Source organism: Eptesicus fuscus, chromosome 13, assembly GCF_027574615.1.
Source record: "Eptesicus fuscus isolate TK198812 chromosome 13, DD_ASM_mEF_20220401, whole genome shotgun sequence".
In the NCBI taxonomy this organism is placed as follows: domain Eukaryota; kingdom Metazoa; phylum Chordata; class Mammalia; order Chiroptera; family Vespertilionidae; genus Eptesicus; species Eptesicus fuscus.
Window position 1 is genome coordinate 57,591,476 of NC_072485.1, and position 72,089 is coordinate 57,663,564.

At 41.1% G+C, this 72,089-nt stretch overlaps 1 protein-coding gene across 1 annotated transcript; it reads left to right on the top strand.

Annotated features, from left to right (window-relative positions):
- The first annotated feature begins 4,110 nt into the window (after positions 1-4,110).
- On the top strand, positions 4,111-33,964 carry SLC17A6 (solute carrier family 17 member 6). The gene is made up of 12 exons (XM_008148964.3): positions 4,111-4,196; positions 6,890-7,145; positions 8,791-8,909; positions 18,163-18,277; positions 19,708-19,795; positions 20,356-20,442; positions 23,906-24,048; positions 28,478-28,627; positions 31,679-31,811; positions 32,203-32,313; positions 32,798-32,925; positions 33,629-33,964. The coding sequence occupies exons 1-12, from the start codon at positions 4,111-4,113 to the stop codon at positions 33,962-33,964; spliced, it is 1,752 nt and encodes a 583-aa protein (XP_008147186.1).
- Positions 33,965-72,089: the final 38,125 nt, after the last annotated feature.

A 72,089-nucleotide genomic window follows, 5' to 3' on the forward strand; every position in this document is an offset into this window, starting at 1 on the left:
TGGTATTACATCAATGAAGAAATTAATGAAAAAGTCATAGAATTTTATAAGAGGAAGCGATGATAGAGATCACTTACTACAAGCATTAATTTGTACAAATTAGGAAACTGACATTTATTAAAGTTAAGTGATTGATTCAAAGTCACAGGGATGATAATCAGCAAAGTCAGGACCCAAATCCAGGTCAGCTGATTTCACATTTCATACTCTCTGCTGCTGATATTCAAAGCGCGATCCATGGGCAAGCGGCCCTGGAAACTTACTAGAATTGCTGAATCTTGGGCTCCACTGTGGATCTGATGAATCAGAATCTGTATTTTAACAAGATCTTAAATGGTGAGAAACTACTCTTAACACTAACTTCTTCATTGCTGGTTTCATGACTTCAGGCAATTCATTAAAATTCATTTTCCTCCTCAATAAAATTAGAATAAAACTAGTTTATTTTGAAGAATAATTGCAAGGAATAAATGAAATCATGTAAGTGAAAGTCACTTGCAAATGTTAATATACTATACATATTAGTTGTAGTCAGTGAAACGTCTCCTTTTATTTTTAAGAGTGCTTGGCAAGAGCCTTAGCTGGCTTGGCTCAGTGGATAGAGTGTCGGCCTGCAGACTGAAGCGTCCTGGGTTCGATTCCAGTCAAGGGCACTTATCTTGGTTTCAAGCTTGATCCCCGGCCCTGGTCTAGGCATCTGCAAGAGGCAATAAATCGATGTGTCACTCTCATATTTATGTTTCTCTCTGTCTCTCCCTCTCCCTTCCACTCTTTCTAAAATCAATGGAAAAATATCCTCAAGTGAAGATTAACAACAACAACAAAAAGAGTGCTTGGGAAGAGGGGATAATTCTCCTATAGGAAGAGGTGTCTAATAATTCAAATGAAAGCACTGATAAAATTGAATGGAAGATATTACGGATAAGGGAGAGTGTTCAGAGAAGAAAAGGCTTTTTCAGTATCACTATATTAATATCATATGTATAACTACTAATATTTCCTTTCATAAAGATAAATCTGATGAACTTAAAATCACAAAAGTATGTGTTCAGTGTTTGGATTTTGGAACTACAGTTGAAGAAAATTTGTTGGGTTGGTAAGCAATGTCTGAATATATGTCTCATATCGAGAGTAGCTATTACTTTAAGAATAGCCTAAATGGCATTCTTTGGTCTCAGGTGGCCTCATAGCAATTCTTGTAATTTTCCACATACAGCATTTTCCATTTGTTTGTGACTTTGCTCAAGATGTCCCCTCTGGTGGGGATGCTTTCCAAATACCACCACCTATCCCCACTCAGTTCCACAAGGCTGCCACCATCTTCCTAGGGCTAGGTTTCTCTTAAGACAGACAAGGAAACATCACCTCCTAAAATCTTTTCTGTGTACTTTCACTCCAAGGCTGGGTTTCTTGTCCAATTTTATCCTTAACTATTTGTAATTTGTCTGTTTCCCATGTATCTTATGAAATCTTTCAGGGGACATTCTCAGAATCTAGTGCAATTCTAGGCACTAAATGAATATTTTCAGAAAGAATACATCAATATCAGCAGTTATTTTTATTCAAGTACCCACCCAGTTATTCAGAGAATGGAGGAAAGATCCAGATGACATTTACTTCAATAAAGGTGAATGTAATTATTTTACTCTAGAAACAATGCTTTCATGATGGATTTGTATTGTTTGGTGCCCTGTGAGCTATATATAGTGCAGACTTAGCAATTGGGTGGTTTAGATCTCTAGACATTTGGGGTGCAGTTAGGAGAACCATTTTTTATCACCATCTAAACTTCACATATATTTAACCTCTATTTTTTTGCATAACTTTCCAGAATTTCAAAATCATGGGTGTCCCTAAAATCAATTAGGGACATGTAATGAATTTGGTCACTAATGATTTGGAAAACAGATCATTTGTAAAGCCCCTAGATGAGTCATGTCCTGACTAGCTTGAATCTTTGTTTGGAAGGAGGTAGTTTAATGTTGGGTTGGTTTGTTTTTTTTTCTCTCCTCAGTCTTGATCACCTTTGGGGATATATACTATTTTCAGGCATTCTAGAGGTTTAGAAATATGATTTCTTATTTTATAGAAGATATATATTTAATACATACTTATATGATAACTATCAAATTTATTAATGGTAGATAGTATTAGCTATTTTTGACAATGTTTTTCACTATCCATTCTGTATATTCATATCCATTGTATTATTTGGCCTATTCAGGGAACATTCTTCCATGATTCTGTGTTTAGATTCATACTTCTGAGATTTGGTCTCAGGATTCCTAAGAAAAATTTACTCCCCCTGTTGATTTAAATAAAATCCAAAGATTTCAACCTTGAGAATGTGGTTTAAGGACAAACTGTTTTGTAATCGTTTGCCTGAATTGCATCTAAGAGGATTGTGATTCATGTCAAATGCATTAATAATTAACATCAAGTTAGCATAGTTTTCTTGCTTTACTTACTGAAATAGATTCATTGATGCTCTACCTATATATGTGAAATCAAGTCTTACATGAATTTCTATAATTCTGCTTTAGGAGAAAATGAGACAAAAATCATATTTTAAAGGAATATATGTAATTTTAAATAAATCTTGAAAATAATATCAGTAATTATTTATTGACAAGCACAATGTATGGCCACAAATTTCATCAGTATATTGATATCTCAGTATTGTGCTGTGAATTAAGTGAAGAATCATAAAATTACAAGGAATATATATTAAACACCTGTCTTTTATTTAACCAAGGTCATTGAGGTTGCAGGTATTTTTTTCTTTCTCTCCTTTCCCTTTCTCTCTTTTCTCTCTCCCTCCCACTTCTCCCTCTTCCTTCCTTCCTTCCTTCCTTCCTTCCTTCCTTCCTTCCTTCCTTCCTTCCTTCCTTCTTTCCTTCCTTCCTTCTTTCCTTCTGTTCAGGGGTTAAACCAAAAAGCATGAGCAATATAATTATGCATTTTGTGTACATATGTTTTATATCCAAGGGATCCCAGGTGCCCCCAGAATACCACAAACTTAAGTAAAATACATTGTTATCTTCCTTCCTTACAACAAACAGATTTGTCAGCGTGCTGAGCAAAATGTAGGAGATTAGAACAGTCACTTGTCAATTTTTTATAAAGTCTTCCTCCCTTGCAGCGCCAAATGCACCATTCTCCCTGCAAACTCGGGCGATGATGACATCTTCCACTTGGTCTCCATAGCTTCCATGTCTGACGATCCCCAGAAGGCTTCCTGTTCAGGGCGATCCGCCCAGCTCCCCTAGAAAGTTGGCGATCCGGTCAGCCAAAAGAAGCGTCCCCATTTCCTGGAACTCTGTCCGCGGTGCTGAAATATTCTGACCAGCCGCGCCCCCGAAGGCGCTGCGAAGGCGGCGCAGTCAGCTTGGTTGGAAAAAAAAAAAATCTTCCCTGAAGCTGCCCAAATCAGAACTGTGCGTCTGTTATTTACTCACGTCCTCAAAGAGCAGCGAGCTTTCTCCATCTTAATTCGACTCTACCGCAGAGCAGAGTTGCGCAGGTGTGATGGGAGGAGATCATAGGAAGGAGACAAAACGAATAGCAGCTTTGCTCACCTGAGACCTAAGATGCTCCCATGAGTTTTGGAAGTGCTCTGCTCCTCATAGCAAATACACATATTTTTACAAAATGCTTTTATGTTGCCTTTGTCCTTACACAAGGGTTCTGTGATGTTTCCACCCTTCCGTTTAAAAAGCCAGAAGATTGGACAGCAATAAGGCTTCAGCACCAGGAATTTAAATTGTTTTTCAGTGGACTGACTTCCAGGACAAGAACTCATCAGCGCCCGCCCAAATACCATGCGCCCTTTGCCACCGGAACCTCCCCTTCCAATGAGACTTTCTGATTGTGTCTACCAACTCTCCTATTAGGAAACCCGTGGGTTGCATGCAGCTATTCTGTTGTATTCTGTTCTCACTCTCCCTCCCCTTGCTCACTGGCACTCTTGCTGGAGGCACATCAATACCATTCCGCTGAGAAGAAAAACCCCACAACTACCTTAAGGGGTTAAGACAATATGCGCAATTCTCGCCTTCTATAGCGATCACTATTTAAATCTGGCAAGAGCCGACACCAGTCTTTGCAAGAATGGAATCCGTAAAACAAAGGGTTTTGACCCCCGGAAAAGAGGGGCTAAAGAATCTTGCTGGAAAATCCCTCGGCCAGATCTACAGGTAAGAGGAAAGCAAACCCATATTTGCCTGGGGCTTGGCATGCAAAAATCTGCAGGGCTATTTCCGCAAACCGCGTTGCTTAGGTTGCTTAGAGAGATTGTAATATGATCGGAAAGTATTTTTTTCTTGCTCATTGCTGGAGCGGGGCTGCTCTGGAAACCTGCTTGTTTATTCAGGAATGCTGCACTAAATGAACCTGTCTGCTTTGTGCATGTGTGTGTGATTTTTGTTTCTGTACCTGCAGATTCTCATCCTTTCCTGCCCAGGATTTATCCTCTTTACAATTGAAAAATGACCAGTACCTGTTCAAAAAAACAAAAAACCTTTCTTTTGGTGCTTAGAGTGACACCAAGTTAATTTTTTTTTTATCCAGACAAATGAATAAAAAATACAACCCTTTAAAAATGAATCAAGAAATTCCAAAGAGTAACGCCAAAAAAGAAATTTAGATCTTAGTTTTAAAACCACTTGAGTAGCGAATCCCCCCATGGAATCATCCTTCTTTAAAGAAGGAAGAAGAATCAAAACATATCAATAATTGATAGCGAAAGCAGTTCTTCTCTCTGAACCCAGAACAATGTATATGTATATATTTATTATTTGACCTCTCATAGAAGTCTATTTCTTGTATGGGAAAGGTCACATTACTTATAAGAAAAACCATAGTAATAACCAGTAAAATGACTTTGAAAGTACTGGAAATTTTTTTAAAAATAATTTCATCCTCCCTGTAGTCATTGCACTAATTATGCTGTCAATTCCACCACTTTATAGCCTTTCAAGATGTATAATGACTACACCCTTTCTTAATATGAGCCAAATCAAGAAGAGAGGGCAGAAATGAAAGGATAAACGAGTTCAAGAGAGCGCTCATTTTCACATTTGGGCAACTGAAGCCTTTGGGAATGGATAGGAAATGTAAAGAAATTGACCAATGTGCCTCCCCATTTTCCAAATCTCTTTGGTTCTGGTGGGCTTCATGCAGGCTCGGTCATGCACCTATGCGGCAGTGCATACCGCAAGGGCCCTGCAGTCCCGCAGCTGCCTGGGAAAGAGCTGTTCTTCTCCAGCCCAACTGCCATCAGGTGGGGAGGGCAGGTGCAGAGTTGGACTTTGCAAGATGAGTATAGAAAGCCAATGTGCAATAAGTAAAAATAAAATCTCATTAGTTCCCTTTTCCTCTCCCAGTATATATTGCCCTATGTTCTACAATTGGGATTGGACTTTAGGAATAAGCGTTAACAGAGCCAACAATACGTTTGTGACCTATTTCCAGGTGTTACTTCCAGAATTTGGAAGTATGACTTTTTTTTTCCCCTGGTAGCCTCAAATTGCTTGACAGCCAACTCCCAAGCCATGCATTCTTGGAATTGATATTAAAATTTCATTTGCTTTACCCGTGTGTATGAAAACAATTGTGTCTGGATATATCATTGAAAGGGCACGCATAAAAAGCAATTATATGGTAGATTGGAAATATCTGCCCATTTTAAACGGGGAGGCTCTTTGTTTAAATATTGAGAGTATTCCCCTCAAGGGTCCATGGCGATGTTACTGTTCACATGCTTTTTTTAAAAAGCACAGAAATTTCACAGTTAAATGGTGGACTAGAACAACGTTATGGGCTTTTAGTAAAACCTTTCTGTCGCTCCGCTTTTCCCTCCCCCCTCCCCCCAAGGACAAAAGCCTAAAAGGAATCAGACGGGTGAGATCTGGTGAGATGCTACGCTAATTTAAAAAAAGGAGGAAAAGAAACACAAAACAAAAACTAAATGTGAGACCTTCTACCTGGGTATGGAACATCCTACCAGAGTTGATTTGGGGGCGCGTTTGTATACCTGGGAGTCGCATTTCAAACCTTTGGAAATGGGCCGGTGACATTTTTTTTTTCCGGTGTTGGTAACCGAGATAGTAATGACGCAAGATTGTGAAGAATTAATTATTCATGTTCTGGCAGTAGGAGGCTTAGGTGTCGGCCATATGTTGCGGAGGCCTTTGTTTCCAACTCCAGTAACGAGGAAAAAGATGTGAAACCCGGAGAGAAAACATTGAATTGGCACCGGGGGGCTGGAGGAAGGGGCCCGAGAGAGCGCGGCTCATTCACAGACCGCCGCCGCGCCGCGTGGGCCCGCACGGGAGAGGCCTTAGTCCCTGGAGGCCCGGGGCTCCTTTGTGGGCGGGATCGCGGGGTCCCCATCCTGGAAAGCTTGTCCGGGAAGGAAGGGGTAGGACGGGTGCGGGGCCTCGGCTGGGCCTGCCCGCAGCTGGGCAGCTGGATTAAAAAAAATCCCAGCTGGGTAAAGCACTGCGGCGGGGAGGCGCCCACACAGTTGCTCAGAAGGCGCTCAGAAGGCGCCTTTGGGGTGATCCTCATCAACTGAGAACCCCGCAAAAAAGTTAGGCCCAAGCAAGCGGCCTGTGCACGTGAATCAAGGTGCTGCGGGGGTGTCTCCCGGGGGAAAGGGGGCCTGGAGGCCCGAGGCCAGCGGTGCGAACGTTGAAGAGATGCTGCCGGGGGGAGGGGACTGGCAGAGGCCGGAGAGTCCGGAGCATCCTCATCCCGGAGGGACGGGGAGTGGGCCAGCGCCGCTCCCCTCAGCCCTGCCGGGCCCTGGGAATTGGGGACAGCGGGGCGTCTGGGGTGCCTAACCTGAGGCGTCCTTGCCTCCCCGGCCCCCTGCTCTGCCGCACAGGGTGCTGGAGAAGAAGCAGGAGACCTCCGGGGAGACCATTGAGCTGACGGAGGATGGGAAGCCCCTGGAGGTGCCCGAGAAGAAGGCGCCGCTGTGCGACTGCACGTGCTTCGGCCTGCCGCGTCGCTACATCATCGCCATCATGAGTGGCCTGGGCTTCTGCATCTCCTTCGGCATCCGCTGCAACCTGGGCGTGGCCATCGTGGACATGGTCAACAACAGCACCATCCACCGAGGGGGCAAGGTCATCAAGGAGGTGGGCGACCGCTGGCCGCGGCTGCGCTAAGCCACATCCCCTGTTAGAGCCCGGTTACCCCCCCCCCCCGCCGCCCCCTCACCCCCAATACAGACACTGAATGGGGAAGGCCTGGGTGCCCCCTCGGGCCCTTCTAATACCGCCTTTCCACGGTGGAGCCCTCTGGGATCATCCTCACCTGCCATTGTTGCTCCTGAAGCACGTGGCTTCTGCCCTCTGGGCCTGCCTTTTCTCCCCTGCAAAACGGAAAACCGCGTGTAGCTCACTAGGCTTTTTTTAAAAATTATTTTTATTGATTGATTGATTGATTTTAGCTCACTAGGTTTTTGAGAAGAGTAACTTCATGCAAGAAGTTGGGGCTTAAGTCATGTCCACAGACTCTAAATCGAAGTATTTTTTCTTTTACTCGAAGGAATGAAGCAGCATGTTAGGTATAATTTCCCGCCGAATTCCTCCAAACATTTTTAATAATGAAAATGAAACAAAACCGAGAAATAAATCAACTCAACCTGGCTGGCGCGGGGGAGTGGAGAGGGGATGCCACCCAGGGCATCTTGGGGTCTCTGGAACCCAGTCCTCTGATCTTACAGTGTGTGTTGAGTGACCCCTAGGAAGAGAAGGGTCCATGTCAAGGTCACAGAAACCGGTGGGTCTGTATTTCCAGTTTAGGAATTTGAGCGACCATTCACCAGGCCAGGGTTGGGAGGATTAATTTGGCACTCGCTTTGGAGGGGAAGCGGCGAGCGCTGACCGGCCCTGGGGATTCGGGGAGACCCAGCAAAGTGCGCTTGGTTTCAGAATTTTATTCCAACGGACAAAGGGGGCCCCAGTTGCTCAGGCGCAAGAAGTGCGCTTTCCCCTTTCCACTGCAGGTATCTCGCCCCAGGTTACGTAGGAGTTCACCTGGTGCAGCCGCCCGGGCTGGCGATGGCAGACTTAGGCCCTGACCCTCAGGCACACCCTTCTGGGCTCTCGTGACCACTCCTGAGCAGCACCTCCCTCTCCGCTGACTCCCCAAATCCCCAGGGCTACTCTTAGTCCTTCCTGCCCATGCCTATCCCCGTTTTTTTTTGCTGGGGCCATCCTCCTTCCTAACTCCTCCAACCGACCTCCGCACCTCCCACCCCAAGTTCCCCAAGTTCCTTCCCCAGAATTTCCTGGGTTGGATTCCGTTCTCCAAGCCATTCCACTCCCGCCCACACTGGCTGGCGTCTAATAAATGCGCCCAGGAGGGTCTCTATCCCCAGCGGGCTAACGGAATCTCTCCCTGGGAAGTCCGAATTTCCCAATCTGGAGCCCTAAGCTTTCCTCACTTGGCCGGGAGTTTCCGCCCACCTGACGTGGTTCCCAGAGCAAAGCTAGGGGGTCTAGCTTTTCTATTAATCACGATACGTTTCAAACGAGCACGGGTTCCCAGTTCAAAACGACATTTCCTCTCTATAAGAAGGTATTGGTTCTGTTTTGTTAAGAAACGAAATTAAGTCACCCACACGCCCCGAATGCAGAGAGTGCCTGGGGGATGGGGGCTCTTCGGCTGGAGAACCACTGAAAGTGAACCGCGGCCCAGGCGCTGACTCGATCCTCTCCCTCCACCCCAGTTTTGTAAATTAAATTGTATTTAAAAAAATTTTTCCTACTCTCATAGAAAGCCAAATTCAACTGGGACCCGGAAACCGTGGGGATGATCCACGGTTCCTTCTTTTGGGGCTACATCATCACCCAGATTCCTGGCGGCTACATCGCGTCTCGGCTGGCGGCCAACAGGTAACGCGCCCAGCGGGCCCCGGCTGGGCTCGGGGTCGTGGTGGTGGTGGTACCCAGAGAAGGGCAGCGGAGACTCGGGTGCAGGGAACACCGCCCCGCGGGGGGGTTGGGAACTCCTGGGCCAGGTCTCCTAATTCCCTGGCACCCCCTTCTCGGAGCAGGAATTGCTGGGGGCCTCCTTCCAGAGTAAGGCGCCCTAAAGGATTTGGGGTCTCCGGGGAGGGCGCACGTTGTCGCTTCCTCTGCGCCCTGTCTGAATCCGCCCTTCGCAAAATAGTCGACGTGCCTTAAGGCCTGGAAGGAGCTGCGGCCTGGCGGCGAGCAGACCGAGCTGGGGTGGGGAGGCCAGATGCACGCAGGGGTGGGGCCGTCACGTGCCGCGCTCTCCCCCGCTTGTCCCGCGGGTGCCCCGGCTCCTTTCGGCGCTGACCTCCCGGCAGGGCGGTGGAAAGCCCGGCCGGGGCGCCCGCCCAGATGGGGCTCTAGGTCTGAAGGATTTGTTTCTATGGAGGCAGGCGGGATTTCAGGCTCCGGGGAGGCGGGGAGGGGGGAAGAGTCCACCTGTTAATGAGCTCCGCTGAGCAGCGGCGGGGTGGAGGCGGCGCCACCTGCGGCCTGCGGCGGGGCTGCTGCAGCGTGGTGTCTGCGAGCCCAGGTCTTAGTGTCAGCCCCCAGGACTGCCCCAAGCGCCACCCGGAGAGGCACCCCAAATCCGGGGCATAGGAACTGGTGGGGTGGGGGTTTCAAAGAACACAGCCACCCAAGGGTGAGAGACGGCTTCATTGACTCCACTGTGTGAATTATAACAAATAAAACTAAGTGCTCTTTAAATCTGAATTGTTGAACTGATAAAGAATACTCGCCCTTCCAGGTAATGCTGCACAGAGACCCCAAATAGAGACTTTGGGTCTTTCGTCAGATCCTGTACCTATGACTTCTCCCATCCTGCCCCCCAAAAGATGGCAAGTAATCTAGAATCAGGCACCTCTCTAGTCTGAGCTCCTCTGTTTTTGTAAACTGGTCCCTCTTCATCTCTCAGTGCAATATCCCAGGCCACTTCCAGTACCTTTTTTTACCTACAGTCCCATTCCCAGAGGTGTCTTCCTTCCCAAGATTTCCCAGTTGTTTCCAAGGCCTAGGATCCTTCCTAGGATCCTTCTTGGAAATTTATTTTAGGTTTAATGATTCTAGAGTGAATATTTTGGGGCAATCCTTCAAAATGTTAAGAGGAGAATGCAATAGATTAAGAATAGTGCCCTTTGAATATTGTTTTTACTCTGGCATTACGGATGGCTAGCACTTAGATTAGACCCAACAAGAGACAAACATTCTTTTTTTTTTTTTAAAGGAATCAGTTTAAAATGAAAGGCATTAACTGTGTAGAGGACTCAATTATATAAATGGGATAAATAAAAACATTATATTAGAAAAAGCTGAAACATTACTGGTAATGAACATGTTACATTTTTGGCTTTCATGTCCCTAATATGTTGTGTTTTGAATCTTTCTTTTTTTCCCTATAAAATATTTTCTAAAACAAACTAAACTTCCCCAGAAAGATACTCCAAATACATACATGAAATATTTTCACTTCAGGGGATAAATATACAAAAAATTCACCAAAACCCAACAATGATTCAGGGAACTCAATGTAATGTGAAATGAAAATATAACGGCTGTGCCTGTGTTTTCAGAGTCAAAGCCTCCAGCTTGCCAAATGTTACAATGTTAACATTTTCCTGCCAAGAAAACAGCACCAGGGATGTCCCAGCTTTCCTGGTTGTAAAACTGGGAGGTCAATAAACAGGTTTTTCTGTTAGTTTTTGTCATTGTTGTTGCTTTTTTTTTTTTTTTTTTAAAGCAAGCTCATTGCTATCATTTATGTCATGTTTAGCAAAGAATTGATTAATACTGACTCATGTTCTAATTTATTTGGTACATTTTCCACAAAGGAAATTTTCTGAATTTTAATATTTTTATTTGGATTTGTATACACCTTACCTTTAAATAGGTATTCAAGGGAGAGGAACTTAATATTTTCACACGCAGTGTTTTGTGTTTTACAAGGCTGAGAAAACTAAGTTAAAGTTCATTGTAAAATATTAAGAATCGATGGAAAATCATTGACTAGCTAGGATTTTGAGATCTTTGCCACATTTAAAAAATATAACAAAACATTACAAATATAGTTGAAGCCTCCTGTGAAAGCAGGTTTTAAAAATATGTAACATTTCATTTTCTAATTATAAAATCATTACATACTAAACAAAAATATATAAAAAAGAAATTATAATAAAATTATAAATAATTTCATCACCCAGAGTCACCTATTATTAACATTTTGGTCACTGTCTAATTAGTCTTATACCTGCTACATGGAATTTAATCTTAGAAGGGTTTTGTTTTGTTTTAACACAAAATCTGAGAGATTTTTAGAATTGGGTAGAAAAGTGTATGTGTTCTATTATAGTCACTTTCAAACACAATAAAAACAACACAGCAAGACCAGTTTTCCACCTACAAGTATTGATGCCCATTCAAATAAGATTCTCCCTATAGATCATTTAATAATAGAATAAAATTCCCCTTGGGTGGGATACTGGGGACAGATTCCTTTCCCTCCAGGAATAAAAGAAGCTTGCTTTGGAAAATGTTTGCCATCACTGTGATGGGTGGAACTAGAACAGAGGAACTGAGGTGTGTGGAGACAGCACCTCAAGAGAGAAGGGCTCCTGGTTACACTTCCAGGCAGTTCTCAATGAAAAACAAACAGCAATGATTTGGTGCCTCTATTTTAAGGAGAAGCAAAAGGAGCCCCTCATGGACAGAATACAGGTTCTTGGTTCTTTTTTCTGGTCAAATTCTAAGAATTCTTGCTTTCCAGCTCATGGAGAGGAGGAAATGAGGGAGTCCCGGGAAGAGAAAACTCAATTCCCAAGAGAAAACTCAAAAATGCATCATTTTTTCCCTTTGTCTTTCCTTAAAGGGCATTGTGCATCCTGGTCAGGAGAATTTACTCACCTCCATGGAGGGCCTTAGGATGGGGAATCAAAGAAAGACTCCTCACAAGATCTGTACTATTTTCCCATGAGAACATATTTAACATAGTGATTGAAAGGTGTTGGGGACAATTAGCTTTGCCTTTAAACAATGCAGCATGGAGCGTCCAGTGATCCAGATATTTACAAATGGGAAATGGCTAAGGACTACTTGTACCTTGCATTGAGAGAGTGAGGAGGAACCTTACTGGGAAAATATTTAATGTGAGAAACAACAGGATTTTGCAGTGGGCATAATCAAAGAGGGTCAGAATTACCAAAGGAAGTTTGGCCAACATGACATTTCTAATGGATGATATTATACACACAGATTATTCTTGCCTCTTTATTTAAGGTGGCAATATTACTGAAACCCTACTTAAAAATTGCCCCTAATCTGCTCCTGTCCTCCTGACTTCCCAACCCTGCTTTAGTGTTTTACATAGCACTCACTGCCACTTGCCATTCCAATATTTTACTTACTTTTCTCTTTAATATCCGCCTTTCTCCAATAAAATGTAAGTAAGCTTCATGACAAAGCAAATGATTTTGTCCATGTTGTTTTTACTGCTCTATACCTAACACCTCAGAGAGTGCCTGGCCCACGATAGATCCTTGTTGATAAATAAAATGAACATCACAACAAAACGTTTGTGGCTTAAAAAGAAAAGGATCATGGCATAGTGGTTAGGATATAGGTTCTAAAGCTAACTGTATGAGTTCAGATTCCTAAATATGCTATTTAATAACTGAATGGCATTACACATTGTTTAACCTCTTTGAGCCTCAGTTTCTGTTTCTATAAAAGGGAACTAACCAAAATATCTACCTGATATGGTTATCCTGACAGCTAAATAAGAGAACATGTGTGAAATTCTTACAAGGGTCTGGCACTCAATAATTGTTTGCTGTTGTCATTCATTATTAATAAAATCTTAAATCCAGAGAAGACATTAAAAGAAAAAAGCTCTTATGAACATTCAGCATTACTTGTGTTTAAATTTGCCTTAAGTATTAGTAATGCAAAGGATTATTTTTATTGTAATAAAAATGCCTCTTTTCAGGTCAGATTTCTGCCTTTAAAGTTGTTTTCCTTTACAGACTATTAATATTATTGTTCACTGGAAATGTCATGTCTCATAAATAGCTGTCCTAAAAAATATCTCCAGCCCAGGGTATTGAGAGTGTTAGTACTTCAGTGTGTGCAATGTCTGAATTCTAGCCAGGCATTATAAATGCACTAAGAAATCCACAAGCTGGAAGTTAAACTCTTTGTTGAAAGCTACTATTTTTTTTCTCTTGCCCCATTCTTTATTTAAAGAAGATTCAGTTCCTAGTGTAACATTTTGTCTTTCAGGGTATCTCTTGGGTTTCTAACTTGAATTTTGCTAAAGAAAAATAATTCTTTATTTGAAGAGACTGAGGGTTGCCTATGTCTGTCCCATAGAGTGCACTCCCTGTACCAGAAAGAACCCATAATGAGAGCTGGACAGGACTCATCAAATCCAATCCTCTCATTTTACAGACCAGGAAAGGAAATAGAGAATCAGGGAGTAGGTGATGGGCCCAAGGTCACAGAGAGATTGAGACTAAAACTCAGATGTTCCATAGTACATGACCACAGCCACATCTACTTTGAAATTGAACATCTCTGCCTGATAGTATGGACTTCATCTCAAAGTTCACTTTCAGCAGCAGGCTGAGCCATCTGTTCTCTGGATCAGTGCCTACAATCTATCATGCCCCAAATCCTGGACAGAAATCCATGAATTAGAGAGAGAAGCTTTTAGTGGACCCACGAGATCCTTAGATTTTTTGTGGCAGGAGAAACATACTAGTACAGTATGTGTGTGTGTGTGTGTGTGTGTGTGTGTGTGTGTGTGTGTGTGTGTGTGTACTGGCCCCCGAACTATTTGGCCACAATATGAGTGATTCTGTTCTTCCCTCTACAAAAGGCAATATCCAAACTTGATAACGACTTAAACAAAGAGTGTGATTATCTGGAGAGGAAAACATGGTATTTAGAACTTTTCCTCCCTACTCAGCCCCTGTGGCAATTTGGGCTCCTAGAAGATTGTAGAGGTTCCGGCATGACTGGGAGAGTGGAGTAGTTTAGACCTTTTGTCAAAAAAGAAGGGTTTTCAAATCCTTGGGATTTCAAATGGCCCAATTTAATTCATACTACTAATATAAAAGAGAGAAGAACTTATACTTAAATATGCACAGATTCAAATGGATGGATTTTAAAACTTTATTAGTGTGCATTTGCATTTATAAAAAGGAAATTTGATATGTTTTAAGTAAATATTCTCGCTAACATAATTATGAAAAATTCCCCGGTGATAGTGATTTTCAGAATGAGAGAAACAAAGATACTTTAAACACAACACCTTCATATTTTAAGTTCAAAAAGAAACGATTTTGCTGTAGCTATTCTTTTTCCTTCATAGAAATAAAACAATAAAAGTGTGTTTTATTTATTGGAAATCTTAAGTCTTATTGCCAAACACACATGCAGATACAAATACACCCTATCTGCTTATCTATCATCTATCTATCTATCTATCTATCTATCTATCTATCTGTCTATCATCTATCTATCTCTATCTATCACCTATATATCTATTATCTATCATCTTTTTTCCTCTGTAGTTTTACTTATTTTCTGCAACATTGAAGTAAATTGCAAGCTAGGGTTCCTTAACCTTTCCAGTGAGAAACATTTGCAAATTCCTTTTGTGTGAGAAAATAATTCAGACCATAATCATAAAGCCTGCTGCAAGGGACCACTATCCTGCTATGATGGAAAACAGTCTGTAGTCATTCAGTCTCTTAGGGTCAGAGGTGACTATTTCTATCTCACTCATCTAGCTGCCTTCCCATTGTGGGCCCTATAGGTTAGGTATCTAGGGCAATGCAGAAGAGGCCTTCCTTTTTCCGACAAAAGAAATACCCTTTCCACAAGATGAATAGATGCATGGAGGGGGAGAGGGGTCCTTAAGGGCTTGCAGGTGGTTTGCTGACATGAGCTTCTCTCAGCTTCTCTGGCCTTTCATTTTCCCCTCCTCTCACCCCTTACCAGCTCTAGCTTCCCCTGTGGCCACATCTTACAATGGCAGCCCCTGGAGGGGAGGGAGGAGAGAATCAGGTGGGCAGCTGGTGGAATGATTTCCCCTCTACCATATGCCACTGTGGGGGCTGTCCAATTTCTCTGTCATGAGTGATGAAGTCATTTTTACAACTTAATGATGTACCAAGGGAGCCCGAGGGCTGGTGTGCTCGTGTAGTCCTTATTTAATATGGGAGTGGGGGCATCAGATGTGACAAAGGGAGGTGCCTGAGCACGGATTTGATTAGACTAAATAGATTAAACAGCCTGAATCACTCTATTCCTGCACACGCTCTAGGAGAGGATTAGTGCCACACCTGGGGTGCGGAACACTAGTTCCCTGTTAGTAACAAGCCACTGCCCAAATGGAGATTGATGGATTGATCCCAGGAAAATGAATATAATCCATAGAAGTGACAAGTCACCAGTGCTTCTGTCACCTCTTCCGGGCAAATCCTTGTGGGGTGGGCTTGATATGTGAGGGGGTTTGTGGCTATGGCTCATCAAAAAAGGATATGACTGCGAATCCCACAGCTAACTCACTTTGGAACACACTGAAGGATTATCATCAGGCAGGCTGTGGTGCAGGTTTTCAACAGCAGCTTTTCCTTTTCCCAACATTTCTGTATCAGCGATACTCCATGAGTCTCAATTTTGGTAATCTCTTTAGTAATACAGAGCCTCCTATACTGCACACACACACACACACACACACACACACACACACACAGGCATACACACACATTGCTTTCCTCTCCTTTGTCTTTCGATGTGAAATGGTATTTTCTTTGGGGGGGGGGCGGGTGCAGGGAGACATCTACATTTTTAATGAGCACTCAGCGAATTCTAATGCAGCTGGCTTATAGATGACAGTCTGAAGGAATTCTTTGAAAGGGCTGAATGGAGTGGATGCATAACTCATATAAACACTTTCAAGAATCTTGTAGCATTATGTGGCTTTGGTTCTCTTTATCCTTAAAGCCCTGAGTAGTCAGTTTCACTATTATCAATGATAATAAACAAAGTGGGATGGATCTTCAGAAAGACAGCACACATTGGCCAGCACCCAGACAGCTTACTCATGCGACCAGAACTCCCGTGCTGTTTGTCCTTTCCAACTTCATTCTTTCTGCTGCACAGGTACCACATCCAAACTCCTAGAAAAGTGGGAAGGGATGTTTGCCTCACTGGCCTTTGGGTACATGCACCATTTAACACCAGGTCCAGCAAACGTGCCCCATAGACTCCCTCCTACTCCCTCAGCCCTAAAGGATCCAAGGTGTTCTGGGGATGACACGCAAGAACATTTAGATTGTAGACTTAAGAGAGGTGAAAATCCTTTTAATTCAAAAGAAATAAGTAAGGATTAAAATACTTTTAAAAGCAATTCTTATAATAATTTTAAATCCTTATTTTACAGGACAGGTTCTGGGATTTTTGCATTTGTTTTCTGAAAAAATAAATCCATATTTGGCAGAAGTTTAACATCACTGGGTGTGTGGCATTTTCATGGGAAGAGTTATTTCTAGGAATAGAAAGTTTCTATTTGGTGTCAAACAGTTAGGAAATAAATTATGTTTTGACACAAAAACAAAGATACCTATTCAGTGGACAGAACAGAGGGAAATGGAACAGGACGTTCACCTCCTGAGTCACCCTTTACCTCGCTGGAGAGAAACCTCTGAGGACAGGGGCTATTAGGCGGCATCAAGTACACAAAAGTATTTGGCTCGGTCTAGGTCTATGATTCATGGAAAAGGAGCTTATCTTCTTCAACCCTTCGTAAAGTCATTATTCAAATCTCAGTAGCAGATGAATAATGATCAAGGCTCCTTACAGAAGCTCAAGCCTTCCACAGTTACATTTCAACGTGCCTCTGGAAGAATCTGAGGTTCTCTGAGGCAACAACTTTTGTCTGAGTACTAGTAAAAGGCTCAATGTGTGACTTAAGAAAACTTGCATAGAACACATAGCTAAGCTCATTAGAGATAATACGTCACAAACCTTCCATGCAAGAGGATATTTCTAAAATCACTCAGTTGGGGCATGTTTTTCTTGCTTTAGTATGAATATTAAAAGTGTTTTAAGTGATGAAATGGACTTTTTATTTTATTTTATTTGTAGATGATTAAAAGGCTGAGCGTCATATTTTCATCAATTTTTTCTTGAATTGTAATGTATATGTATGCATCTAGAGATGCTACTCAAACATCATCTCCCCACCTACCCATATGCAAACAAACAAACAAACAAAAAAAAAACAAAAAAACAGAGAAAACTGAGACATAAATATTAATTAATAGTTATTTCGATTATAAAAATATGTGCTGCCCTAGCTGGTTTGGCTCAGTGGATAGAACATCGGCCTGAGGACTGAAGAGTCCTGGGTTCAATTCTGGTCAAGGGCACATGCCCGGGTTGCAGGATCAATCCCCAGTAGGGGGCGTGCAGGAGGGAGCGGTCAATGATTCTCTCTCATCATTGATGTTTCCATCTCTCTCTCCCTCTCCCTTCTGCTCTGAAATCAATAAAAATATTTTAAAAAGCAAAAAACAAAAACAAAAATGTGCTGTGGGATCTGATCATGTGATCTCTTGGGGCATTTACAATATGATATCATTCATAAAATTTTATGAATATACTGATTTAAGGATGTTAAAAATACTTGTATAATGTAAGGCACAGCTCCATTTAGGCATTTATTATTTTTTCAATAGCTCTTCAGTGAGTATCTGCTATATGCCTGGCACATAGTATTGAGGATATAACAGTGTATCTGAAAACACACTCTACCCCTTAAGCAGCTTCCATTGTAGCTGGAGATACAGACCAAAAACATATGCACTGATTCATTAAATATTTGCAATTTGTACGTACATCTGCAAAGACAATAAATACAAGTAAGTATAACTAGTTTTATTAGATCTTTCTTTTATTTCTTGTATTTCTAGCATTTTGAGTTAGTCTACAAATCTGTTTGCAATGGCTTGAGCCAACCAAGTCCAGAATGTATTTTATTCTTTAAGAAAAAACATTCTACTTTAAAATTGTTTGTGATTAACGTAACCAGAGAAAATTAGATCTATTAACTTCTTTTGTTTTTCAGGGTTTTTGGAGCTGCCATACTTCTCACCTCTACTCTGAATATGCTAATCCCATCAGCAGCCAGAGTGCATTATGGATGTGTCATCTTTGTTAGGATATTGCAGGGACTTGTTGAGGTATGGAACTGCAGGATGACAGCATGCTAAGGTTGCCATGTTATTAAGAACCAGCAATCTTTGTCTTGATCTACAAATAAATATGTCTTAGTTGGTTGTGTCTACATCATGTAAAAAATTGAAAAGTTAGGCAATCAGATATTTTGTCTTTAAATGATGATAAATTACAACTGTGACTGCTTACTTCCCCTTCTCTAGAATTGAGTGGTATTAAAGAAATGTTTAGTGACTATTTCACTTTTAAAAAAACAGGTATTTTTTAAATGTGCTGGAATAAAAATTCTTGAGTGTATTCTTTGCTGACCATAACACTGAATTTTGGGAATTTTATACCAAGTCTCTCTATTGGTTTTGAATCATTATTTGAGTTTTCACTAATGCATTTTATTGAATATATTCTTTGGGCATGTAACTCTAGTGACTGACTTTTGCTCTATCAGCTTACTGTCTTTTAAAGAATTGCATTTAAAAATTTGAGGTTGGCCTACCTGTTGCCCCTTCTCTTTCTATGGAGTATGGTGGGATAGATAAGTCAGGTAAGTATGAAGGCACTGAAAACAATCTCCTCTCTCCAAAAACAAGGAAAGATTAATAGCATCGAAATAATAGTAAAGGAGAATTATAGTCGTTCCAGGACCCTCGTTTGGATACCAAATTTCATGGATGAGCAAGTCCTTTAAAATGGTGTAGTCTTTGGGTATAATATTTGCACGGACCTCCTTTGTATTTTATACCATCTCTAAATTAAATATAGTATCTAATACAATGTAAATACTATGTAAATAGTTGTTATACTCTATTGTTTAGGGAATAATAACAAGAAAAACAAGTGTATACATTTTTGGTACAGACACAACCATGGTAGGCCCAACTACATAGTACATGTCAGCAACAAATGTAGCATTTTTCCCCTAAAAATTTCAAGCTGAGATTTGTTGCATCTGCAGATGTAGAATTTGTGGCTGCAGAGGGCTGACTATGCTTTAAGGGTCTTAAGTTCTAGACACTACTTTCAGGAAGTGTGAACTTCAAGGACCTAAGCTTTAACTTCCTTTGTATGGATTCCTTATATTAAGAATCACTGAGTGTAATGCCTCACAGAAAGATCTTCCAAATTTCTCAAACTGTTCAGAATTATATATGAACTGAATAGTGTAAGATCTCTTCATTTTGCCTTGATCAGAAGAAAATTGAGGTAGAAATCAGACTTGAAGGGTGGGGAGAATTTGAACAGGTCGCTAAAAAGAGGCCATGCCTTACCTGGTCTGTGCTGAAAGTTTTATAATGGAATTTCAGGGAATCAGCAAAGTCTCATGAATAGCAACTTCCCCTTGTGCCCATTCTAAGGAAACTGCATCAGAGAAGGGAATGTGCCTATTTTCCAATGACCCTGGATCCTAAATGGTGATATATACCTTCTTCCATCACAGGGTGTCACCTACCCAGCATGTCATGGAATATGGAGCAAATGGGCCCCTCCTCTAGAGAGAAGTAGATTGGCAACCACCTCCTTTTGTGGTAAATACTATGCGCCAATGTAGTTATGGTGGGTGAAAGTTTAGGAACTGTTTGAATAAGATTTTTAAATTAGTAAAGGGCACCTGAAAAACCAATGGGGGAGTGCCTGTGTGTGTACATGAGGAAAGGTTGGGGACCACCATTTCAATTTCTTTAATTCTTATTGGTCTCCTGTATTTCTTCCTGTGCTTTGTTGTGTGTGTGGGTTTTTTTTGTTTTGTTTTGTTTTTTGGCAGCGGGGGGGGGGGTGTTGTTGTTGTTGTTCATCCACATCATCTAGGTTTTCAAGTTTATGAATTATTTTTATTATAGTCTTAAATTTAATTTTTATTGTAGTCTTATTATTTTTAAATCTTTGTTGTGTCTTGGGCAAGTTATATCTACTTGTGTAGTCTTGTATTCTTGGCTAAATATGTAGGCATATATGTGTGCTTGGAAGTGTATGATTGTGAGTGTGCATGTACTCAAGTGTACAAGTGGATATTTGTGTGCGAGTGAATCAAAGAACATGAAATAAAGTCAAGAATTTTTATTGATTTCATTTTTTCCTTCTACTTTAGGTTCCTATGCTGGAGCTGTGATTGCAATGCCTTTAGCTGGCATTCTTGTACAGTATACTGGCTGGTCTTCAGTATTCTACGTCTATGGTATGTTACATTTCAAAACACTAGAGTTCAAGGAAATAAGCTAGAACAATGAGATAGGTCACTAAATGTAACTTCTATGTTTACTTACTTATTTTTCCTCTATTAAGAGTTCTTTCCTTATATTCTGAGAAGATCAAGGAAAATGTTCTACATCTATGGCTTTTCCTACATTGTTATTTATTGTTTTAAAAAGCAAACACATTGCTGATGGAAACCATGTGATGTATGATGTATAGTGCCCTTGATTATGAACAATAAAATTAAGTTAGCTCTTGAGTCAAAGCTGAATAAGAGGAAAGAGCTAGGAAGCCCCCCCTTCTCTTTCTTACTACTGTTTCCTTGATCATTTCTCTGATCGTGCCTTCTCAAGACTGAATAGGGTTAGAGAGCTGGACGGTGATAGTAATGCTAAGGAAACAATTCAATTTCGTGAAGAAATATTAGCAGTCCCTTGCAGCTGTAGCACATTTGAGTCCTCATTTATTTTGCATTAAAGGAGATTAGGCCTCCAAATGGAAATAAAAAGTACCACAAGAAACCCTAAATTCAAACTCCCTTTCTGTTTACTTTGTAACGAGAAGCTGAAAACTTATCAATGAACGTCCCCCTAAGGTCTCTCTCTGAGAGACACTTTTATTATAACGAGGAAAGGAAACACATAAGAAAGCTGGATTCCAACTGATATTGCCACTGATTAGTACCATCTCTGAGCATGAGCACGAGAACCTGGAAGATTAATGGAGCCATGTGGTTGAGCAGAATAGTTATCTGGCTGTTTCCAAATTTGTTGCGATTCATTTCCATTTTGAAATGTTCTCATCAGAGCAAACCCTTATGTTTGTAGAGTGTTATTAAATATACTTTACAGGAGGGGCTCTTAGTCTGGCTCAAAAGCCCTGGATGGCTTTTGCATTTATGAATGCCCTAAATCAGTGGTCTGCAAACTCATTAGTCAACAGAGCCAAATATCAACATTACAACGATTGAAATTTCTTTTGAGAGCCAAATTTTTTAAACTTATTCTAATGCCACTTCTTCAAAATAGACTCGCCCAGGCCGTGGTATTTTGTGGAAGAGCCACACTCAAGGGGCCAAAGAGCCACATGTGGCTTGCGAGCCGCAGTTTGTCGACCATGGCCCTAAATTATAAGCCATGCATGCATTTGTACATTGTTTTTCCTGGAGAGATCATTTTATCAGATTTTAATCTATACCTTTCATTATATTTTCAAGAGTTCATAATTCAAAGAAATTTCAAGCATTTATTTCTAGGGTATAGAGTACAAGTTGGGAGGTTCCATCCATTAAATCCTCTGACATGTACCTAGTCCATTACTTGATTGAAAACATGGTGTGGCTTTAAAGTAAGGAGACTCATTTCCACAAAGCATGTATGAAAATCAGCCACATTATTTCAAGTTATAACTTATTTTATGCTTATCCTTGAATGGTTCAAAGTTTAAATATTAGGTAATCTGAAAATATCCTATCATAATACCTGCTCAGTTGCTGTGTATAACAAAAAAAATGTGGGTCTTTGAGTCACACATTTAATATTGATATTTTAAAACTCAGTAAGATAAGATTTGTGTAATGACTAAGGTTTAAAAAGATAATGCATACAGAGTGGGGCAAAAGTAGATTTACAGTTGTTCTTATGGAAAATAATACACTCATTAATAAATAATAATACCAGGATAAACTATGTTTCAGGTAATTACAACTGTAAACCTTCTTTTGCTCCATCCTGTAAAAAGCAATTAGCTGCATATCTGGCACTTCAGATGCATTCAGAGAGGAGTAATGGCAATTATTTCTAAATCACAAGAGCTCCCATTTATTGAATTCTTATTTTCAGCCCTCCACTGTGCTAGTGGCTTTGTGCATTATCTGCCTTAATTTTTCTTTGCCACAATCTCATAAAAAATGAATTATTATCTAATTTTACAGTGGAGGTTTAGAGAGATTCAGTTCCTGATCAGATTATGTAGCTAATGAGTGACACAGTGAGGATTTGAATCTGGGAGAGCCATATTCCATAACCAGTACACTATATCGGATTTTCACTCTCATGTTTTAGTAATTGAAAGAAGCTTGGCACATCAGAAACTATGGTATTAAGGGACACTGAGAGACTGAGCAAGAAAAAAAGAAAAGGTATATGGGGATCAGGGATTGTTGCCCAAGGGAGAAAGAACAGCCTGAGGCAAGAATGAAATGGCCAGCTGCTGGGAAACAAGAATAAATCACTTGAAATACTTTGTATTATTAATGTGTCCAGATTTATATCACAAAAATAAGGGCGTGTTTAATGGTGAGAGAGATAAATAAAGAAGGGGATGAAAAGAACTTGCAAACAGTTTATTGTACTGAAATTTATAACTTTCATCTGCCCCCAGAAAATGATCAATAGACAATAGCATGTCCTGAAAATAATATGGTATTCAGTCACATAAAGTGGGAAATGTTCCTATAATAATTACAGAAGCCCATTTTTAAATGTACAATAGCCACTCAAGGCTGAAATAATTTTCTATATTTTATTTAATAGTCTGTTTTCTAGATCTGGAAATGCTATCAGAAGAGGTAAAGGAGCATTTCTTTTATCTGGAAATGCAGACCACTCTTGTATATTCAAGACAGGCCAATAACAAAAGGATTAACCTCATAGAATTCTTTGAGGACAGGGATTTTGTCATGTTCCTCATATTTCTGTCCCTTAACAGAGTATCTGGAAAAGTAACTTCTCAATAAATACTTGTTGGATGGGTGAATGTGTTCCAGACCACACCCTTCAATAATTATTGGTTGTGAGTTTCTTGTGTATCAGCATTATTTAAAGAGACAAAGCGGTAAATCCAGGACCACCCTTCAGGAAGATTGAAGTCTGGTAGCAAAAGACAAGAAGAGATGACTAAAGTCAGTTGTAGAAACATAAACTTGAATTCACATTCTATCCTACCTAATAAAAGGGTAATATGCAAATAACCATCACTTCGCTACGCCCATGATTGGGCCGGCGGGAGGCTGGGGGGCAGGACTCAGGTGGCCGATTGGGCTGGCGAGAGTTGCCGTGGGAGCAGCGGCGGCGTCCAGTCCCACCCCTCAGTTATCTTGGTCGGAGAGGCATAGGCACCCAGGTCCGTCCTATCACTGAGGGACCTGGGTGGTGGCGGCGCCCCAATCACGGATGGCAGTGTGGGGCCCGGCAGCTCCCGCCCCACACTGCCGCCACTGCTGGGGTCCAAGCCCCCACCCTGAAAGAAGGCGGAAGGAAAACTGGTGCTAGTAGCCAGGTGAAGGAAGGTCTATTGCACGATTCTTCGTGCAAAGGGCCTCTAGTAGAATATGATTGTCATGAGATTTTTTTTTTTTTTGTAGTGTTATTTCAGCAAATGACTGTTAAATGGAAGTATTTATAATGGTTTTCTTTGACTTGCTCCTTTTGAACTCTTGCTTGCAGGAAGTTTTGGGATGGTCTGGTACATGTTTTGGCTTTTGGTGTCTTATGAGAGTCCTGCAAAGCATCCTACTATTACAGATGAAGAACGTAGGTACATAGAAGAAAGCATTGGAGAGAGTGCAAATCTTTTAGGTGCAATGGAAGTAAGAATTTTATTATGGTGTATATTTCTATTCCTATTCTCCATCTCATCTCCCTTCAACCAACCAAATTATTTTATGAGTCCCTATTCAACAAAACTAATTTGGTATCAATCATGAATATTTTCTTTACTTCATCCATATTCCCTGAAATACTTGGGAATTATTGCTATAATTTTTTTTCTTTATCTTTAAGTATTTTCAAATTTGCCCTGTGTTATAGCTATGACTATAAACCTAAGTGAGTTTTTAAAAGCAGCTTAATATGGTCCATAATTTAAACAAATTCAACCAATAGTTAATTTTAGATTGTAGGAAATGCCAAATCACCTAATACAGTCATGGAAAAGGAGATTTTTTTGTTCATTAAATAGTCTAAATGTAGGTTTCATACATATGTATTTATATTACATGTGGTTTAGTAAATCATAAAGCATTAGAATGCTGATAACAGATAGCTGATGTGAAAATATTCTTAACATAATCCTTTTATAGATATAATCCATTTTCAGGATCATTGTTATGGAGATCATTATATAGATAATGTTGTAAAGCCCTTTTCCTGATCATGATTTGGCTTCTTGGACAGGATCTGCCTATAGAGAGTGAAATGAAGTTATATGTCAATAATGCAACTATTTTAGTACATGTGACATTAATAATTCATAAATAGTAAGTAGTAGATAGCCATATGATACTATGATCTAGTAAACTAAAAGTCATGTATTTAGACAGGTTTAGTAATTCAGCATTTAATCAGTAACTCAACTTCCTTATGCTGAGTGGGAAGGTAACATTCTCTGGCTGAGGAACCAATGCCCCTTATACATTATGTTTCTCCTCCCCACATTCGAATTGTATATTATTCTAGCTCTGCTTCTCTACTTCATTTGTTAGAGAAGGCCTGTCTTTGACATCTCATTCTAGGTAAAAGGTTGGTCGCCCATTGTTACTAAGGACATGCATCTTGACCTTTAATGAATAAGAAAAATTCCATGTTGGATATTATCCAGAAGTTAAACTTCAATACTTAAAAATAGTCCTTACATAGCTGTTCCATGAGCTGAGTAGACTGACATTTAAAACTTTCCCCTTCCTGTTTCATTCTGTAAATGGATTGATAATTTCTTTCTAGAGATGGCTACTCAAAAGATAGGAGGTTATGTGGGGGTGGGTGGGTGTTGGCAGTGTGCTCTGGTGCCTACCAGCCACAGTTGCTGTGAGCAGAAGCTAAAAGTAGGTTGATTCGAGCTGAGTTCAGAATTTAGCTTTAATTTCTGCCCAAAACAACCTGATCAGCCTGTGTCTTCACTAGTTAAATGTGCTTCTTTTAATTACCAGTTCTTAAGATACTGTGTGTCTAGATCAGGCATAAATTTTCTGAAATAACCCCAAAAGAACAGCCAGATTCATAAAAGAGCATAATCTCAAAATTCCCATTTTCTATAACTTATTGCTTTTCTAAACATAATTTTTTATGACTTATTGATATTTTATACTTTAGCTTCAAGGTAAATTATTCAAAATGAGATCAGGTGGTGATAGAACATATATTTTATTTTGAACTTTTTTATTGTGAATGAATTTAATATACAAGAACAGCCATATACCCACTGCATACTTGCAACAGTTGTTAACATCTTGTCTTACTTATTTCAGTTTTTTCGCTGAATAATTTCAAAGTAAATGAGCTATCATAAACCTTTATTCATGAATATCAAACATGTATCTCTAGAAAATAATAATATTCTCCTTCAGAATCTAAGTACTAGTATCATACTTAACACAATTAAAAATAATTTCCTAACATTATTTAATACCTAGATATTTAAATTCCTAATATCCAGTGCAAATTCTAATACCTAGACTATATTCATACGTCTTTTATAGCTATTTATTTTGAGTATGGATCCAATTAAAGATCACACACATTGCAGCTGACTATAATGTTTCTTAAATCTCTCTTAAAAATAATTAAATATAACATATATACAGAAAAATATTAACAAAATCATAAGCAAATAGCTTGCTAAATTTTAATAAACTAAATACACCTGTGTAGCTGTAGAATGTTATCAGAATACCATAAACTCTCCTACAGTCCCCAACAATGTTTCAAGGTATGAAATTAGATACTTTTCTCTTATGTTTGATGAAGTGTTTTGCAACCTGAAGAATAAAGTCCTTCAGGGTCCTGATGTAAATAAAAGAAATATCAGTCGAGCAAGAAAAAGTTATTTACTTCTAATAATATTCTAAAATTATTTCTTATACAAATATCTATAATGCAGACATTCCTTATTCAGCCATTTTTATTATCAGTGAATAAGTATACTCATCTGGCACCATTTTTCCAGAACATATTGAAGGAGAAAAAAAAACACACACACAAAAAAAACCCTGCACTTTTTGAACCCATCTATAATGCTGACACTTAACATTTTTATCCAAAGCCATAGAACTCATTATATATTATTAGGATGGGCTTTTGTGTTGTTTTGATTCTGTTTTTATATTATATATTATATTTGTGATCACCACAGTATAGCATTCTACTATATTGCTTTTAAAATGAACTTTAAAAGGATTCATTAGAATCACAATCAATAATAGCAATAATGGGATTCTACATCCAGAAATAATTACTAAATCTGTGTAAAAGCATGTTTGCCTCCTCTTTCTTAAATTTTAAATTTTTATTAAATGTATTGGGATGCCATAAAATTATACAGGTTTCAAGTGTACAATTCTATATTGCATTGCTTACCACCCAAAGTCAAATCTCCTTTGGTCATCATACACTCCATTCCCTCTACCCCTCCTCACCCTTCTTTCCTCATAGACATAGACAATAGTAACCACCATACTATTGTCTGTGTCTACGAGTTTTTGTTTGTCTTGTTTGTTGCTTTCAGTTTTATATCCCACTGTTGAGTGCCTCCTCTTTTACTCATTTGGTCAGGTCAAGGATCCCAAGCTAGAATTAAACACAATTATTTTAGTCTATTGATTCTTCACCAAACAGTATTTTGGTGTTCAAAGTAAAGTAATTGAAAAGTGTTTGGAAATATGAGAGACTATGGTGTAAAAATTAGTTTTGGGGGAGGATACTTGTACATTTGGGCAAACACAGAATCATTAAGCATAATGGATGCAATTTTTAATGGGTATTATAAGCAAAGCCAATCATATTTAGGTTGTTAATTTTGAATGTCTTGAGTATCATAAATAACTACAGTCATGTGTCAGTTAATGACTGGATACATTTTGAGAAAAATGATATTAGGTGATTTAGTTGTTGTGCAAACATCATAGAGTGCACTTACACAAACTTAGATGGCATAGCCTACTACTGTAATTGTATGTGCTATGTTTTTCTTATTAATCCTTACCCAAAGAGATTTTTATTGACTTTTGAGGGAGGGTGGGAGAGAGAGAGAGAGAGAGAGAGAGAGAGAGAGAGAGAGAGAAATCACATGTGCACATATGCCCTGACAGAAGATGAAACATGCAATCTGGGTATGTGCCCTGATTGAAAATTGAACCTGTAACCTTTTGGTGTATAGGATGATGCTCCAACCAACTGAGCCACTCATCCAGGGATATGCTATACTTTTATATGACTATCAGTGCAGTAGGTTTGTTTATACCAGCATCTCTGTAAACATGCGAGTAATGTGTTGGGCTCCGGTGTCACTAGGCAGTAGGAATTTTTTTTAGCACTATTATAATCTTATAAGACCACATAGTATATGTGATAAACCACTGACCAAAATGTTGTTATGCAATGCATGACTGTAGTTATGATGTGCACATGGTATCCTGGGTTAAAGCCAAATGTTTTAACCAAATGTACATCATGTGACTTTTATAGAGCCTTGCACTCCAGTGTCACAGAATTGATACTGATATCCATTGACTAGCAAGAGTGTTTATAGATAAGTAGTGGTATCATCATCTTTAGGTAGGGTCTAGATTATTGTATTCTTAATTTTTCTCATTTTAATTTTTCCAAGTGTATTGAATTTTCAATATTCTAGACAAAATATTTTGGATACCAACAAGGTCACTGGTTTGAATAACAAGGTCACGCGAGTTTTAGCTAAGGCATGATCTTATCACTGCAAAAAAGAAAGAAATCTTAAAAACTGAGATCTGTGCTTTTGGAATTAGTTTTATATAAATATGGAATCTTGTATATCCCCAACACTGAAACAATTTAATCAAAATACAAGGCTAATATATTTTTTTCTCTTCTGATGATTATTCATATAACTAAGGTTAACTGGACTGTTGCAATTAATACTATTTCTTGTCTACCTCCCACTCATGTCCCAATATACATATCATGAAAATGCAAAGCCCTTATCATTCCTATGTAAGTTAGAATATATTTTAAATGGTCAGAATGGCTCTCTCTTTGGGATTTCAGAAATTCAAGACTCCATGGAGGAAATTTTTTACATCTATGCCAGTCTATGCAATAATTGTCGCAAATTTCTGTCGAAGCTGGACTTTCTATTTATTGCTTATTAGTCAGCCAGCATATTTTGAGGAAGTCTTTGGATTTGAAATCAGCAAGGTATGTAAAAATTATCTCTTTGTAACTAGAGCATCATTTTTGCATTTATGTGAATATTAAGTTTCTTTACCAAGATTTTATCTTCTAAATTTCATGAGTTATTTATATATTCAGTTAATAAGTAACTTCTGGGGAACAAAGACTAAGCAAGATGTTTATCTGCTGCCTTCAAATATCTGCTAGAATCTGCTCTTTTTTTGCAGGGAACACAGACAAAAGGGACGTACTCTCTGCCCACTTGGAGCTTACATCTCAGTTGGGGTGGGCAGCAGTGTTGCCTTCTCTCTGCAATTAAACATAACTTCTTCTTTTTAATTCTCACCAGAGAGAGGCATGGAGGGAGGGAAGGGGGAAGAGAGAGAGAGAGAGAGAGAGAGAGAGAGAGAGAGAGAGAGAGAGAGAGATGAGAACCAAACATCCATCTATTGCCTCCTGCACAGACCCCAGCGGGGGAGGGTTGGGGGGAGTTGAGCCAGAAACCCAGGCATGTGCCCTGACTGGGAATCAAACCACAACCTTAAGTGCACAGGATGACTCCCAACCAACTGGGCCACACTGGCCAGCCAGGGCAAACATAATTTATTTTAAATATCATATCAGAGACTATGTAACAGTGAATGAAAAAGTACTTCATTAAGGTGGAATTGCTATTACCAATCTAACTCTTCTTCAATGTTCTCAGAAATTTGTCTGGTTAAAATTTTTGAGGATAACAAAAAAAATCTGAAAACATGCTTATATGATGTTTCTCCAATTTATTCATTTGACAAGCATTTGTTGAACATGATATGGAAAATTTTGTGTTAGATTCAGAAATAATATGTTTTCTGTCCTCAAGAATTCATAGCTTGGTTGTGTAGACAAAAAAAAAAAAAAAGAGGAAGTTACCAATTACAGCACAGTATGCTAAATGCTATTGTATTTAGGCATATATTCATAGCTATGATAATGTAATAATTTTGAGGCTTTCTATAAGGATAAAATGAACATAATACTATTACATTATCTCATATAATAAAAGGCTAATATGCAAATTGCCCCCTCCACCACGAGTTCAAACTGGAGTTCAACCAGGAGTTCAACCAGGGGGTGGGGTCAGTCCACCCCCTGGTTGAACTCCTGGTTCAACTCCAGGCGACCCCTCCCCTGGCCTGCCCCATCCCCGATGCCCCCCACTACCCCGATTGGGGGTGGGGCCAGTTGGCCAACTGCCCACGGCCCCTCCCCCCATCTGGCCCAGCCTGATCAGTCGCAATCAGGGTGGGCTGGCTGGATGCCACCTGTGCACGAATTCGTGCACTGGGCCTCTAGTATTTATATAAGGGTTTGAAATTTCCAAGGTCCTTTCATATTCATGAACAACCTTGTGTGATTAAATAGGGTGTAACTATCACCATTTCTACACCATTTGAACTGATGTAGAACCAGAAGCTAGGGATGATATTTAAATTGCCTGAAGCCAAGCTGGTAATAAATGACAGAATCAACTTTAAGCCCAGATCCATTGACTGTTTCAATTCCCTCTACTGTGCCATTCAAATTCAGGTAAACCACATATTAACTTAAGCATTTAGCAAGTAGTATTTGTTGAATGCCATCTCTGTGCCAAGCCCTTTGCTGAGTCCTGAATACACTTGTCTGTGCTGGCAATGGACTTGCCATTTCTCTTCATGTCATTACATAAGTCCAGCTGGGCTCACTATTCATATTATGCCTCTACTTGAAAGATTATCTGAGGCCTGGAACTGAAGGAAACCTGAGTTAGGAGTAGCTATTCTAAGAGCCCTTTTGTAATCCCTGTTTCTAAGGAAACTGTTTCCTCCATTATTGAGAAGAATAATGCTGCTTTAGACAAGGCCCTTCTCCCTGTAGCTGATCAAACGCTGCAGAGTAGCCTTTGGGAGCTCTGAGAGGTGTTATACTTCTCAACAAAGGCTGCTGGAGGTGTGAGTCCATTTTCATAATCTAGGCCAACTATGACACTGAGAGGCTATTAATAAAGTCAGGTTTCCTGGGGGAGAGTGAAGGAACCAACTGATGTTAATGAAACTGCATGGTCATTCTGGCCCTGGAGCTCCAATTAATTGAAAATGCGTGAGTGAAAACAATGGTATTTTACAACAACTAAATATAATAACCAGATGGGTTGATTTGATTCACTTATTATATTTTAAAATTATGGATAAATTCTACACACACAGATTGGCTTGATGATTTTGATTATACTGGTAAAAAAAAACCAAAAAAAAAAGACTCTTGACTTCCCTGAAAAACATGTAAAGGAGGTGATGGAGGAAATAGATCATGGGCTTTGGATCTAGGCTGACATGATTCAGGAACTAAACTCTACATTGAACTATAATGATGATAATATAAAACATTTCTATCCAAAGTGAAAGAGAGATTAAATAGCTTGGACATTTAACCTATTTTAGAGTCATTCACCATCTTAATCGTCCAAACAACCCAAGTCTTTGGTCATGGCACCACATTATACACCTTGGAAAATAAAGCACAATCTTTGTCTCAAACCTTCAGTAGTCTAATTTGAAAGACATAGTTACATCAAATAATAAACTTATCCAGCACTTGTCAGGAACTGTGCTTCAAAGTATACATAGTAAAAACCTCCTTATATGTTTATATTTAAAATTTACTAAGTCCACATGTGGTAATACATAATTAAAATGCATTTTATTTATACTTCCTGCTTCCATAATTTCTAGAGAATAGTGCCTTACACATAATGTGAATCACTCTGTGATAAGATTCAAGGTAGCTTATTCATAAACTCAAAATTTACTGACTCATAGCACAGACGAAAAGTATTCTCCTCCGGAACACAAAAAGGGATCCAAATAAAATTACTTAGCTTTTCTCATTTATTCTCAAGTTATTACTTATTCTAAGAATGAGTTAGTGGTCATTTGGAGACAGAATTCTTTCTGCCTTTGCCCATGAAGAGTTTTATGATGAGGTTCAAGAAAATCAAGACCATTAAATTGCCCACATTACTTATGATCATGTATATTTCTCCCCTCTTGTCACCAGGTTGGCATGCTGTCTGCTGTGCCACACTTAGTAATGACAATTATTGTGCCTATTGGAGGGCAGATTGCAGACTTTCTAAGAAGCAGGCAAATTCTTTCAACTACTACAGTAAGAAAGATCATGAATTGCGGTGGTAAGCACCTATGTGAAGTTAAAAACATATTTTTAGTTCATGAAGTTCTAATCTGCATAAGTAACTTTTTCTAATCATATCAAATATGCCGTTACATTTGTGTCTTCATTGTTCATTTATAAATATTTTCTTATCTTAACTTTAGATTTTCGTAACTCCTATTTTTAAATAACTGTATAACTAACTTGACCCTTGCCACCATTGAAACTTAAGGTTGCTTTTGATGTTTTTATTCAGCACAAGGAAGGTTTCAGGAGTCTTTGAGTATAAATTTTAGTGTTATTATTATTTTTAAAATAGACTGCCAGAAGTAGTTTGCAGGGGCATTTTTAGCGCATTGGAAAAAATTTACACAAATTTCTGAAGTGTTTTCATGTGTTTGTTTCTGAAGGTTTTGGCATGGAAGCAACTCTGCTCCTGGTCGTTGGCTATTCTCACACTAGAGGGGTAGCTATCTCATTCCTGGTACTTGCAGTGGGATTCAGTGGATTTGCTATATCTGGTAACATACATTTTTAAAATTTGTACTTGTGACATCTCATTTTGGCTGGTGATAATAAGATGATCTATCCATCTATCTCCATATATTCTACTTTCCTATTTAAATATTTTGACTTGAGAATGTTTACTCAACATATTTTCACTAAAAATTAAATTAGAAATAAAACATTTAGAAATCATTACTTAGACTTGTTACTACTCACTTTCCCCCTTCTTACTCTTTTTATTTAATTCATTTATGTTTTGCTTATGAGAACATATCTCCTTCTGTGGAGTAAGCATCACATATTAAGCATAATATAAGAAAGCATACCTCGTTTTATTCTCATTATATCCCTGAGCTAGATTAGCAAAAAGTAGTTATTAAGCACCTGCTGTGTACCTCGTATCTTTTAAGGAGGGTGGTGAATATGGTAGAGAATATTTTATAGGCACTTCTAAGAGGCATGGAATTCTCTGAGTTAAAGATTCTACATGTATTTCAGGTTTCAATGTTAACCACTTGGATATTGCTCCAAGATATGCCAGCATCTTAATGGGCATTTCGAATGGTGTTGGCACATTGTCAGGAATGGTTTGCCCTATCATTGTGGGTGCAATGACAAAGAATAAGGTAAGATGGAACAAAAGAGATGATTAGTTGTAGAATATTCTCTCTCATGGTTGGGGAAAGGGTTAATATATTCTCTTTGGCATTTCTTTTCTGGTCCACTCCCCACACTTCTGAGTAGGAGAGATGATTGAGGCTCAGAAGAAAATATCTAAGAGCTCTGAGTGAGCCCTCTTTCCCAACCAATAAGCAACATGCATCTCAACACCTTGTAATATTTCTGAGGCCTCTGATGTAGTTAACAAATAAAACCTTCTGCTCCCAGCTTATTAAAATAGGCAAGCAGAAATCTTCTGAGCTTTATTTACAAACCTCAATTCAGACCCCCTTACAGTTATCAGTGGAAGAATATAATTATCAGCTACTTGTCCTTATGTGTAGAGCTTCAAAATTATGGTTTACTAGAGGAAAATAAATAAAAGGAGTGAGAAAAGGATATTAAGCAAATCAATGATAAATATTGTTAAAATTAGCCAACCACAGATATATTTGGAATTATTTCATAACATTAGATTTAAATTATTTTTAAAGTAATGAAAGTTACAGTGTTATAGAAAGTTTCTGTCACAGGATTTGCTTCATATTATCAAGAAGAGGGGCTTCCCTTACAGTTAGCATTTTATGGAAAGCGCGATAGTGGAACATTTAGAGAAGATGTCTCACACATGGGGAGTTTGTTCTCACACGGTCACCTTTGTCCCTGCAGTCACGTGAGGAGTGGCAATATGTCTTCCTGATTGCTGCCCTCGTCCACTATGGTGGAGTTATATTTTATGGAATATTTGCCTCAGGAGAGAAGCAGCCCTGGGCAGACCCTGAGGAAACCAGTGAAGAAAAATGTGGGTTTATCCATGAAGATGAACTCGATGAAGAAACAGGGGACATTACTCAAAATTATATCAATTATGGTACCACCAAGTCTTATGGTGCCACAACACAGGCCAATGGAGGTTGGCCCAATGGCTGGGAAAAGAAAGAGGAATTTGTACAAGACGAAGGACAAGACACTTACACCTATAAGGACCGAGATGAGTATTCATAACAAAACTAATTGCTGGATTTATTTTTAGTGTCTGTGATTAACTTAATTGTGATTGCACAAACATTTTTAAAATATGTGGTGTGAACATGTAAACATATCAACCAGGCAAGTCTTGCTGTAAAAAATGAAATGAAAACAAACTCATGAAGTTACCATCAAGTGCAATCTGTAGAAGTTGTGAAATTCCATCCTTTCCATTCAGGTCATCTATTCTTGCATTTGTGCTTTCAAGGTTGACTGATCAAAAACTGTAGAAACAAGTAGTTACTCATTGGATTTATATGAGCTAAAACTCATCACCATTTAATAAAGCACAGCTAAAACAGTTGGCACATTTCATCCTACAAAAGTTAGGAAGCCAAAGCTACTTGATCATGTCAAATGCTCTTATATATTTGTTACACTGTATTGCAAGATCTCACGCAGAAGTTGTGTTAAAAAAACACACAAAAAACACCAAAAGTGTAATGCTGTCATGTTGGCTGCAGCAGATGTTGACAACATTTATTGGGTGTAAATCATGAAGTTGGAATATCTCTCAGTTAGAGAAGAACATTGTGGGCTAGCAACTAGCAAGGCATACTAAATAATTATTGTTATTACATACTGTGGGCTATTTTGTTGGTTATCAAAAGGAATGTCTTGCAGTGGTTTATATGAAATGCTGGGCACAAACACATACCTGTGAAAGAGAACTTGTAAAGTGTGGGGTATGCTTCATGTTCTTCCATTCATTTACCTGACAGTATAAAACACTTCACATTTTAATAAATCAGACTTTTCATGTAGCATATCACATAACTTTTTTGCAAAAAAAAATAGAAAAAGACTTCAATGTATTTTTATTACAACTTTGTACAGGTTGTAACTTGAATTAGGAAAAAAAAAAGATACACACACCATAAAGAATCTAATGATAAATTTATTATGGAACTAGAGCCCTGAAAAATGCAATATTAACAACAAAAGAAATAGAAAATGGTTAAGATATTCTTCTTCCTTAATAATTAAATGCTATATAAAACTTGTGCCACAGAGCTATATATAAAAAGATAAATTTAATAGAGAGATTGTAAGTAGATAATTTTATTATTTAAAGTCCCATTTAAAATATATTTGTCTTATATAGGACAACAAATTATATTAAAATTATATCTATATATCTGTATATCTTATGCATATCCATACACAGAAACATAATAAACAATCTTCACACACAAAAATAGCATACACCTAATGTTGGGTTAGGGGATAGCAATTTCTACTTTCATAGAGTCATAGAATTTTAGATGGGGGCAGAGGCATTTTGCTTGTCACTTCTTAATATAACTCAACAGTAATTGCAACATTTGTGTACCAAGCAATAAGTGCAATGCATAAAATTTCCTGTCTGTATATTACCTTTATTTTGCTTGTGGTAGCTTTTTGGGTGGTTGGAATGATTTTTTTTTTCTTTTTTAAAAAATAACATCAGACCTCATTTTCATGTTCTAAAATGATAATAATGCATTTCCCAATTCAACTCAAAATATTACTGGTGTATTTAACTGTCTATTCTGGATATTTGATCTGTTCGTTGCATTGTGCTAGTGACTGGAGGCTCTGCTACTGCAAATATAAAACATAAAGTCGGTTTTAAAAATGCAAACCATATCTTTTGCTTTGTGTCTCAAAGTGGTGTAATGTGATCACAGCTTTTGTTGTATTGAATGAAAAGATGTGGACTATCATTTTGTTGCTGCAAAAAAAAAGTGTTAATAAAATGCTCTATTTATCCTTTTGTAAAAAAGCAATACTTTAATTTGGGTTGATTTTATTTAGATTGTAGCTTTAATGTGAATTTAGCTTGTGTATGATCCAATGAAGCCAAATCTAGGCTCAAGTAGAACATTATTTTAGTCACTTGAGATTTAATGTAGAAACATGGCATTCTTTAAATTGTGTGAGATATGGTTCTGTAGAGAGATTGTTGTTGTTTTGTTGTTATTAATTCTTGCCCAAGGATATTTTTCCATTGATTTTTAAGGAGAGTGGAAAAGAGAGGGAAAGACAGAGAGAAACATCAATTTGAGAGAAATATATCAACTGGTTGCTTCCTGCACATGCCCCGACCAGAACCCATGCCAGGGAGGAGCCTGCAACTGAGGTATGTGCCCTTGACGAGAATTGAACCCAGGACCCTTCGGTCCACAGGCCAGTGCTCTATCCACTGAGCCAAACCGGCTAGGGCTCACTTTTTTCCCTCTGTGCTATTGAGTGACAGCTGCCACTTGCACAATCCCAGGGCAAGGATGCAATAAAGGGTTTTCTTTCAGCGCCAGTATTTTCACTTTTAAATCATTTTATTAATCCCCTGATTACAAATGTAGCATGGGGTAAGAGGGGACCTTTGTTAGGTAAAGAAGAGTATTAAAAATTAAAAAAAAAAAGTTAATCAATAATCTTTCTATCCAGACATAATCAGTGTTAAAACCATATATACAGAATCCTATATAATAAAAGGGTAATATGCAAATAGACTGAAAGGCAGAACAACCAAACAACCAATCAAAGTATAATAGGCTAATGATATGCTAAGGCTGTTCAACTGCTCGCTATGACGTGCACTGACCACCAGGGGGGAGACAGTCAACTGGCCAACCAGTCGCTGTTCAACTGCTCGCTATGACATGCAGTGACCACCAGGGGGCAGATGCTCCAACTGGTAGATTAGCTTGCTGCTGGGGTCCACCTGATCAGGACTGAGTGAGATGGGCCAGACATGCCCTGGAGCCCTCCCGCAGTCTCTCCCAGGCCTGATTGTACACCAGTGGGGTCCCTCAGCCTGGCCTGTGCCCTCTCGCAATCTGGGACCCCTCAGGGAATGGCGGAGAGACGGTTTCAGCTCAATCACGCAGGCCACTCCCCTTGAGAGGGCACCAGAAGCAGGGCTCATGGCTGGTGAGTGCTGCTGCAGCAGCGCAAGCCTCTCCCGATTGGGACTGATTGGGCTCAAGTCCGCAGCAGGCACAGTGGGGCTGGGATAAGCAGGAGCAGCAGGTAGGAGCTGCAGGTGACGTTGGGCTGTGCATTTTGGCCTGATCCCTGCAGGCCATCCAGAGGGACCCCACCTGTGCACGAATTCGTGCACTAGTGTTTTCTATAAAAACCACATATATAGAAAACTCACATATATTTTGCAATTTGCAAATTTGAACTCACACTTGCTCTATTATTGCAACCTACTTTTTCCATTTGACATCTCAGCATGTGAATATTTCTATTTGAGTAATAGAGTTCTACAGTCTAATATTACATACCATGAGCAATATTAAAGGTATTTGTTTATCCAATACCTTACTTATGAATATTTCTTCTTTGCACCCTTTTCTCTTTTTCTTTCTGCATGGGGGAATGCAAAATCGCATATATATATACATTTAACATTTATAACCATGATGGGTATTTAAGTTACTATCTATAGTTTACTATTCCTGTGTTTGTCTCTAGAGGATACTACTGGTTATTGGCTTTTCTGGGATTTACTCATTCACTTCTTCACTCAATAGTACAGGTGTTTATTAAGCACTGATACCATGGGAGAAGTCCCTGGGCATATAGTGGTGAGAAAACAGATCCCGTCTCTACCATCATGGACCTTAAAGCCCAGTCTCCTCCCTGAGGTGTTTGCAGCATGTCCAGCTGCCCAGTCAGGCCACACAGATGTGACCAAGAGACTCTTCTTGGATATGCGGCCCTTGCAATCCCCTGAGGAAGGATTTTTCTTAAACCCCTAAACTCCCAAAGCTGGGCTGCTATCGAGGTGCTCCCTTGTCATTTTAAAAAATAGTTTCAGGTGACAATGCGTTTCTCAGCCTCAGACATCCCCATGCTGCAGGGAGGCTAGGCCTTGAGGGGAGATCAGCATCAGCTTTCTCCAGTGCCTGAAGCTGCAGGAGTGGAGATGGATGGGCTGAACTGATTAAGCACATTTTCCATCCAGTTCTTCAAATTGCTTTTGTTTCTGTTTCTCCCCTGGATTTCTAATAATCTATCCATTTTCCCTCCTCCCCCTACCTCCTTTATATACATGCTGCCTCCTTCAGCTTTAACAACAAACAGTGGCTCTTGATATTTCATTCTTACTATACTGATATAATGATCAAGGGGAGGGTTTTTTATTATTTTTCTCTCTATTCTCATGCAAGACCTTAAAATTGAATTGTCACTCAGCTGCTATCAAAAATACTTTATTGATGTAGGTTGATCTATACTACTCAGTTCCTTAAAATGCTCAAGCTTCTCTATGCTCTCCCCTCTTCATACACCCTCATTACAGCCAGGCACCTAAAAGCTGCATATTACCCTGATATATCACCCTGCCCCTTATCCAAATGCAGCAGCTCTTGTTGAATGAACACCTCCTTGGCTTTCACCAAGAACAGGCAAAATGAAGAGACCTCTCTACTTTCGTTAAATCACATTTGAGGACCTGTTTTATTGCTCTGCTCAATGTGCAGTAGATGAAGATCCTTGCAGTTCTAGGAGCTGGAAGAATGCTGTCCTGATGCATTACAGCACTGTCAGTCATTAGGCATGAAAGGGCACGGGGCCACCACGTCTCCTTTGTCTCCACAAGAAGCTTTAGAGACACACTTTTTGGCTCAATTGCTGTTTTTCTCTCCCTTCCTCAGTTTTGTTTGGTTTCTGTTTTTTTCATAATTTATTTCATAAAGTCAAAGGTAAACTGCTATTTACCTTTGACTTTATTTTAAAAGAGGCAGTGAATGAGGGATCCAATAATAATAATAATGACAGGAATTATTCATATGTGGTATATGAAACACCAGAAACTGTTCTCTGGGTTATTTTTTTTTTAATATATTTTTATTGATTTCAGAGAGGAAGTGAGAGGGAAAGAGAGATAGAAACATCAGCGATGAGGGAGAATAATTGATTGGCTGCTTCCTGCAGGCCCCCTACTGGGGGCTGAACTGCAACCCCAGCATGTGCTCTTGACTGGAATCAAACCTGGGACCCTTCAGTCCACAGGCCGACGTTCTCTCCACTGAGCCAGGCCAGCTAGGGGCTGATTTCAGGGTTATTTATATTTATATTTATATTATTTAATCATTTAATCTTAAAAATATTTAAAAACAAATCTTTGTGTTAGGTACTATTAACTCCATTGTATAAATGAGGGCACTGAAGCTCTGGGAAGTTAAGTACCTTATCCAATGTCACACAGCTAATGGAGTAAATTTAGAATGTGAAAACAAGCCCTCTGTCTCCAGACCTTGTGCTTTTCATCACTGTTGCTAAGTAGCTGTGTGACTTTGGTAAATTAATTTCTCTGAGGCTCACTTTTTTCATCTATAATATGGCACTCTAATATCAAATCGATAGCTGTTTTTGCAATGAAATAACATATCAAGTAGCTAGCTCAGCACCCTGCACATTAGTAAGAGTTTAACAAATGTGACTTCACCTCCCCCTTTCCCATAATGCTAAGTAAAAATAAGGTATTAACTCAATTAAAATTTCAATGTCAGATTCATCACAATGGGCCATTTTGGAAACTATCTTGAGATATTTATATTCTTATAAAAAATTACTCAGGTTGGTTACCTAACTTATTTTTCCAATTGTATTTTATAGATTTTATGTGGCACAGAATAATAGGTACTATAGGGTGCTATATGTACAATATAATATATAATTCTGAAAATGTGAGGATAAAGACATGAATTGGAAGGATAGACATAAAAATATTCTTAGTGGTTGCATCTGGAGAGGAAGAAAAAAAATGAACTTGGGAAAAGCATTAAAGAAACTTCAAAATTATTTTTTAATTTTGAATATAAAGCAAATATGAGAAAATAATATTGGCTTATTCTTAGAATTCATATGACTTTGTTATATTTTTATGGTACTTTTCTCTATTGTAAAATGGAAAAGCAAGCAAAAATCAGAGAAAATATTTTCCCCAGTGTACACAAGTCTTATTTCTCTCCAGTTTTTTTTTTTAATATTTGGGCTGCCATTAAAGATAATATCATGATCTTCAAGTGTATTCGACAGTTTTCAGAAGCTATATAATTTAATGCAACCACTTTGGGAGAATGTTTTTATTTTACAAAGTCAAGGTAAAGGTAGAATTTTTCACTTTATGAGCAGGGTTATGAATCCAAATGAAGTTCTTCTGCACAGAGCCAACAAAAGTCTGCCTGAGAATAAATGTCATCGATGAAAGCCATCTTTCTGACAGATCTTGTCAGAGTCTGCTCGATTATTTCTCAAAGATTTTAAAAAGGGGGTGTTAGGGACATGTCTCTGCCCACGAATGTAGTGTGGGAATTAGTATGTCATCATTAGTCTAAAGGAATATTAACTCTTTCAATTCCAGTTGCAGTGGGATAGCAGAAAAAGCAGAATTGTTTGGGTTCAAGCCCTAGATCTGCCACTGCCCTTTATATAATCTAAGGTGAGTCACGTTAGCTCTCTGGGCTTCAGCTTTCCCACCTGGAAAATAAGGAAGTTGGTTAACTTTGATCATTTCTAAAGATCCTCCCAGCTCTGAAGCTCTGAAATTTTCTGACTTTGTTCTTGCTGACAAATAGCTGAGTTCCTCGAGTCAACTTGAGAAAGTATTATAGTTGTTCTCAGAATTCCACTAGATATAAGACTAAATGCTTACTGTCTGCCTACTTTCCTATTGATTTTAATTAGGAATGGAGCTAAAATGGGAGGCTCCTCTCATCCTGTGATGCTCCTTTCTTCCTGGCTCATAGGGAACACCTTGCACATTCTTAGAGAATTTGGGATTTGAGAATATCATGGGATCATTCATTAACCAAACACCCTGCAATGAGTTGAAATCCTTATGTGAAAGCATGAATATAAGTTTTAATAACAGGTCACACTCAACTTTTACAATTTTAATGGGATATCTTATAAAGTCCTGGCATTGAAAATGATGGAAATGCTTGCTTAAACCCACTCAATGTAGATGCGGAAACTGCAGTTAGAAAAGTGAAGCGACTGGTTAAAGTTTACCCAACTAGTTAGTAATAGAGGGGTAGCGTGAAATTACTTCTAGAGATTCACAACAGTGCTTTTGAGATAATTGAGAACCAGTCTCATTAAGTTAGAGAGTTTCTCAAGCAATAAGTATTTATAGAGAATGTTTTATGTGGCAGGTACTAGGAATACAATGGGGAAAAATACTAAATTCTATGCTTTCATAGAACTCTAAATACAGTGGGAGTGACAGTGAAGAAATGAACAGAAAAATCAATTACAGTTGTGATAGATGCTTCGAAAGAGAAGTATAGGTGCTTTGATAATTTCAAATGGGGAACTTGACCTAGTCTATGGATTGAGGAAAATTTCCTCTGGGATGTGACATATACTAGTAATGTGAGACCTCAAAGGTGAGTGTGAATTTGCCTGGCAGAGCATGACAGGAAGAAAGTTTCAGAAAGAGAAAATGGTATTTGCCAAGACCCCACGCTAGAAAGAACTTGGTAAGTACTTTAATGCTACTCAAACGTTAGTGGGTATACATATAGAAAAAGTGGGATTTATTTATTTATTAAAAGTGCTAATCAGCTAAGCTTAAATCTAGCATACTAAGACATATTTCCAAGAGCTATAATATTTGCCCATCATTACTACATTCAACATCTATTAAACTCTGTGCAGGCCTATTAACTGTACTGTGTAAATACAAAAATAAATTAGGCATGGTCTCTGCTCTTGAGAAACTTGTAGTTTCAAATAAATATGGATATAAATAAAAATAAGTATAGAATGTCATACAAGCAAAAGAAAGAGAGAGAGAGAGAAATTCTCTCATTCAGGCAGCAAATTCTGCATATCAATATGTATTCATACTCATTCCTTTTGTAAGTACACCATTTTATAGTTTTCAGAACACTTTTGCATGTCATTTACCACAATGCAATTAGACATTTATTTGTTTGCTTGTGACTTTAACCTTAAAATATTTTTTCTTCAATTAATGCATAAATGCCATGGCCATATCTTTTGCTTTTCATAGTGCATCCACAACTAAACATATATTAGAAACTCAACAAATAATGAATGGAAGAATGCATGGCATATTTGGTATGCAAGCAAAATGATATTACCATCCATATTAAATTAATTCTTCTTTTCAGAAGAGAAGTCAGAAAGACAGAGAGAAAACATTGAACTAGACTTTGAAAGTGAAATAGATGTTTGCCCACCTTATAAGTAGAGGAAAGACAGAGGCAGAGGCTACATCATTAGCAGATCATGAAGGTGTAGCTCTCATGGTATGTTTGGAGGTGTGAACAGGTGGTGTGGTGAACTATCAAGTGTACTTAGGAGCATATATGAGCCTACATGGGATAATTAAGCTGACTGTGCAGTGCATTAAATGCCAGACTAAAGTGTTCAGATGCTATTGTGTAATTAAAGGCATTTTAGTGGGGCCTAAGATTATCAGATTTGTCTTGCAAAATGTTGTAAGGAGTGGGGAGAGACTAGGAGCAGATTCTATATAAGAGTGCCATGGAAGACTTGGGTGGGAGAGGGATGGTTGCCCTGGGGACAATGATGCTTTCCAGATGTCAAGACAAGGGCTTGACATATTCCTTCCTTCCATATCTACCTATTTCCAACTCAAACCCAAGAGCAGATGTGGATAATCAAAATATATTCACAAGTACATGATTCATGCTTTCTGCCCCTTGCATAATCATTCCAAGGTAGAGTGATCTATTTGTCTCTGGCTTCCAAAACTACTCAGAAAGAACCACAGGCAATATTTACGAGATAACATTTTGGTTCTCTTCTTTTTCAAAATACTGTCTGAAATTCAAGGTTATACACAAGGAGAAGACAAAGTGTCTCAATCTTTTACTTTATTTTCTTTCTCATATCTAGGGACAGATTTATTCCAGAGGTATACCCAACCAAGTTAGTCTCTTTTCTCAAGGAAATCAATGCACTCAACCCAGGGAACAATAGACTCTTAATGGTGGATTCAACTTAAGCTCTGACCATATCCCCATCATTTTTTTGTGTGTTTTTTCATTGTATTTCTTTCTCCTTTCTGGACAGACATGATTCTTTATGATGTGCCTGGAAACATAAATAAAACCTTGATGTATCACTAGAGGGTTGTCACTGTCAAAATTGTGCTTCATCAGTAATGGTGGACATTATAGTTGCCTGTATTAAGGGTTTATTTTTAAAAACATAGAAAAGGCTGGGTAATCAAAAACACCCCCCTCACTAGGGGTTGCCAAGTACTGTGAGATGAGCATTGGATTTGGCTTTACTTCATACTTCTAACCACTTATGAGCAAACCATTTCATTTCTGGAGCTCAGTATCCTTATCTGCAAAACAGGCATAACAATGCATAGCTCTGTGAATTGTGGTAAACATCAAGGAAGATAACTTGATTTGCAAGCTTTGTAGATCTTTAAAAGGTGACAAACAAATGCAGAGATTTTCAGTTTGTCCATTCGGGTGAAAGTAGCAGCTCTTTGCAAGAGGCTCCCAGTAAAAGGAAAGTATTTAACTGGATGTAAACATACTAGACCATTAGTAACTATGATAAATTACAGGTTTGCTAAATGCCTCCAGACTTCCTCCCTTATTTGATCCTCACTCTAGTGCTGTGACATAGAATGGAGAAAGGTCTTTATTCCCATTTTTTTCAAATAAAACCAAACATAAAATTGAGACTTAGTTATAGTCTTTGATCTGTCCAATTTGGGGCTAGAATTGTGGTATATAATTTAGATATACCACAGTTACTCATTCTTGGGTAGGATAAACCCAAGGGAAATAAGTCCTAAGATGGGTGGTCAATGGACAGAGCTGCTCTTCAGGCACTGGGTTTCATAGGGGCACCCCTGGGTGGATGTGTGCAGGAGCAGCCACATGACTTCATGGAAGCCCTGTGTGGGGTGAGGAGAGAGGGAGCACTGAGAAGGAAGGGGATGGGTCTAAAAGGCTGGTATGTCATTCTTTTCTCTGCTCTCTGGCAGCAAGATACTTTTATTTCCATGTAGTCCTTATTTTTAGTGTCTTATTCTTTGTGCTTAAATTTGTGCTCCCCATGCGCAGCCAATGTTGCTCAGTGGTTGAGGATCTACCTATGAACCAGGAGGTCATGGTTTGATTCCCTGTCACGGCACATGGCTGGGTTGTGGGCTCAGTCCCCAGTGGAGGGCACGTAGGAGGTACCTGATCAATGATTCTCTTTCATCCTTGATGTTTCCCTCTCTCCCTCTCCCTTCCTCACTGAAATCAATAAAAATATACTCTAAAACTTAAAAATTATACTATCCAGCAAACTCACTGAAGGTAGGAATCACGTCCTACTTATCTTCATATGTTCACACAGAACCCAAACTATACTTCTCACGTAATAAATACAGAATCAAGTGGAGGGGGATTCAGAACACCTCTGTATGAGTTTCCTAGGACTATCATAATAAAGTATCATAAACTGGGTGGTGTAGAACAACAAAGTATATTGTCTCACAGTTCTGGAGGTCAGAAGTCTGAAATCAAGGTGTGAACAGGGTCGTATTCTTGCTGAAGGTGCTCAGGAATGATCTGTTCCAGGCCTCTCCCCTAGTTTTGGGTAGTTCCTTGGTTTATGGAAGCATAACTCCAATCTCCACATGGCATTCTTCTCTCTGGTGTGCATGTCTGTCTCTTTACATAATATTCTTTTTATAAAGACACCAGTCATATTGGCTTATGGACTAGTCCAGTATGACCTTATCTTAACTAATTACATCAGCAATGACCCTATTTCCAAATAAGGTCACATTTTGAAGTATTGGGGGTTAGAACTTCAACATATAAATTGATGGGGGGTGGGGCACAATACAACTCATAACAACCTCCCTTTGGTCCTAAGTGTTTAAGAGCTTGTGTGATTAGTGACTAGACAGCAACTATTCAATGTCTCAATTTCTCCCATTTACTGTGGGTAATGAGGCTCTTGCAAATGGCTGTCCCACTTAACTTGCATTCTGGACAACAAGGAAGACATCACAGAGATGCTATGCGGCCATCCTGCTGACAAGGAGTCAGTCTGACAAGACACGCTGTCGATCCCCTCAAGAATCAGATGGCAGAAGTCCTGGATCAAAGGGCAAGAAATAAAATGAGCACCAGAGACAAGAGCCTAACACAAGTGTATTTGGCTGTGTGAGTGGTATCACAAATCATTCATGAGTCTGACTTCTTCCACTTGGTGGTGTGTGTCTTAGTCTGTGCTTAACATCACTCGGAAAAATGCCGTGAAGCGATTCAATATAATGACAACTCAGTCACTGCAGGAGGTAGAGCTATTCTTTAACGTAGGTATTTATTTAAGAATCAACAATGGTATATATCTCAAAGTGAGATCTTCCAAGTATATGAAACTGGTAAGTTGCCCCAAAATCAATAAAACAGAACCCCTCTAAGTCATTCTGCTTCTGAGTTCGAATGTGGTCACACAGCAGTTGAACCTAAAGTCTACTCCTGACTCAATGCGGAACTTTTATTTTGAGGGGGGCTTCCCTTGAGCTGTAATATCCATCCGAGTCACTGACTGAGCTTCTGTTGCATTTGGTGAGAAAGAACTGATCTACCCAATGTTACTAAAAGTTTCAGCTCAAACTCTTCCTGCTGGCCTGACTGGGCATTGCTTACCCATTGCTCACCCTCTACATATGGGCTGCTCTTGGCCAATGAATTATTATGAGGCCAATGAAATTTGAAAGGGACACCTTTTGCTTTGGTTGCCTGATGTCAGGGCACATTGCTTGGCATGCATTCTGGACAACCCTAGTGGCCTGTTCCTTTGTTCCAGTTGCCACTCTAGTCTTTCCTTTAATCACAGCACAGCTCAAGGCAAACTGAAGAGTTTACAACGGTTCATCAGAGAAAGGACCCAGGATTATGGAAGAGTTTCATACAATTTTTCAACTGGAATTAGAAACTCAAAGGCTTATAAGGACCAAGCATATATGCAAAGAAGGAGGAAGGCTAGTGGGGATGTGCTGACAGGGAAAACCCACCACGACCAGCTGAAAAGGGGCAGCAGTTTCTCGGTTCCAGTTGACTGTAGCCATGTGGAAATGTCACTATGTTTCAAGAGAGGTTAAAAATCCAGGTATTTCTGTGACATCTCACAACTGTTGGTGTGTTGTTGTTTTTTTGTCAGCAAATATAAAGGCAACTTAACAATGTGAGTTAAACAAAATATCTCCAGGCCATTTTGGCCCTCAGACTCACACTTGACAACCTCTGGGCTGGCAATTTTAGGGGCTATATGGCTTGGGAAATCCTTAGGCATCTCTTATAGAATGTCCCACATTCATTACAGGTCTGATTTCCTGGCAAGATCTAGGGATAACTTCCTGCCTTTCTCTTAGCCTTTTTTCCCATGGCAGAGGTCACCTTTCCCCCTTAACCTGCAGCTATGCTCAAAAACAGCTACCCACCTCAGACGCCAGACTTGAGAGATAGAAGTTCAGAGAGAGAAAGCATTTTCCTCCTCATCCAAGTGTAAAGTCTGCCTTCTATTCAGTCAACAAATATTGACTGTGACCACACATCGGCAGGTGCTTTTCCAAGTATATGTACGTATGTCATGGAGTTTATTACATGTCCAGGAGACATATTTTTTTAAATAAATAAGTAAAAAAGACAAAACTGAAGCTCATAGATGCAGACAACAGTATGGAGGTTATCAGAGGGAAGAGGGGTGGAGAGAGGTAGCAAAGGGTAACGGGGGCCAACTATATGGTGACAGGAGATTATTTGACTTTGGGTGGTGGGCACACAATGCAATATAGAGATCATATATCCTAGTAATGTACACCTGAAACCTATATAATCTTATTAACCAATGTCACCCCTATAAATCTAATTAAAAGTACATTTTAAAAAATTAAAAACACCTTATACTTTTCAATGAAAATTAATATAATTGAAAAAAAGACAATTTCAGAATGGTATATGTTAGGGAAAAAATAAAAGAGGGTAATGAGATAGAGAAGATTGAGGAGAGGTGGGGGGCAGTTCTTCCTTAGATTGGGTTGTGAACAATGCCTCTCTGAGAAGGAATCTTAAGTAGGAGGTGATATTTGATCTTGGCCGTGGAAGGATGAAACAGCTGTTCATGAAAGCATCTGGAAGAAGAGTACTTCAGGCAGAAGGGAGGGCAAGTGTCCATCTCCATCATGGGAATGAGCTTAGCCAGTGCTTCTGGGGCTCAGTGGGAATGTGGAGCCTGGGATGAAACGCAGCTGGAGAAGCAGATGGGAACCAGGATGTGTATGCACGTTAGGGTAAGTGCCAAGGGAAACTCATCATAAGGTTTTCAGTGGGAAGTGATATGATCTGGCTTGAATTTTAGAATAAGATATAAGGCTCTTATAAATTGTAGGGGAAGCATGAACAGAGGCAAGAGACCAGTTAGGTTACTGCAGTGTGCAGTTGACAGATAATGGGGCTTGGACTTGAAGACAGTAGCCATAGTAAAGATGAAAAGCTGTTACAGTTTCATAATATTCTGAAGGAAATGCTAACAGATTTCTTGATGGATATTGGATGATGAGGTGAGGGAGAAAGAGGAATCTTGCTTAAACCTCTCATGATAATATTGGTGAAGAATTTTCCACTCTACACCTGAACCTGAAGAGAAATCTAACTAGCTCCAAAAGCTGATATGGCCCTAGCTGTTTGGCTCAGTGGATAGAGCCTGCAGACTGAAGGGTCCTGGGTTCGATTCTGGTCAAGGGCACATCCCTGGTTTGTGGGCTCAATCCCCAGTGGGGGGCGTACAGGAGGCAGCCAATCAATGATTCTCTCTCATCATTGATGTTTCTATCTCTCTCTCCCTCTCTAAAATCAATATATATATATATATATATATATATCTATATATATATATAAATCTGATATGCATTTTGGAAGAATGGGGAGCAGAAGGGATATCAGGAAACTGCCAACCATTCAGGTTTTTATGTCTAGGAGATTCAGAGAAACAAACAGATAATATAAAAAGTAGCCAAGAAAGGTAAAACAATAAAAATATCCTGATGCTAAGACTGCTGCTTCCCGGGCTCTGTGGTCTTGATACCCTGGTAAGATGCGGACCCCGCAGGCAAGACTGCCCAATAAATGACAGATAGGGCTTAGGAGGAGGGCGCAGGTCCTTCTCAGGCAGGGCCTTTTCCTAGACAGTAAGCAAGACAGCTTTGGAGGGACTGTGCTTTGGACCTGCCCTTTCCAGTCCTACAAATATGGTCATTTATAGAAATTAGATTGCTTTCCTCCTTATATTCATCAACCCTGACTATCCCCCGCTGATCCAAATGTCTCCCCGCTGGGTCTGCTATTTCTCTCGGCTTCAAATCCCTCCTCCTTTCCCTTGCCATTTCTCCTCTGTTCCACTTACAATTTATCTTGGTCTGACCTTTTGATAAGCTTAAGAACCACAGCAATATGTGCTCTTTAAATACTAGAAAAGACTGTATATTTAAAGGAAAGGTTTGATGAAGACAGTTTAAAGTTCTGCCATTTTCCAAGCCCACTTGATGTGAATGGCATTGTGTATAAAGTCATGATCAAGAGAACTCTCACAATTAGTCCTTTGGCCCACAAGACACTTTTGCTTTTCTTTGCAAAAACAATTGAAATAAAGGAGAGAAATCCAGGTTTCACTGACACAGAAAATATTTTCTTGCTAACAATTTCCACAGGTTTTTTAATCAGAATGAACTGGTAATTGATATTAAAATCTATGTATTAAATATACATGTGCCAGTTATAAGGACCATGAGACAACCCAGAAGTGCACCATTTCATGTGTTAAGCAGATATACACATGCTTCTTGCACTAGCTCAGCCACTTAAAAGCTATAGAACTTGTGCAAAACACCTCTCTGGGGCCTCAAAAACTTCATCCATGAAGTAGGATGATAGTGGTCCTAAAGATTAAATATGAGAGACTGCATTAAGATTTAGGGCAGAGACTATTACATAGTTAAGTACTCAGTAAACAAAGGTTATCAGTAAAACAAACAAACAGTGCTATGACTTGGAAATTTAGTGATAAGTGACAAGATTCTTGGGGGTCTTTGATGGGCCCATATAAAGAAGATTAAAAAACATAATGGAGTGTGAAAATTCAGTTATTAAACTGTAACTTGGATAAAATTTTAGCCAAGTTCTTGGGCTGATTAAGGACCACTTATGTGACTTCAGAGAAATGGAAACATCTTTGCTGGAGTGTGAAGTTATTGAAGAATAAGTGTTTATCCATGAGAAATTTTGCTTGACATATTCAGTTTATTGTATTTTCCAAAAATTTTAAAAACACACAAAGAAAAAACATAGGGGAGAGTATTAGAATAAATTACTTAAGATGGAATTTCAAGTTTTATCAATTAATAAAATCTGAATAAGAATAAGGTTTGAGAGTAAGTTTTGAGAAAGAAAAACAGGATGTTAGGCACACAATGAGAAGGTGGTGAAGTCTGAGCTCCCAAGACCTTGTCAAACTCACAATGTTCCTGAGGGCCGCACCTGAGCCTGGATATGACAACAGTTTTCTTTGATTTCTTGTCTTTGCCTTTCTGTAAGATGTTAGGTCACCTGACAGTGTCAGTGATAATAAAATTCAACAATATGCCTATTCTTTGGATTTAGGGGGAACATATTTAATAAACAACAGAAATTTTATAAGTCAGATATATTGCACACAGGGATATAGTGAGATAAAATAAATATTTAAGCACCTGAGCATTTTTTTACCCTTTGCACTCGCTTACTTTTTTCTCAATTCCTTTATTCTAATGCTAACCATGTCGAGTCACACTCGACATCCGAGTGCAAAAGGTTAATGGTGTTTCTGATTAACACAATGATGCCTACATGATATACTAGGGTTTAATCTCTTAAGGAGTCAGGGCTAACCATGGAGATGTTTACTATTTCGCTTTGTTATCAATGGACAGTATTTTCTGATCATCAAATAAGCAGTTTAAATTTTGAGCTTATGCCACATAATGTGGAAAAGCAAATTAACATTTGCTTTTATTTAAGCAATAATTTCCAGATGTTTCTATTCATTGCTTCAAATATATGAGTATATTTAAAATGTATGTTTATGTGTGTATATACATAGCCAGGTTTGTGTCTGGAACCAGCACAAACAAAATAAATGAAAAGGGTTTATTACAGGGTTTATTTACAAAGTATGGGCTTGGTTAAAGGAAACCACCAAGGTATTTTGAAGCACTCCTAAGTTAGCCTTCTTTTAATTAAAATTCACCCTGACCTCAGGACCTTCAGAGAGAGGGCATTTGAGTGGCCATATTTGAACCACTTGACTACCTCATTGGAATCTAATGGGCCAGAGTAGATACTCAGTTGGGGGAAAACCAAGCATAGGATTCAATCTCTCTCTTTGTCTTATTATTTCCCTGTCTCTTTTTGTTTATCTCACGCCTGAATTTAATGCAGAGGTTTAGTCATTTATGTGGTGATAGACACTAATATTAAAAGGTCACTGAGAGTTATGGCTATAGTTTTTGCCATCCCTAACAGAGCCCTGAGAGACATACAGGAAATAAGAGACTTACAGAGGGAATGGGTCCTCAAAAAAGATAAAAGAACAGATGTCCAGAGAGAATCTGAAATCACAGAATATTTGGGCCCAATGGGAGAGGGACAGTATAATAGAGAATCTGAGCACATTTTTTATGTTGGACTACTGCCAACTTTCAAGCACCCCTCTCTTTTCTCTTCTGCCCCACATCTAGGAACGCTGGTAAGAGAGCCCAGTGCTCCCTCCCTTCATACTAGTGGAAAGTCTCAACTATGCAAGACCTAATTTGAGACCTTTCATGAGAACCCTCATTCTAGCTCCGCCCCTTAACTGCTGTAAGCCTCAAAGCCACTTACTTGCCCATCCCTGCTCTCTCAAGCCATTTTTGGAACTGCTTGAGACCCTGCCCTACTCTCCCCAGGAAGCTTTATTATGTGAACAATAAATCTTTTTATAGTCTCTTAGAGTGTGTGATATTATCACTTTCAACACCTGAACTAAATTTTAGACAGGGAATCTATTCTCTTTCTATGGCACAACCACAAGAGAAATAGATAGAAGTTTCTGACATTTTAGTCAAGCTAGGACTTATTTTCTCCATTTCTTCTCCTTAGGTCAGTGGTCAGCAAACTCATTAGTTAACAGAGCCGAATATCAACAGTACAACGATTGAAATTCTTTTGAGATCCAAATTTTTTAAACTTAAACTTCTTCTAACAGCACTTCTTCAAAATAGACTCATCCAGGCCGTGGTATTTTGTGGAAGAGCCACACTCAAGGGGCCAAAGAGCCGCATGTGGCTCGTGAGCCGCAGTTTGCTGACCACGGCCTTAGGTGGTTATGAGATTACTTCCCTTTAACCTTATTCTAAACTGTACTTTATCTAAATTCACTGTAATGGCTCTCTGTTCTTGGAAATCAAGTGATCTCTGCGTATGACCCCTGATGACCCCGCATTTACTGCAGCCCACAGACCTTGTGAAGCGTTGATGCCTCTTCCTACAGCTGATAAACGTTGTTGACCGATTTAATTAGATGGAGTTTGGGTTCTGCTGTGCCCACAAAATGGCCGTTCTTTGCAAACAGAAACATTATTTTGGCTACGTGAAAATAATAATTGCCCAGACTATAGATAAAGCTGTCCCAGGAAATAGCTGACTCATAAGTACCCAGAGCAAAGGTGTGAAAGATGTAGAGACTATGTCCCCGGGACTGAAATGGTGTAGGCCTCCTGGGGAAATGCAGTGGAGTCATTCTTTTTGGCTGTCAGGGTTGTTGTTAATTTTGTCTGCAATTGCCAGCAAAGTGCAGGAAGATGTATGGGAATGAATTATTGATTTCCACTTGCATTCTGATTGGAGGTTTGCAGCTTATTTCCAAGTAACTCCTTTCATCTTCATGGCAATAAAGACAAACATCCATCTAATTTATCTCTGTGAGTTAGCACCTTTCATGATAAACTGTATTTGTGAAACAACTAATCTTTTCCTTGTTATAATCAGCAAACGAGCTACAGCTGAACGGATTCTTGCATCTCACCAAAATTTAGAAACAGCAACTTTCAGTAAAAAATAAAGATTCATGGAAGGGGAACGCAGCTTGTGGAAGGTTTTAAACACAGTAAGTCTCCCAGGCTTGAGAACCATAAAGCTCCTGTTTAAAATAGTTTTGACAGTGATTGAGGAATATGTTCCTGCCCTCAAATTCTATTCCTTATGTTGTGAGAGCTTTAGTTTATGGATGTCAATCCCCGTGCTTCTGCGACTGCTCCCATTCTCCCATCCCCCAGCCCGCAGGGAGAAAGGCGGCATCTCACGTGTTCCGAGCTAAGCTGCACTGTTCTGCAAGCCTCACACTACGTATCTTTTTGTTTGCTCCATCCTCTGTAGTGCTGAAGAACTCTCGTCCCCTTCCTTCCGTTCGCTTAGGAGACAATGCTTTCAAAGGACAACTTGGATCGCTGTGGGCCACAGAGTAGCTGTTGGAACCCTTCTGGTCCCAACCTGCGTGAGGATTTGATCTTTCACTATTTTATTTAATGAGGATGGTGACAGACTCACAGCTTCAGCACAGTTCACCTGTACAAAATAGGCACACTTTACCAAAAGTCCTAATAATTCAAAAACATTCTGGAATGGCCTCCACAAAAAGACACACTGTCTTCTCCATCAAGCTGAGAAGTGAGGCTCACAAAGTCCAACACACACACACACACACACACACACACACACACACACACGTCTGATAGCTCATTTTAGCATCCGTTCCAATGGCTCTTCCTATGCATGAGAACATCTCTGGGGAGAAAAGTTTAATTAGGTGCAGACTATGCTCAATAAAATTTTATCTTCTTAAAAATTATTCTTTCAACTTTATTATGATTGATTGAATTTTGAAGAATCTTTCATAATATTGTAATTTTATATTTTATTTTATTCAAAGTATACATTCTCTCACTGTGTGTGTACTATATTGATACATATATTTCCTTACATGTCAAGAAAAAATTTCTAAAAACCGGGTAATGTTTTATATTCTGGAGTAAAACTTAATGAAAAACAATAGCTTTTATTCCTGGAGCTTAACCCTTTGCACTCGCTTGCTTTTTTCTTGATTCCTTTATTCTAATGCTAACCGTGTCCAGTCACACTCGACATCCGAGAGCAAAAGGTTAAAGGACAGAATGTAAACCAGAAATCTTATAAACATTACTAGCCCAAGACATTTTTTCCAAGCTGTAGAACTGTCATGAGATGACGCAAGAGTGTTTATATTGTCTTCATTTGTTATTTCACTCTCACCCTCCAATTAAAGCAGAGTGCAAAGCTGTAGGGTTTTGGGGCAAGGGTTCAGGGGAGCAGAAGAGGAGACAGCTATGCCAAAGGAAGATTTGTAGTATTATATAAGATAGGAGCATCAGGCCCAGGAAAAGATTGCCTGATGGATGAGCTGATCTGTATAAGAAAGTTGGTGATACCTTTAGTGTGAATTTGGAGACACAGAAAACTTCCTCCTCATTCTCCTCCAAATATTCATTCAATTCAAAATTAACATATAAAGGCCTTCTTTATGCCTGGGGCTGAGTCTGATATGAGGTACAAAGATGGAAAAAAGACCCCTCTCGTTAGATGGTTTATAGTGTAGTGGAGTACACAGGAGAGAAAACATCCAGGGTACAAAGTGATATATGTTATAATAAGGGGAAGCCTAGAAGCTATGGAACATGGAATGGAAACCTTCACCCAGTCCATGGAGCCAAGGAAAGCTTCCTAAAGGAATGACAGGCTGGCACCTTGTGCCGAGCCCGCACGGCCATGGGTGAACCTGCAGTTCCCCAAACTCAGGCCCCTGTTCCCCATACTCAGCCCCACATTGGGCACCATATGTGCCGAGCCGGCACAGCCAGGTTCGGTGAGCCTGAGAGGGGGCGGTAAAGGATTAAGAAAAGACAGAGAAGGGAATAAAGCTGAGCGCTACGTGGGACGCTGCCCTCTCTGATGGAGAGACAGTACCACGGCCTGTGGCCCGAGTCTTGATTTTATAGCCAGAGTCCACGAGGCAAAGTAAGGGCGTGGTCACAACGTTCTCGCGGGTTTCGAATCTATTCAATTACATGCACCTGATCAAGCTCTGTTTACTTGCTGCACCTCCGCAGCCTATATCACTCAGCCACATGAGGCTACAGGTTCGGACCATCAGGTCAAGCTTACAAATACAGCCTCTGGCTATAATTGTGCTGGGACTTGCACGTGGTTTTGCCCTGAGAGGATCGTGTCCTCTCATTAGTCCCAGGCTTGAACCTGTCCAAACGCTGTCGCCGCTCTCTACAGCACCTGAAAGACCAACATAAGTTAGGCCAGGGGTCCTCAAACTTTTTAAACAGGGGGCCAGTTCACTGTCCCTCAGACCGTTGGAGGGCCGGACTATAGTTTAAAAAAAAAACTATGAACAAATTCCTATGCACACTGCACATATCTTATTTTGAAGTAAAAAAACAAAACAGCAAAAACACCCGCTTGTGGCCCGCGGGCCGTAGTTTGAGGACGCCTGAGTTAGGTGAAGGGAGAGAGTACAGCAAGAAAAGGCAGGAGCCTGATGGGTGGAAGGGAGAGTCAGGAATGAACTCAATCTCAGTTTAAGTATAAAGGGCAATGTATTGGAAAGTTACTGGGATATGTTATAAAACATGAAGACCTTGCAGAATGCAGGGATGTGGCTATATCTCAAAACCAGCTGCAATTCAAATGCCTTTAGCACACTATTGCTCGTCATATGTACTTCCATTTGCATGTGGAAGTTTCACTTTCCTCCCACTGAACACCGGCATTTTATTCATCATGATAATCATGGCCTCCCAAGAAGTCAGCTCCAGCGTTTTATATCTTTGGCAAGCGTAACTCAAAGAGAGTCTGCTTCTCTCAGTACTAGTTCCAAAATTCTCAGGAAACGACTGATCAGATGCCCACCCCTATCCCATCATCTGTGGCCAGCAGGTGAGGTTATAATGTATTTGTATGATGGCTCTAGAAGTGTCTGTGAAGGCCGAGTTGCTAGAAAGGGAAGGGAGCTGCAGAGGCAGCTCAGTTTCTGGTTCGTAAACATACTAATTGAAGTTACGTATCTCTGGTGCACCCCAGCTATGTGTCACATACAATGCAAAGCACTTGAGCTGCAATATGTAATTAAATGTCAGCCTAATGAGGTAGTTACTCTCATTATCTCCATATCACAGGTGAGGAAACTAAGTTATAGAGAAGGGCTCAATTTCTCAGGCCTCATGAGGCTAGTCAGTGGAAAAACCAGGATTTTAAACCAAGCTTGCCTAGCTCAGAGTTTGACCTGTTGACTATTATTGGAATTTAATTTAATAAATGTCTCTTTTCAGCTATAAATCAGACTTCTACTTCCCTTCACTGAACAGAAAAACTCTGAACCCTGGGGAGGTGGAGAACAGCCATTTCCTCATCTCTCCAGTGTTCGGGGCCAGACAGCGATTGCAAGCAATTCTTCCATGAACATGAAAGCCATAGCATAACTCAAAGACAGGAGCTCTTCAGATGTTGGAGGTCACAAAACTTTGATGTGATTCTGTTACCTATGTCTATATTATCTTGCTCTTTCCAACAGAGTTTAAATATCACACCTTTCATGCTAAAAGTGACTTCCACATGTGGATGCTGATTTTTCATAAACGTTAGTCCTCATTTCAACCTATAGCTCAAACTAGAAATTAAAGAGAAGTGATTCTGTAATTCTAAAAATGGATCTCAGGAGATTTTGATAGCAATTTTTTTGTGGCGAGCGGCACGGCCATAGCATATTCAGCCCCACGTTGGGCGCCTTATGTGCCGCGCCAGCTCAGCCAGGTTCAGTGACCCTGAGAGGGGGCGGTGAAGGATTGAGAAAAGACAGACAAGAGAATGAAAGCTGGGTCTGGGTGGGATGCTGTCCTCTCTGATGGAGAGCTAGCGACAGCGCCACAGCTTGTAAACTGAGTCTTTATTTTATAGCCAGATTCCACGAGGCAAAGTAAGGGCGTGATCAAGATGTTTACAACATTCTTGTGGGTTTCGATCCTACTCAATTACATGCACCTGAACTCTATCAAGCCCACATCACTCAGGCACGTGGGGCCACGTGTTCGGACCATAGGTTCAAGCTTACAACTATAGCTGTTGGCTATAATTGTGCTGGGAGGGTTCTGCCCTCCAAGCTGGGACTTGCACGTGGCCATGAAAGGACCGTGCCCTCTCATTAGTCTGAGGTTTGAACCTGTCCAAACACTGTAGCCGCTCTCCACAATTTTTAAATGATAGATGCATTCAGTGCCTATACATTGTTAACAGATTGATTAAGCAATCGAGCAAAGTCTGAGTTGATTAAAGGTTTTTCAATAGGGCTTTATAATAAATGAATATATTTCCCAATAATGTTTTTTGACACTGGGTGGGCCAGAACATCCACCTGCAATTTCTTCACTCCGATCTGCAGGGTGTGTTCATCTGTTGGTGTTTTTGTAGAGCAGAGCATGAAAGCACTTATGGTTTTGTTGGGAAGGAAAGGGGGGGGTGGATATATTGCAAGTGGTTTTGTTCATTAGTTCATTTATTCAACAAATAGTTATTGAAAAGAAGAAAAATGTGATTGAGAAGGTGATACAAATGTAGCTCAACTTCTATCTGAAATATATTATCTTAAAATTTCAAAGCAAACATGGCAAAACATTAAGATTTGTTTAAAGCTTATTGTATGTACAATAGCATTTGTTTTACAGCAAAGTGTCTTGAATATAATATATAACATTTGGTTGGGATGAAGGATAAGAGAAAAGAAAATGTATTTTTACTCCCACAGGTACTAAAACCACTCCATTTTGCTTCAGGTTTTTTTTTTTTAATGCACTATTATCCTTTTGTGCCCATAAATCCTAATGTGCCAGCACCAAGTGGCTTTTAAACCTTTTTTGGCACTATTATCATTTGCTGCTCATAAATCCCAATTTTTAATGCACTATCATTTTGTGCCCATAGATCTTAATGTTCCAACACCATGTGTGTTTCAGAGTACATAGGCATTCTTTCCTCTATGCTCTGTATCTGGTCAGGGATTGTGGTGGTACATTTTGGAGCTAGAAATTAAAAAGGCACATCAAATTGGAAGGCACAAACTTCTCAGATTTTCTCCTTTCAACAAAAAATAGAAACTTCTTGTTTGAAATGTTACCTAGTATACTTACCATAAAGAACTTGAAACTTCAAGCATGATTTATAATTTATCCTAGAATTTCGCATTGCTCTATCCTGAGCTCCAAAACATGGAACAAGTTACTCTTAAATCTTGTTTTCCTCATGTATCAGTTGGAAAAACTTAATAGTACTCATCTCATAGGTTGTTATAAAAATAGGTGGATTTACTATAACATTAATAAATTTCAAGGCATCATTTGTACATGTTTTCTTCAAATTTAGTATGTAATCTTATATTTGTAATTTTGTGTTGTTTTTCTTAAGAAGAGCCTCATAATTGACTATAATTGACTATTGACTACCTTCAGGCCTCATAATACCTGAATTTGTCACTGAGACAGATTAAATGAGATATTAAATAAATCTTTCTTGCACTTTGGGGCCAAAGATTAAATGAGATATTAAGTAAATAAAAAGCCTTAAGAAAGTAATTTATATGGAAAAGAGAGAAAGAAACTGATAGAGAAGTTTTAAGGAATTGGCTCACATGATTTTGGAGGCTGGCAAATTCATAACCTGTAGGGCAGGACAGCAGACTGCAAACTCAGGAAGAGTTAGTAGTTGCAATCTTCAATCTGAAATTCATAGGTTAGGCTGATGCACTGGAAATTCAGGAAGGACTTCTATGTTACAGGCTTAAGGCACAATTGCTTCTTTCTCAGAGAACCTGTTTTTGCTCTTAGGCCTTCAACTGATTGGAAGAGTCCCGCTCACAATTATCAAGGGTAATCTCCTTTACTTGAAGACAACTAATAGCTACAGAATACCTTCCCAGCTCAGTGGGAATACCTATCCAGATCAGTGTTTGAGCAAACAACTGGACATCATAGCCTAGCCATGTTGACACATAAAATTAACTACCACACAAAGTAAGTGTTTAGCAAAACAAAGTATTCTGCAAGGTCCTAATTATTATTATTCTCCTTTATCTTAATTTATTTTTTGCTTTATTATAGCCTACATGTTTAATTTATTTTTATTGATTAAGGTATTACATATGTGTCCATATCCTCCCATTGCCCCCCCTCCCAGTATAGCCTACATTTATAGAACAGAACCAAGAATTTAATTTTTTTTTAGCATCTGAATTTGAAAGGTCCTAAAAACATCTTTTGAGAAAAGAATGCGTAAAAAAAATATAAAAATGTATGAATAAGTGAATAAAAATGTACTTGTTAGCAACCAACTGATATATGAACCTTTCGAGATGGCTAGTATTATTAAGGGCAATGAATTTGGCTAGGTAGCGCAACAGATAATGACAAATAGAATCTGGTGTATACCTTGCGTTTTTGTCCTGGTCCACAAGCTCAGGTCTTAACAAGTGGTTATGAAAAAAAAAATGTTTGAAGTCTGAGTAATACTATATTTTCTGCATACTTATCTTACTTGCTCAGAGCAGAAAAAGCCTTAGCATATCCAACATTTATACTCTCGTAATTACAGTAGTCTCTCCTCTCTGGGGACTTGCTTTCGGCAATTCCAGTTGCCTGTGCTCAACCATGGCCCGAAAACAATACATGGAAAATTCCAGGAACGAACCATTGACACGTTTTAAATTGCACGATTTTCTGAGTAGCGGGATGGAATCTCGCGTTGTCTCGCCTGGGACGTGAGTCTAGTAGGAGTTAGTCCCTTCGTAGCCGCGGACTGTGGTGGTATTGCCGTGTTTGTGTTGGAGTCACCCTTATTTTATTTAATCAGGCCCCCAAGTGCAAGGGTGGGCACGCTGGCAATTCGGATCTGCCAAAGCGGAACGCAACTGTAAAGCGCTTTCTTGCGGGGTGGGGGAGAAGGAGGTGAAAGTCCTTGACTTAATAAAGAAAAGGGGAAAAAAATGGCATGCCGAGGTTGCCAAGATCTGAGGTAAGAACAAATCTTCTATCCTTGAAATTGTGAAGAAGGACAAAAATTTATATTAGTTTTGCTATCACACTTCAAACTGCAGAAGTTATGGCCAGAGTGTGAAATAAATGCCTTAATTAAGATAGAAAAGGCGTTGCATGTGTGGGTGGAAGACTTAACCGAAAATGGTTTCTGATTGACAGGAATGGCCAGAAAGCGTTGAACCTGTATGGAGACTTCAGCAAGGGATCCCCTGAAACGGGCCATTTACCGCAAGTCAGGGAGGGCTCCAGAGGTTCAGAAGTAAGTTTGGCATTTTATCATCTCACACCATCACAAGAAGAAAAAGGGTGAGTGCAGCATAATAAATGTTTTAAGAAATGTTTTGAGAGAGAGAGAGAGCCTTCACGTAACTTTTATTACAGTATATTATTATAGTTGTTTAATTTTTAGTTAATGTTGGTGATCTCTTCCTATGCTAATTTATAAGTTCAGTTTTGTCATTGATATGTATGTATAGCAAAATCAAACAAACACATAGTATATATTGGGTTTGGTATATCCATGGTTTCAGGCATCCACTGGGGGTCTTGCAATGTATCTCCAGAGGATAAGGGGGACTAATGTACTTTTCCCTGGTTGTTGTTAAAACGAAGCTGGACTTCAGGAATGAAATGAATATTTCCCTTTTAATCTGGACTGTCCACAATAGAAGGCAGCATTCAGTCCTATATCATAACCTTTACCTTTACGACTTCTTTCCATGTTCAAAGAAGTCAGTTCAATTGTCACCTTTCTCTCACTCTTGTCTCTTAATTCAAATGGTGTTTATTCTTCATGAGAGAGCCACAGAGTGGGAGGAGGCAGGCAGAAGAATTATGTCCTCAGATTCATTAAACACTTCTCTCTTATGCATGAGTAACCTGTAAGCTCGTCCAAAGAGGGCTAAGGCAAAATGGATTGAAACAAATCCACTTTCCTTTCCTTGCACGATGACGGCAATGCCTGTGCTAACACCAGGAATCAAATCATTCTGTTTCCCTATGCTCTTAATAAATCAAGTGTCTCTGGAGGTCAAAGATGTGTTTATGCATCTCTACTCAGTATTTTGCATCAAAATGGTTCTTCCCGGGAACATGTGAATCTTCACCCAAATGCCAATTGCATTTGTTCCTTCAGCATTATCAGATAAGACTTCTTGCCCCCATCTTGTGAGTGCTTTGTGTATCTGACATCATTTACACAGATCAAACACTGGCTCACCCTAAGGCCTCTGGAGTGTGAATTCCCACCAGTGATTGAAACCAAGGTAAAATCTCCACACATATCTGAGCCAAGTCTGCTCTCTCAATGTAGACCTGAAGACTGAAGGTGCCATTGAAGATAGATTCTCCACTTCTCTGTAAGTTGAACTTAGGGCAGTGGTCGGCAAACTGCGGCTTGCGAGCCACATGAGGCTCTTTGGCCCCTTGAGTGTGGCTCTTCCACGGCCTGGGCGAGTCTATTTTGAAGAAGTGGCATTAGAAGAAGTTTAAGTTTAAAAAATTTGGCACTCAAAAGAAATTTCAATTGTTGTACTGTTGATATTTGGCTCTGTTGACTAATGAGTTTGCCGACCACTGATTTAGGACCTTGAGAGTTGCATTGTAAGGTATTTGTCCATTCCTTTATTTCTCCACTTTTTGTTAGAACTCTATTCTCTCTCCCCCTCCACACACACACATACACACAGAGGTGTGGACCTTCAGAGTCATCTGATAATATGTGACCACAACTCCTGACTACACATGTTTGAATATAGGTAAGTACTTAACCCAATGTGGGTCAATCAGATTTTCTCCACAGGGATTTGGAAATTCAATTCTCAGACACTAGTCTCTTTTGGTCATGTGAACTATGAACTGATATAAAGCCAGAGTTGGGATAGCCATTACTTGAAAAACCAGAGAGAACTGGTTTGCAGAGAGAGAATGATGCAGACAAAATTGCCATGCTAGCTGAGAGGAAATAGCCACAGGATGTGGTGATATTTTAGTTCCTGGTTCCAAGCCCCTGAGAGGTCATGGCTGTACTTTCTGTGCATCTGTAGATGACATTTTGGTCCTTTTAATGATTCTTCCTTGTATGTAAGTTAGTGTGAATAGATTTCTGTTACTTGTCACCAAAAAAAGCCTTGCTTGAAATATTCTATGGAATTTGTACTAACCAATGTTAATGTTATTTATGTTGGAATTATTGATTTGCTAAAAAAATAATTGTCACATGGATACCATTTCCAGTAACGGTTAGGTGCCAAGGATACAAGATGGAAAAATATATTTTGTGTTTTATGAACATCACTTATAGAGTGATTATTATATACCAGAGTGTTTCAAATATGTTTAAAACATTCCTCACAGAAACCATGCAATGTAAAAAACTTGTTATTCTCTTTACTATGCAAATATTTATTGAATACCTACTATTTTTTAATGCTTTGTCCTATAAGCTGGGAATGAAATGGTGAACAAGATGTGTTCTTAACACTTGTAAATTTTCTATTCTAGTGGAACAGACACATAAAGAATAAACTTTAAGTAATACAAATGCTATGAGGAAAAAGCAGGGTAGTGTGGTAGAGAGTGAGCAGAGGTATCCAGCGGTCACCAAACTTCCAGACTTCATGGACTACCAATGGTCCATGGACCACCGGTTGGCTACCGTTAGACCATGTGAGGGAGTAGGAGAAGAAGCAACATTAGAAAGGATGGCCAGATCACATCTGAGATGAGACCTGATTATAACAATGCCTCATCACACAATGAGCATCCCAGGTTGAGAAAATAGCAAGGGCCAAAGCCACAAGGCTGGACAGGCCTGGTGTGATCAAGCAGCAGAATGCAGGTCAGAGCAGCCCAGGCATAAGAAGGAACATAGCAATGAGGGGGAAGGGGAGGGTTGGAGAGCGGTAGGCAGGGGCCATATCGGAGCATTGCAAACAACCATGAAAATTTTGTATTTAATTCTCTGTGCAGTGGAAAGCCATTAGAGGGTTTTAAGCAGAGAGGTAATATGATCATTTGTGTTCTTAAAAGATTCTGGCAGCTGTGCAGAGAATAGACTAAAGAATTCAAGAGTAGAAAGAAGCAGCGAAGCTGATACTGCAGGAGATGAGGGATGATGCTAGCCAGGCAGGGATAGTAGAAGCAGAGATATAAAAAAGGCATATGGATTTGATATATCTTTTTGGTATCTAACAGGAGTTGGTAATGGGTATGTGAAGGGGTAGCTAGAAACAAGAATGAATTCCAATTACTGACCTCAGCAACAGTAAGAGCCATTATAAAAACAACAACAACAACAACAAAACAACTAGGGGAGAGATGAGGTTCATGTGTTGGAGGTGGTGGTAAAGAGACAAACAGAATCAAGTGTTCTGTCTGGGCATGTTATGTTTGATCTGCCTAGCAGACATCTAAGTGAGAAGGGAGCGTGAGAGAGAGATTAAGCCTGAGAAGTCAATTTAACTGGCATTGAGAAGGGAGGTGATGAATATGCCAACAGATGCAGGATTGTTACTAGGAAGATGAGTGATTCTTTGATTCATATTCTCTCAACATGTGCGTGTTTGTGATGTATGTTATGAAGTAAGATTATCATCTAGGGGAGAAACCAAGATGGCGGCATAGGTTAAACACCTAACCTGCAGCCGGGCACAACAATTTCAAAAATACAACTAGAGGTCAGAACGGACATCGTCCAGAACCACAGGAAAGTTGGTGGACTGAAATGCCCACAGCTGGGGGGAAGGAGAAGGCCACGGGGACAGTCGGGGAAGCCGTAAAAGCCTGAGGTACGGAGAAACGGGCGGAGACACGAGCACATGCTCCTGCGGGGAGGATGGAACCGGAGAGGAGGGGGCGGCTGATGACCTGGCCGGAGTTCACTGGCAGGAAGGTGATAAAGGCTCCGGAGTGCGCTGAGCGCCGGCTCCGATTGCACTGAACCCCATTCCGGGCGAAACCCTGGGAAACTCACTCACTTTCGCAACTCCGCCGCCCCCGCAGGCCGCCCGGCCCGGGACGCTGGGGACTCCGCCGCAGCGGCGGCGCCCGGAGCCCGGCGGCCTCCCAGCACCCGTCCCCGCCGCGCAGCCCCCGCGCGCCTGGTCCCGCGGGCCGCGCGCCCCACACACCGGACGGAGGCCCGGGCGCCCTCTCCGTGCACCTCCCGGCGGCGCTAGACTTCAGTAGAGTTGACTGAATTCAAGGGATTAAAAAGTATAAATCGGGGGGACGCCGCGGCGGCGACGTCCGGAACACGGTGATGGCGGTGCCTGGAGCTCGGCGGCCGCCCAGCGCCCGTCCCAGCTGCGCAGCCCTCGCGCGCCTGGTTCCGCGGGACGCGCGCACCGCGCACCGGACGGAGGCCCGGGCGCCCTTTCCGTGCACCTCCCGGCGGCGCTAGACTTCAGTAGAGTTGACTGAATTCAAGGGATTAAAAAGTATAAATTGGGGGGACGCCGCGGCGGCGACGTCTGGAACACGGTGATGGCGGTGCCTGGAGCTCTGCGGCCGCCCAGCGCCCGTCCCAGCTGCGCAGCCCTCGCGCGCCTGGTTCCGCGGGACGCGCGCACCGCGCACCGGACGGAGGCCCGGGCGCCCTTTCCGTGCACCTCCCGGCGGCGCTAGACTTCAGTAGAGTTGACTGAAATGAAGGGATTAAGAAGTACAAATTGAGAAGTTTGAAAAAGATGGCGGCGGAGGTTAAAGGCTGTTCTGTTGCCTCGCACCCAGCGAAATCGGAGGCGATGAGGTGTGGAGGTGCGTGGGTCTGGCTGGTGGCGGGGGAAAGGGGCTTTTGTTCCAAACCTAAGGGAGATTAGCTCTCCATCACCCTGAAACCCATCTTCTGGCGAACCCCGGGAGACCCAGATGCCTGCGGGGAGAGGCGGGACTCTTGCAGAGGTGCGCCCAGCAATCAGTGTTTGCTGCGCTGGAATGCGGAACGAGGGGACTTAGATACATGGAAGGCAGAAGGACCAGACTCACAGCCATCGAGGCTCGCAGCACCATGGCCTGTTGGCGCCCTGAGACCCCGCCCCGCCCTAGGACCCGCCCTGCATGTTTTGAAGACCTGCCCCGCAAGTCTTGCAGGCACACCTGCGCCCCAAGCAACGGCTTATGCATGTGGGTGGCCTGCCCTCTGGCAGCGGACCAGATGATCTGCTGTTCTAGTCGGACTGCTCCAGGGCCACTCAGACAGGAGGAAGAAACTACAGTTTTTGCTGTAATCCTTGCTGAGTGCCTAAGGCAGTAGCTGATCTACACCCCATTGGAGACCCAGAAACGAGGGCATCTAGTGGTCTGTGGGAGATGACACCAGATTTCAACCACGTGCATAAGGGACACATTCAACGGGAATATTCAGTGAGCGCCAAAGCTTTGCTGCACCAAGACCCGGCCCATAAACGTGTCTCCTGCACAGCAACTCTTCCTTTATAGACAAAGAGAGCCCCCCCAATGACACCAACAACAATCAAGACTTAACTATACAAAGGAGGACCAAGATGGATGCATAGGGCGGAAGCCTGATTGTTGCCTACCACAACAACTTTGAGACTACGACAAGAGAGCAGAGCAGACACCATCCAAGACCACCATAGGGCTGGCTGAGTAGATGCTCTACAACTAGAATAAAAGAGGGGTATGTGGGATGATGCTGATGCCGGCGACCCAAAGACCACACTTTAAGAACTACAGCTCAGGCGACACAAAAGAACTATGGCTCAGGCGATACAACAGCGGCCTGGAACGTGCTCGGCGCAGTTCCCCCGGCGGTCTCCGGCTGAGGGGACGGCTCCACTGGCAGCCAAGCACGGACAGACGAGCCCCTATGAGACATGGGGTGGGAGACTCCGCGCTTGCTGACCTCTGAGTCCGTCAAGAATCTCAACGCCCCGGAAGCGGCCAGGTGCGCATGCTCGGCGACCGGCCACCGATGCAGACCCAAGGGCCGACGCAGCGACGCCAGACTGGCCCACCGCCATGCACCGGGTGCACCGGAGCTTCGCCGAGCCGCCGCCCGACGAGTTCTGCAGCAGCCATACTGGAGCTCTGGAAGGATGGCCAGGGGAATTGCTGAGGGGGGATTGACCGGCAGGAATTGGGATCGGGAAGACGGGGCCCCGCTGAGACCCGGGTGCGGGAAGGGTTGCGCGCCTCTGGACTCGGGTGTGGTCTAACGCCTCTGGGTATAAGTGAGGCCTCACGTCCCTGGGTCTAGGTGAGGCCACATGCCCCTGGGTCCAGGTGAGGCCGGACTCCGGGTCCGGGTGAGGCCAAGTGCCCCTGGACCCGGATGACGCTGGATCCCGTGCCCGGGCGAGGCCAAGGGCCCCTGGGTCTGGGAGAGCCCACACACCCCTGGGTCCAGGCGAGACCATGTGTCCCTGGATCCGGGTGAGGCTGCGTGCACATAGGCACGGGTGAGCCCAAGTGGCCCTGGGTCTGGGAGAGGCCAAGCGTCCCTGGGTCCGGGTGAGACCATGTGTCCCTGGATCCGGGTGATGCCTTGTGCACCTAGGCCCGGGTGAGCCCAAGTGGCCCTGGGTCTGGGAGAGGCCAAGCGTCCCTGGGTCCGGGTGAGACCATGTGTCCCTGGATCCGGGTGAGGCATCGTGCACCTAGGCCCGGGTGAGCCCAAGTGGCCCTGGGTCTGGGAGAGGCCAAGCGTCCCTGGGTCCGGGTGAGACCATGTGTCCCTGGATCCGGGTGAGGCCTCGTTCACCTAGGCCTGGGTGAGCCCAAGTGGCCCTGGGTCTGGGAGAGGCCAAGCGTCCCTGGGTCCGGGTGAGACCATGTGTCCCAGGATCCGGGTGAGGCATCGTGCACCTAGGCCCGGGTGAGCCCAAGTGGCCCTGGGTCTGGGAGAGGCCAAGCGTCCCTGGGTCCGGGTGAGACCATGTGTCCCTGGACCCGGGTGAGGCCTCGCGCACCTAGGCCCGGGTGAGCCCAAGTGGCCCTGGGTCTGGGAGAGGCCAAGCGTCCCTGGGTCCGGGTGAGACCATGCGTCCCTGGATCTGGGTGAGGCCTCGTGCACCTAGGCCCGGGTGAGCCCAAGTGGCCCTGGGTCTGGGAGTGGCCAAACGTTCCTGGGTCTGGGTGAGACCATGTGTCCCTGGATCCGGGTGAGGCCTCGTGCACCTAGGCCCGGGTGAGCCCAAGTGGCCCTGGGTCTGGAAGTGGCCAAACGTTCCTGGGTCTGGGTGAGACCATGTGTCCCTGGATCCGGGTGAGGCCTCGTGCACCTAGGCCCGGGTGAGCCCAAGTGGCCCTGGGTCTGGGAGAGGCCAAGCGTCCCTGGGTCCGGGTGAGACCATGTGTCCCTGGACCCGGGTGAGGCCTCGCGCACCTAGGCCCGGGTGAGCCCAAGTGGCCCTGGGTCTGGGAGTGGCCAAGCGTCCCTGGGTCCGGGTGAGACCATGCGTCCCTGGATCTGGGTGAGGCCTCGTGCACCTAGGCCCGGGTGAGCCCAAGTGGCCCTGGGTCTGGGAGTGGCCAAACGTTCCTGGGTCTGGGTGAGACCATGTGTCCCTGGATCCGGGTGAGGCCTCATGCACCTAGGCCCGGGTGAGCCCAAGTGGCCCAGGGTCTGGGAGTGGCCAAACGTTCCTGGGTCTGGGTGAGACCATGTGTCCCTGGATCCGGGTGAGGCCTCGTGCACCTAGGCCCGGGTGAGCCCAAGTGGCCCTGGGTCTGGGAGTGGCCAAGCGTCCCTGGGTCCGGGTGAGACCATGTGTCCCTGGATCCGGGTGAGGCCTCGTGCACCTAGGCCCGGGTGAGCCCAAGTGGCCCTGGGTCTGGGAGAGGCCAAGCGTCCCTGGGTCCGGGTGAGACCATGTGTCCCTGGATCCGGGTGAGGCCTCGTGCCCCTAGGCCCGGGTGAGCCCAAGTGGCCCTGGGTCTGGGAGTGGCCAAACGTTCCTGGGTCTGGGTGAGACCATGTGTCCCTGGATCCGGGTGAGGCCTCGTGCACCTAGGCCCGGGTGAGCCCAAGTGGCCCTGGGTCTGGGAGAGGCCAAGCGTCCCTGGGTCCGGGTGAGACCATGTGTCCCTGGATCCGGGTGAGGCCTTGTGCACCTAGGCCCGGGTGAGCCCAAGTGGCCCTGGGTCTGGGAGAGGCCAGGCGTCCCTGGGTCCGGGTGAGACCATGCGTCCCTGGATCTGGGTGAGGCCTCGTGCACCTAGGCCCGGGTGAGCCCAAGTGGCCCTGGGTCTGGGAGTGGCCAAGCGTTCCTGGGTCTGGGTGAGACCATGTGTCCCTGGATCCGGGTGAGGCCTCGTGCACCTAGGCCCGGGTGAGCCCAAGTGGCCCTGGGTCTGGGAGAGGCCAAGCGTCCCTGGGTCCGGGTGAGACCATGTGTCCCTGGATCCGGGTGAGGCCTCGTGCACCTAGGCCCGGGTGAGCCCAAGTGGCCCTGGGTCTGGGAGAGGCCAAGCATCCCTGGGTCTGGGTGAGACCATGTGTCCCTGGATCCGGATGAGGCCTCGTGCACCTAGGCCCGGGTGAGCCCAAGTGGCCCTGGGTCTGGGAGAGGCCAAGCGTCCCTGGGTCCGGGAGAGACCATGTGTCCCTGGATCCAGGTGAGGCCTTGTGCAACTAAGCCCGGGTGAGGCCACGTGCCCCTGGGTCTGGGAGAGGCCAAGCGTCCTTGGGTACGGGTGAAGCCAGATCCTGGGTCCGGGTGAGGCCGTGCGCCCCTGGATCCATCCGGGTGAGGCTGGGTCCCAGGCCCGGGTGAGACCACGCGCCCCTTGGGTATGGGTGAGGCCACGTGCCCCTTAGTCCAGGTGACGCCGTGCCCCTGGGATCGGCCGAGACCAAACCAGAGGGAGTCAGACCTCCATTACCACCATTTGTCCACCATCCAGAGCTGAGGGGTCAGTGCTGACATGTACACATAAGGAACTACTGGACATCGAAATTGGGTCTCAAAAGAACTGTTGGTCCAGGGGGAAGCTCGCTACAGATTGATTCATTTGCCTGTCAGCATAAATATTATTGCTCGTCTCACATTCAGTTCTTATTAGTATATATCTAGTGACATTTGATCTCGTTCATCTAGAGGAAATGAGGAACAACATAGACTGAGGAACAAGAACAGAACCAGAAGCAAGGAGGCATCGATCGGACTATCGGGCCTCAGAGGGAGGATAGGGGAGGGGAGGGGGAGGGTGGGGGGAGGGGGAGAGTTCAACCAAAGGACCTGTATGCATGCATATAAGCCTATCCAACGGTTAAGTTCAACAGGGGATTGGGGCATGCGTGGGGAGAGGGGTGGGATGGGAATGGGGGGATGAGGACAAATATGTGACACCTTAATCAATAAAGAAATTTAAAAAAAAAAAATAAAAAAAAAAAAATAAAGACAAAAAAAAAAAAAAAAAAAAGATTATCATCTAGGATAATAACAAGTAAGTGAGACTGATAAGTAATATTCAGTGCCCAGATGAGATTTGTAGTCATAAATTACAAATGAGAGAATTCAGGATGGATGTTTGGGTTGTTTTCTTCAGTGACAATTGCTCCAGTATATGGTGCGATAGGCAGATTGTCGGGTTTGACCAGAGTCTGGATATTTTTCCAGTTGAGTACTTTGGAGAGAAAATTAGAAAAAAGAGTTGATAATGCTTAGAAAGAAATGATCATAATGATAAGAGTATGAAATACAGTTTGTTTAACAAGGATGTGATATATTTTTGCAGTAATGTCCCACAATTTGTCCTGGCCTCCCTGATTCATGTCCTTTAGAAGTTTCTGACACACAGATTATGGCCATTTGACTTATTTTGATTCATAGGACACGAGCAAATATGACATAGAGAACATTAGGGCTTGACCTCTTGGTACATTTAAGATTCTACTATCACCACTGTATGAGTAAGTTTGGATAATCCTACTGGGAGAATGAAAATCACATGATACAGTCACTCTTATCACATCTGCCAATAGCCAACCTACTGGTTGATATGTTAGTAAGGCCATCCAAGACAACTGACCAATTGATTACAAACTCATGAGCAAGCCCCGCTAAGGTAATCTAAGCCCAGACTAGACCAGAAGAACCACTTAGAAGAATTATGAGCTTAATAAAAGGCCTGTTACATAGAAATTGATCATTGATACAAGGTCAGTGATGGATGGTGAGAAAGGGTAAATGGATTGGCAGTTTGAGGAAGAAGGAAGGATGGTAAAGGGGAAGCATAAAAATAAAACTTTGAGAGGTTGAAAAAATTTCTGGAGTTAGATGATGGTGATAGTTGCACAACAATGTCAATGTACTTAAGGACACTGAGCTGAACACTTCAAATTGATTAAAATGATAAATTTTTTGTTACATATATTTTACCACAAGTCATAAAATTATTTAAAAATTAAATGTGTTGAAAGAATGACTTTTATTATTATTTTTTCCGTCAAAGAAGTTAAGCTTCAATATAGAGAATAAATTTGTCCAAAGTCACACAAGCAGTGGATGGAGAAACTATGAATAGCAACAAGACAACTCGCGTCTGACATTTGTGGCATAGTGGAAGGAACATTAAACTTAACTAAGCATTCATAAAATTTTTTGAGTTGGTTTGAATTTTACAGATCATCTAGTCTAACCTCTCACTTTATAAATGATGTAATACATATATTTGTGTCATTACATGTTGCTTAAACATTGATTTGTTAAATACTTACTGGGCACACTCTGTGCTTGGCATGTGCTACCTGGTGAGCATCCAGCTCATAGAGTCCCTGGAGCTTTCAATTGTGACAACAGACTCTAAACTAAAAAGTTATGACACTTGTATAATTATATATTATGTACTATGAAGAAAACTACAGAGAGATTTGAGAGTATAGGAAAGGAGAGAGGGCTCGTGTTTTGGTGGCAGCAGAATCAGTGAAAGCTTTCCCAAGGAGTTAATCTTAGGCTGAGACTGGAAGGATTAGTAGGGTTATTAGCGAGAAATCTCTCTGTGCCTCAATTTCCTCAAGTATAATATGAGGGAATTGGACCAAATTCTTTTCCAGCTCTAAAATGAATTATTCACTAAATTTAGAGATAGGGGATTTAAATTTGACTGGAAAACAGATGTGACCATTATTCAGGAAGTTCCTGGTTTTTACATTCATGTGGATTGTTTATTATAGAGTTCAGTAAGAAAAGATACTTAAAGCTGGTATTTGGGCACCAATCTTTTTTCAATATGCTCAAATCAAATCCTCTACCTTGGGCTGAGCTCTTATAGGATTTTTATGATATCTTTTAATCAAAACTTAAGCATAAACTATATAATGGCTTTAGATTTCCATTTCGATATACACAGAGGGACTTGGGGAGCTGTTTCCTTTTCCTTATACAATCGTCTCTCTAATGGAAAATATGGTTTAAATTAGGCATCATTACCATGAATGAGTGCAGTGTGAATGTTCTATGTCAACATTTAAAAGACTATTAAAAATGAGAAATGTACATGTTACATATTTATACTAAATTGTAGATTCATTCTTTTTGGAAATATTAGTATCTTAATCTTCATCTAAGTAAAACCATCTTATTTTAACTTGCATTTCATTTTTTTAAAAAAGAGGGGGAATTTAGTTGCTTTTAGAGGCTGATCTTGGGATGTGAGCATAGTGGTTTTTAAACTATCTTGGTATGGAAATTAAGAACTCCTTGAACTAAACTGGAGCATATTCTGCTCCCAAAAGTGAGCAATGATTTTCTGAGACAAGCATTGGCTCAAATTTTAAAATTTATTCCATATATATTTCTTGATATTTGATACTTTCTATAGCTGTCTTAAAAAAGAAAAAGGAATGATTGAGGAACAAGCCTGTGGAAAACTGAGGAATGGAAAATCATGCTTGCTTTGATTGCTTGATTTTCCCCACTCCCAACCATAGGGCACCCATGATTATGACTTTATGGCAGACATATAATAGAGTCATATTTTCTGCTAAAATTATGTCTAGTTCATATGACATAATGTGCTATGTAAATATTTCATGGTATTACACCCTTATATACACTACACACTAAAATCCCATCAAGACCTCCTGGGGTTCCCTGCAGTGAAATAGGAGAGAACTATCATTTTAGTATCCAGAGACCTTTTTAGTTCTATTATAACTCTTCACAAACAAGAATTACCTACATTTTTAGGCGATAGCTGTTCTTACAATCAATTGAATAGATAGTGACATCAAGACACAAAAGATTACTGTCTTGTCTGTACCCACACAGAAATATTCAAAGTAAGAATTCTAATTCAGGAAATTCTGAGGACATGGTTTTTCCCCATGCAAAGTTTATTGTTAATTACTTGTCATTCAAACTTAGCCAAGAATCAATAGAGGACTGGTCATACATTTGTGATGGCAAAGGGGAATAACAATCTTATCAGACCTTTGCCTGTCTAATACCTCTACCCTTCCACTTTCCCTGGAGGAAGCCCAGAAAAAGAAAAGTCCATTGGGAGCCAAAGTAGAGTACCCATCACAGGCAATAGGGAATGTTATAAGTTAAGGAGTACTACAGTTCTGATTACTGAAGTCCTCAATGCCAGGGACAGAATCTGAAAGATTATAAAATGTGAGGGAGCAAAATACAACATCATGTCAAGATATCAAACCAAGAGGTAGGACATGGGTGATAAAAATAGAACAAGTAAATTGGGAATGCATAGGCAAGGTGTCATTGGTGTAGCTGCTAAACATAAGATAAGCTTTTGCTTAGGAAACCATTAAAATTGGTAACATACTTGTCCAAGTCAGTAAATCGGGGTTGCCAGGGCTGACCAGCAGACCCTGAGTGACAGATAAATGGATTATTCCAACACAGTTTCACTGTGAAAGAGAGGCTAAGGGATGGCCCAGGTGAAGGAGTGAGGCAGCCT

Bases quoted from the DNA above. Each gene is read 5' to 3' on its own strand.
- SLC17A6 (XM_008148964.3), top strand. From the start codon at position 4,111: ATGGAATCCGTAAAACAAAGGGTTTTGACCCCCGGAAAAGAGGGGCTA. The intron at 4,197-6,889 runs GTAAGAGGAAAG...TCTGCCGCACAG, and splicing joins TCCCTCGGCCAGATCTACAG to GGTGCTGGAGAAGAAGCAGG. The intron at 24,049-28,477 runs GTAAGAATTTTA...TTGGGATTTCAG, and splicing joins ATCTTTTAGGTGCAATGGAA to AAATTCAAGACTCCATGGAG.